The following is a 72,089-nucleotide window of genomic DNA, read 5'->3' on the forward strand; positions in this document are numbered from 1 at the left end:
TCACAATCAGGGTTCTGTTATAAACTGTCAGATGTAATTATAACTGATGAGTCAGAAACACAACATGGATAAGTGCACACCAACTCTCCTAGAAACCAACCCACTGGGAGGAGAACCACAGCAGTGCACCCCCACGGGTACAATCCCATGACTTAGAGTTAGGGTTACAATTACGGTCTCTCAGACTCCAGAGTAAGGAGACTAAAGAAAGAAATGAGACGAGGTGGTAGATAGACCCCTCTGAGGTTAGCATGGAGTTGCGGAATCAGTCACCCGCTTGCCCGAAGACAGGCACCCTGTTGGTGGGGGTTGGAACTGCTGGGTATAGGTGTAGTGGGAAGACAGCTTTTCAAGGAGACAGTCAGATGGGTGGGACAAGTGTTAGGGCCATAGTCAGACTACCGGCAGACTAGCACCTAGGATTCTGGCCAACGTGGCAAAGTGATAAGAGATGATGGCAGAAGATGGTGCGTCCTGGGCTAGAACCAGGATCTCCACATTCCAACCAAAAGCTTCCAAGCTACAGAGGAAACAAGCTTAAACAGGTGAGGGAAATTTGGTGGACTTTTGACATTGCTGTCAGGGGTCCTGATGAGATCTTTGGAGAACCAGACACCAGAGAAATAAGGCGGATGCCCATGGTTGCCTCTCCAACAAGCAACCCCTTAACCTACTTCCTTGCCGAACAGCCTATCACCACTGCGGAGGTGAAAATGCCATTCACCCCCTTTCCTAGCTTCCCCTGCAGCTGGGGAATGAGCATAGGATCTAACCCTGACCTCTGTGGGACCTGAGCGAGGGTTCATTGAAGGGCTTCTGAAAAGAGAGTTTCCTCCTAAATATACATTCTTCACTTGACATAGGTTGAGAGTGATACTGTGGCTAACATTTGTCTTGAATTGGGTTATACATGTGGGTCAGCAGGTGAATATAATTTTGTTCTGGGACTTTATCCATCTGCCAATCATCAGCAAACACATTTTTTTTTTTTTTAGATTCTCATTTTGTAAGAAGACAGGCCTCTAGTGTTCAGAAAACAACGAACATTCTAAAAACCCTCACAGGTGCACCCAGGGCCTTCTAGCAGTCGGGATGGGACAAAGGAGAGCAGCAAAGCGACTCCCCTGTGGAAAAAGCGGGACTCACTCTACCTCCAGAGAGTCGACAGTTGCGGGGAGCAAGGGCAGCTTCCCAATTGTCTGGAATTCGTTCTTACCAACAGATATGCTCTCCAGGGGCTAACTGTGAGGGAATGAGGTCGGGGACTGCCACCTTCTCTTCTGTGACACGGGACTCACTGCCCCTCACATGGTATCCAGGTTCAGTTATTCCTCTCAAGTGTCTGGGAACCAGCTCCTGCCCAGAAGCCAAGTTTACCAACTATACAAAAGGGCCCCTTCCCAGTCTCCCTGCCCAGTAGAGAACCCAGAAAGCCGCCCCTGGCATCCACAGGGACACCCTGGAGAGCAGAGGAGAGGGCCTTCTAGGCCCCCAGATGCCCAGCTGGCTCTCCCTTCGGCTGCTTACCCAGCATTTCCTGGGTCCCTCTGCAGCCGTCCCACCTCCCGGACCTCGGAGCCACCACCACTGCCGGGTCTTACGCTCTGAGGGAAGAGTCAGGGACCCTCTAACGCCTTTCCACATCAGAACCGGATTTTGACAAGACCTCAAGTGGCACAGCCAACTCGCTGCGTTCCGGGATTGGTGGTGAGAAAAACATCTTCTAAGTGTGAGAGTAATCTAACTATAAAGGTACATCAGTGAAAATGGTTCAGTCTGCCATGTGGATCATAAAAGCGGTAGCTGAGACGTGGTTCTCAGCAGGCTGGCAGGCCTCCCAGGCAAGAAGCATGTCAGACCACAAGGGAGTTTGAGTTATTTTATCATGTAGATATCCCTGAATCCACTCGGAAGAGTAAAAAGGGAATTATTTGTAAGCTAAATTTACCTGTTATGAGTATCAGATTACTCATAATAGCCCTGATGCCTCTATTAAGAATAGCCTTAGAGGAGGAAACTTTTCAAATAGACACATCCATAGCATGAAGGAGGAAGCGATTCCCTGTGACTGCCTTAATGGAATTCACGTCAACTAAGTCCTGCTGATTCACTTGGCGTCCCTCGTCCTCAGCACCTTGAAATCTCCTGAGGGATTTTGTAAGAAGCGACTGCCCCCGGGGCACCTGGGTGGCTCAGTGGATTAAGCGTGCAAATCCTGAGCCAAAGCTCAGGTCATGATCTTGCAGTCTGTAGGTTTGAGCCCCGCATCGGGCTCTGTGCCCACAGCTCAGAGCCTGGAGCCTGCTTCCGATTCTGTGTCTCCCTCACTCTCTGCCCCTCCCCTGGTGGTTCTCTCTCTCTCTCTCTCTCAAAAATAAAATAAAACATTTTTAAAACTTTAATAATAAACAAAAAAAGTGTCTGCCCCCTCAGTGAACCTGAAATTCCTCTAGGATGAGACGTTCCAACAGAAAAGGGTAAAAAAGTGATTATAGGCAGTACCTGAGGTCCAGATGGACGACAGGAAGTGTGAGAACCTGCCAAACCCCCTTGCCCCACACATCTCTGAGCACCTTGCACTCAGCACCCACGTCCTCAAGAGGCCCGGAGCTGCCCATGACCCACTTTTTATCGCTCATGCAGCTACCTCACAGCATGGCCTTCCTCTCATCTTCTCTACGACCCACTTGTGATGTTCCCAGATGCCTCCATCCAAATGCATGGTGACTCCTTCCACCAGGGTCTCACTTCAGGTCACTTATACCTCAAATCAGGAGTTTCTTACAATGGTTTAATGGGCAGGGGAGGAAATCAGAGGTGGATCCCCCAAGAGCTCATATTCTTTCTTAATTTTTAGCACACAAGTAATACATGTTTTTATGGTAAAGGAAAAGAAGGAAAGAAAGAAAGAAAGAAAGAAAGAAAGAAAGAAAGAAAGAAGAATGAACACCTTTAAGTACTAATAAACACCAAAATTACTACATGTCCACCATCCAGAAATAACACATGTCCACACATAAGCCTTTATGTATATACATTTTTTAAATGTTTTATTTATTTTTGAAAGAGAGACAGAGAGTGAGCAGGGGAGGGGCAGAGAGAGAGGGAGACACAGAATCCAAGGCAGGCTCCAGGCTCTGAGCTGTCAGCACAGATCTAGGACGTGGGGCTCGAACTCACAAACTATGAGATTGTGACCTGAGCCAAAGCCGGACACCTGACCAACTGAGCCACCCGAGCGCCCCTAAGCTGTCTTTTGAGATGTTTGTCTACATGTATGTGGAGGTAGAAGTGTAGATGTAAGCATAGATAGAGAAATAGATGCTTCTATGAGAAAAAAAATGAAATAATACAGCACTACGTGGCTTGTGAACGGCTTATTTCACTCAGCAGTGTGCACTGAGCACCTTTCCATGTCAAGAAATAACCTTCCAACGTCAGGCAAGTCAGTGACTCAGTCTCACCTCCATGCCATTTCCTCCACAGATTAGACACAGGAAAGGAAGCCACCAAAGATACAGACCAGACGCCCTCCCTGAGCATCTCCTCCGGGGTGATCCGACAGCACCCCACACAGCCTGAGTGCCGGCTCAGCACCTGTGCCTATGCCCAGCCCTCCGAAACGCCAGTTTGGGATCTTCAACATCTAGGCCCACTCTTACCTTCTGCTCATTTTGGCCCCAGTGAGGTTTGAACCTCAGAAGCCTGGGACAGTCCCAAAGGTAAAGCGACCTGTGCCTCGTTTCTTACAGGCTGCACAAGAAGAGGTGCCTGGGGAGGACAGTGCCAACGTCTATACAAACCAGCCCCAAATCAGACACTAGAGTTTTAAGGAAAGCCGCCCTGGTTCTTCAACACCATGCTTACTGTCTTCAGCATATTCTATGGTAGGAATGCACATTTATGTTTATTTATAATTTATCCAATTCCTATCATCATAATTTAGGATATTTCTTTATTATTTTTTTTTTAATTTTTTTTCAACGTTTATTTATTTTTGGGACAGAGAGAGACAGAGCATGAACGGGGGAGAGGCAGAGAGAGAGGGAGACACAGAATCGGAAACAGGCTCCAGGCTCCGAGCCATCAGCCCAGAGCCTGACGTGGGGCTCAAACTCCCGGACCGCGAGATCGTGACCTGAGCTGAAGTCGGACGCTTAACCGACTGCGCCACCCAGGCGCCCCTATTATTTTTTTTTTAATGGATCACATCACGATGCCAGATCTGTGTGCACAGTCATAAATATTTCCTAAAGCTAAACTTCTAGAGGTAGAATTTCTGGATCAAAGAGAATCACATTTTTTAAGGCTTTTAAATAGCCAAACTGGCCAAGGTTACATCAATTTTAGACCTGTGTTTCAAAATGCTCAAAAAGATTGGCCTGTACCTCTTCCTCACCTTGGCCACCACTGGACAAAAAACATAAGACAGGGAGGGACAGCCAACCCACCTGCTTTTTTTTTTTTTTAAGATTGAGCAAATGCTTTTTTTAATTTTAAAATTCTCAAGGGAATATAAGACGCATTTTAAAAATTAGGTGACTTCCACCTGTTGTCTTAATTCATACTTTTTTAGCTGCCAGTGAGAGCAAATATTTCTGAAAATAGTTATAGATTATTTTTGTCCCTTCTTTTGTGAATGTAGACTTCTTGACCTTTGCTCCAGACTCCTCGATGTCCTCCTAAGGTATCCATGGACACCTTAGGCTAAAACAAAGGAAACATGTCTTTCTCTATGCTGGAGGCTTTGCAAGCATCACAAAAGAAGTTCTCTAGTCCTTTTGGGGTCCAGCCCCACCTCAGCCCACACCCGAGCCTGCTACCCGAATTTGGTGGTCGGGGCATGAAGCACAGGCCTGGTATGATATTTTTTCAGTCTCTAACTCCAGAACTTTGAAGCCACCTGACCTGAAGACAAGTCTACTCAAGTGGTATCCCAGCCGTCTACTAGCTCCCCCCTCTGCCCTCCGTGTAGAGTTTCACCTCAGCTCCCCTTAAAGGGCCCCCCTCCAAATCATGCAACTTCAGTCCTTCTGCCCTAATACTCCCAGACGCTAGGACACTGGGACTGAAGATTGTGTGTGTGTGTGTGTGTGTGTGTGTGTGTGTCTGTGCATATGTGTGTATGTGTCTGTGCATATGTGTGTATGTCTGCCTGTCTGTCTGTGTGTGTCTGTGAGTCAATTCAGCAGAGCTGAGCACCTGAGCCTGCAGGACCCTGTGCCCAGTGCTATTAGAGACATGGAGATTTAAAAAGACAAGGCAGGGGTGCGTGGGTGGCTCAGTCAGTTGAGCGGCTGAGCGGTTGAGCGCCAGACTTCTTCATTTCGGCTCAGGTCACGATCTGGTGGTTCGTGGGTTTGAGCCTCACTTCGACCTTTGCACTTACAGCACAGAGCCTGCCTGGGATTCTCTTTTTCCCTCTCTCTCTGCCCCACCCCCACCACTTGTGTACTCTCTCTCTCAAAAATAAATACATTCTTTTAATAAAAATAAATAAAAAGAGATGCATGGTCCCCATCTTCAAGGAATTGACAAGCGAGCACAGGAGGTGACCTATACTCAGGTAATAGAAAGTAGTGACAAAAGACAGCATTTTGTAGATCCTGTAACAAAGGCAAAGCCAATGTGTCACAGGAGGTCAACTTCAAGTCTGGAATACTGAGGAAGCTTGCATGGAGGAAGCAGAATTTAAGCCGCATGGAGATGGGAAAAGTCACGCCAGGAAGAAACTACAGCCCCAGCAAGGACTCAGAGGTGGGAAAGAGCATTCAGGAGCCACTTAGTCCTATTAGTGGAGGGTAGACTGTCTGTGGAGGAGGAATGGAGGATAAAGTCAGACAGGAGGGCTGAGACAAAAGTAGAGGCCTCAATGAGGCCAAGGAGCAGGGAGTTTTATCAATAGCGTCTGTAAGACAGATAAGACGTGAGCAGCTAGAAATTTCTCACAGCTGTATTTATTCAGAGATTAGACAACTAACCAAGACAGATAAGAAAGATGAAAATTGCCTATTGTGCCTGAAAAAATAACACTAATCCTTGTCAACGATGTGGGCAGACTTCTATTTGTCTGTGCATCGTGCAGCATAGTAATGGATATGCACATGTGTCATTTTCGTGTGGAATGAATGCTATTTGTTTACAACCCAGAAAGCTTCATGTGTGTTCCATTTCATAGCTCATTGTTGTGGGGCATCTGTGGGCTGGCCTCCTTGGTGTGGGGCATCTGTGGGCTGGTCTTCTCCAAGATCTCCAGGCAGAAAGAAGGGCTGGTGTCCCTTCTGCAACACAACCCTCAAACACACGTGGGGAGCTTCTCCCTCCACTTCCATCCCCTGGTTTCAACCCTACAGGTGGGTCAACCCAGAGGCCCTTTCTTTTCTCCTCTCTTAATCTCTCAGTCTCCTCCTAGCCAAGAAGGGTTTTTATTGCCTTCCCATATGATGGGAAACCACCCTGATGTCACAACTCACCTGGTTCCCTCTTGTATTGTTCACCTGTATAAACTAAACTCTAGTCCGGCATTGGCTCCCATACCACAAACCCTCATTTCTCCCAAAGAAGCCGACTCTGCCTATCAAACTCCTGCAGATGAAAATCACAACTGTTGTCTCTGAAATGCATTTTGAGGGCCTATCTGGGAAGTCAGGGACTACAATTGGTTTCTACTCTTCAGCTAGATTCTGTGAAGCTTCCTACCTGGTAAAGAACTTTGCCTGAAGAGAAGTCTGGCCTCTACCTTTGGCCCCTGAAGTGTTCCTCTCTAAACGCTTGGAATTTCCTGCCTGATAAGTGTCTTTGCTTACCTTGGCGCTTTGAACAACACCAGAAAGCCTAACGATGTGATTTTTTTTTTAATATGAAATTTGTTGTCAAATTGGTTTCCATACAACACCCAGGGCTCCTCCCAACAGGTACCCTCCTCCATGCCCATCCCCACCCTCCCCTCCCTCCCACCCCCATCAACCTTCAGTTTATTCTGTTTTTAAGAGTCTCTTATGGTTTGGTTCCCTCCCTCTCTAACTTTTTTTTTCTTCCCCTCCCCCATGGTCTTGTTAAGTTTCTCAGGATCCACATAAGAGTGAAAAGATATGGTATCTGTGTTTGTATACTTATTTCACTTAGCATAACACTCACCAGTTCCATCCACATTGCTACAAAAGGCCATATTTCATTCTTTCTCATTGCCAAGTAGTGTTCCATTGTGTATATAAACCACAATTTCTTTATCCATTCAACAATATGATTTCTAGTGGGGGCTTTGAGTAACGGTTATCAGTTCAACTTCCGGAGGAGCTGGAACCTGAGGTGAACCATGTGGGCAGCCGGCCATGGAACTCCAATAAAAACTGGACACCGAGGCTCAAGTAAGCTTCCCTGATCAGCAAACTCCACCTACATTATCACCCATCCTTGCTGGAAGAGACCAACTGACAGGTCTGCACCTGGAACTTTGCTAGACTCTGCCCCACATGCCTCTTCATTTGGCTGATCTAAATCTGTATCTTTGCCCTATGAGAAACCATAACATGAATATCACAGCTTTCATTGAATTCTGGGAGTCTTTAGAGCCCAAAGATAGCCTTGGGAACTTGCAGTGTGTGTCAGAGTGAGGGCAGCCTTGGGAACTGTTCCTCCAACTTTGTACCCCTGATTCAGTAGATGCCTCAGCCTCAAAAATGGGAAGAGATGGCTGCAGAGCAACAAAAATTACCAGCCAAGAGAATTATACCAGATAACATTCCAAAATATTATCCCATCACACATGTATAAGAGGGAAACCAAAAATGCATAGCAATCCGTGGTAAATGCTAACAGTGAGGTGCTCACTCTGAGTGCTGCTGAATTCAGAAAAGGGAGCAGGGACTGTGGGTGGAAGAGGTCAGGGTAGACTTCAGGGAGTTGGCGGGACTTGAGCTGGTATCTCAACAAAGTAGAGAAATTAAACAGGCAGAGTGCCCCCAGAACAGCACCCCAGGTGGGAAGGAATAGTTTATATCAGCTTGCTAAACTGGCATCTTATTTAGAAGTCTAGGGGAAAAGGGCGACAACAGAAAATTAGGGTATTATTAGCCTTGAAAGCTTCTTGCTGTTATTTCCCTGAACTCCCTCATTAGCCAATCACCGTACAAATCTTTTCAAAATACCAAACGATCGTCTTGCTAGTTTGGAACACAGAGGTGAGGCACCCATTCTTGACGCTTCTTTGATCTTTTCCACAGCCCATGCTAAACATATATATGAAAGAGTCAATTGGCCATGAGAAAAAATGGTGTGAGTGAAGACCCCAGTGGCCTTTGCACCCACAAGAAAGGCTTGGTAATTAACAAGGCTGCTGTACCGCCCAATTCCAAGAGGTGCCATTCACACAGGATGAAAGTGAACGGTGTCCTCTAGAGTTGTGTGATGTGGCTGCCCTCATGGATAGACAAATGCCTGAAGGCTGCAAGTCTGATATTGCTAATTCTGATAAGAGGAACTGCCAAATGTGGGCACCCATACTGAAGGCCTTAACATAATTAAAGCAAATGGATAACATGCACACCCACACCAGGCGATAATTAGAACTATTAACCATTGTAACTTTCTGGAGGCACAAACACCAAAGATAGAAGACTTGCAGTTTAGAGAAGGTAATCCAAAGACCAAAAGGTTGGGAGCAAGGAGGGTCATAGCTGTTCTAGCCAGTTCAGCCTGGGGCTCAGAGCCACCATCAGCCAGAAGCCTCATCTCTGGGTGCACAAGAATTCAGAAGTAAGAAACCTCAACTCCTAGATATTCCCACCTCTCTTAGTTCAGGCCGCTATAACAGAATACCATAAACTATGTAGTTTATAAACCACAGAATTTCATTTCTCAAAGTTTTAGAGGCTGGGAAGTCTATGATCAGGGTATAGGCATATCCAGAGTCTGGTGAGGGCCCATTTTTTGGTTCATAGATGGACATCTCCTCATAATGTCTTCACACAGCAGAAGGAACAAGAGAGATCTTGAGGGTCCACTTAATAGTAACACTAGTCTCGTTCATGATCTCTGTCCCATGACCTAGTCATCTCCCTAAGGCCACACACATCCTGATACCGTCACATTGAGGGTTAGCATTTCAACACATGAATTTCAATGGAACGTAGACATTCCATGCATTGTACCATCCCATCTGAATATCTGGACCTTTTGCCATCTGTTTCCTCCAAAACACTACAGAAAATGGAATTTCCTCTTTCAATGTGGCTCATAACATTTTTAGGGAGATCGTGACCCACCCTGAGAATCTGATAGAAGTCCTAAACTCTTACCACAAACACACACACGCACACAGACACACACACACACACAGTTTTGTGCAAAAGTCCAGACAACCTAAAGCCCATCCTCAAAACCCTACTGCCTCATGGAACCAAAATATGATTCTGCTACTCAGTAAGAAGTATCGTTTCCTTATTAACACTCAGCACTTCACTTCTGTCAGTAGCTTTTGAATTTTAGCTATGCCACAGAGTCAGAGTGGTCATTTACTTTAAAGACTTTGGCTGGAGCTATGTAATGTGCAAGAGGTGATCAGTTAGCATATGAAAAACCCTATGCACAAATCACAATTCAGCTACCAAGCCCTTCGAATGTTGTTGCTCATATCTACTCCATAAATTTGTTAAATAGCATAAAGGATGTTAGAGATAATTTATTTTGGTGAATGAGTAGTATTCAAGAAGTGTAGTAATTAAAATGACTCCTTGGGGCACTCTGGGACACCTGGGTGGCTCATTTGGTTAAGCGTCTGACTCTTGATCTCAGCTCAGGTCTTGATCTCAGGGTTGTGACTTCAAGCCCGCATTAGGCTCCACACAGGGCGTGAAGCCTACTTAAGAAAGAAAAAAATTACCCAGTCTCCTTGAAGACATTAATGCTAACTGAAATAAGCCAGACACAAAAAGACAAATATGACTCCAGTTAGATGAGGTATCTGGAATAGTCAAATTCATAGAGACAGAAAGTAGAATGGTGGTTGCCAGGGGCTGGGGGCAGGTGAGAATGTTTAATGGGTGCAAAGTTTCTGTTTTGGTTGATGAAAAGTTTCTGGAGAGCAATGGTGGTGATGGTTGCACAACAATGTGAAGATATACTTAGTGCCACTGAATTGTGACACTTAAAAATGGTAAAATTATAGAATTTTATGTATTTTTTGGCAAAAAATAAAAAAAAAAAATAGATACATAGATAGTTATCTCCAGTCCCTTCCATGCCTACATAAATGAAGTATAAGGATCAGGCAAGGCCTAGGACCTAATACTACCTGTGGAGAAACTTTTAGAAAAATCTTGTCCCCATGCTTTAGGGACTCCAGCAAGCACCTTGTGTGAGTATCTTAATCCAATGTGGATGCAGTGTTTTGTGATTGGCAAGGATAGCCAATCTTGAACTTGGACTCTGAGCTTAACTTGACTCCCAAGTCATCAGAAATCATAGCATTCACCTTGAACTAACTCTCTCATGAAGCCAATGGAGAGGCCCTTCCCCCCAACTTACAAAAGCAGACCGCATGACTAGTTTAAACTGGCATATCTGGCAGAATTTGGTCAAAGATTCGCTTTCTTTGTAACATCCCACCACTAGCCAGGTCGTGGTGGACCATATTCCCCTCTATTCACAGGAGCAACTTGTGTTTTAGCCAAGGAAAGGACAAGTGCTGAATAGACCAGACCAGATTTGCCCAAGCCACTCCCCAAGTTCAGAAGAAACTCAGGGCTTGACCCCCCGCCAAGAATGCAGCAAAACACTCAGTATCTCAGACCTCCACCCTTGCCCCAGTAAAGCAGATAGCTGCCCAAGTGCAGATGGCTGCCCCAACCCAGAGGGGATTGTTTTGACTTTGAGAAAAGCCACAGGATAAATAGAGAATCCCGTCATGTCTCCACCCAGATTCAATAAGAGAAACTAGCCACACCAAGACTTTTAGGAGCTGCCTGGGTAGTATTTTCCCAGCTGTTAGGGAAGAGGAGGAGAAAAAGGAAACAGGATATCCATTTAATGAAGGAGTTAACCCAATTATTCATGAGGAAACACAAATGCATGCCACAATATAAAGAAATATATACCTCAGATGTAAAGTGTTGAGCTATGTCATAACTAAGCTAAAGCTCGTAAAAATTAGAAAAATGGTTAATTCTCAAATTCAGAAGTGCAGTGTCCTAAAGAACAAGGAGTGAAATTGCAGCCATCCACACAAGTTTGACCACATGTACTCCAGATATTCATTAGCTTGTTATCGGCTCATGTTTACTGAGCGGGTACAAAATGCTAGGCAGTTCCAGAATAACGTGCAGATGAAAATGGCCTCGTCCTTTTTTTCTTCTTCCCCCATAGGAGTTCATAATTATTTAAAGAGGAAGCAAAAACACACACAAAAAAACAACTTAGTGGTTAAAGAATTTTTTTTCCCTGACTGAACTTCTTGGCACCAAAGGTGGGGGTTTTCCACACAGCAACGGATTCTCTGACACCAATGGGGTGACCTTACAATTCAACTCTGACACTAACGACTCAGAGATAGTGTCAGACTCCATAGGTTGAAAGGCTCAGTCCCACAAGAATGCCTCCTCTCCAGACACCAGTCACAGTTTGGGGTCCTCGATTTAGCCACACCCCTAACCAATTAGGCTGCAAAGTCAGAGTTTCTGACAACTCCTTAGTTTTGACAATTTGCTAGAATGGATCACAGAACTCAGGAAAGCACTTTACTCACATTTACTGGTTTATTATAAAGATACAACTTGTGAACCGCCAAGTGGAAGAGACGCATAGGGACAGGCATGGGGAAGGGGCGTGGCGCTCCCTTGCCTTCTCTGGATGCACCACCCTTCCAGCACTCCTGGTGCTCACCAACCTGGAAGCCTTCCGAATCCAGTTCAATAGCTTTTAGGACGCTCCCTCTCCAGCTCTCTCTGTTTCCAGGGGTCCGTGGAAGGGGCTAAAAGCCCCCACTCCCCAATCACTGGGTCTTTTAGAAGACCCGGCCCATTGTGAGGCTATCTAGGGTCCCACCCTCGGTCTTCATTAGCATAAACTCGGGTGTGATGAAAGTGGCTCATTATGAATGGCAAATGTCACTCCAATCACTCGGGAAATTCCATTGTTTTAGTTCCTCCTTGCCAGGAACTGGGACAAAGTCCAAACATATTTTTGCATTGTACTACAGTGTTAAAATATTCAAAGTGGGTTTCAAGGGAGCACAACAAAGAAGGTACTGGACAATCTTACTGGGGACAATGAGTCAGGGGAAGCCTCAGACAGGAAGCCTTGGCTGCGTCTTAAAACATGACGGGTGTTCACTGGGTAGACAATGGAAGAAATGACAAAGGGAACCATGGGCTACCAATGGCCCAGCACAGGACCTTGGAGAACCAGCTCACAGGGACTACTGCAAGAGCTCTGACTGGTCTCCCTGATTCCTCGGTGGCCCCCTCCTCCACCCAAAAGTCAGAGGAATCCTTTAGAAATGTACATCAAATCTTATCACTATTTTGCTTTCAATTCTCCAAGGACTTTCCATCTCACATTAAATAAAATCCAAACCCTTTGCCCTGGTCAACAAGGCCCTAGTTGACCCTGGCCCTGCCTACTTCTCGGTCCTGAAAGAACAATACTCTCTCCTTTGCAGGCCCCATTCTAGCCTGATCAGCTTTTAGGACAATTCCCCACCCCAAACACCCAAGTTCCTTCCCATCTAGACGGTTAATTTTATGTGCAAAATAAATGACCCACCACGGGATACCCAGAATAAACTTATTTCGGATGCAGCTGTGAGGGTGTTTCCAGGTGAGATTAGCCTCTGAATCAGTGAACTCAGTAAAGTAGATTGCCCTTCCTAATGTGGGTAGGCATCATCCACAATTTGTTGGGGGCCTGAATAGAAACAAAGGTGTGGGAAGGAGGAATTTGCCCCTTTTCCGCTTCCTGCCCCTTTTTTCGCTTCCTAAGCAGTGACGACCTCATCTTCTCCTGCCCTCAGACTGGAGTTTACACCATTGCTTCTCAGGCCCTCAGACTCAGACTGAATATACCACTCTGCTTTGCTGGGTCTCCAGCTTGTAGAAAGCAGATTGTGGGACTTCTCAGCCTCCATAATCACATGAGCCAATCCCTCATAATAAATCTTCTCTATATAAATAAATTCACACATATACACATATATATATATATATATATATATATATATATATACATGGAGAGATATATGTGTATATATATATACACACAAATCTCCTACTAGTTCTATTTCCTGGAGAACCCTAATACACCATCCCAGCATCTCTGTGCTTATGACACCTTGTTGGTAATACAAGGTCTTGTCAATGGTGCTAAGAAGTTTGGAGGCAGTGTAATTAAGTAATTGACAGTACAGGCTCTTTTTTTTTTTAAGTTTATTTATTTTGAGGGGAAGAGGGGCAGAGAGAGAGAGAGGCAGAGAGAAAGAATCCCAAGTCAAGCAGGCTCCACACTGTCAGCGCAGAGTCAGACACGGGACTCGATCTCACAAACTGTGAGATCATGACCAGAGCCGAGATCAAGAGCCAGATGCTTAACCTACTGAGCCACCCAGGTGCCCCTGACAGCACAGGTTCTAATGTTAGATTACCTTGGTTTGAGGCCTCACTGTTCTTATTAGCTGTGTAAAATTATTTAACTTCTCTTTGCCTTGCTCTGCTCATTTGAGGATGGAAATGCTAAACAAAAATTATGCCTGCATCCACAAGATGTAGAATGAATTAGAATGAATGGAATGAGTTAGTTCTTACATTTAGTATAGTCTCTGATACATAGCATTGATGTTGTTACATTTCTTATTTTCCTATAGGTGAAGGTGGAAGGCTTGAAGGTGTTAACCTTAAAAATAAAAACTACTAGTTGTTTTACCAGCAAAAATGGGTTTATTTAGAAATAAAAAAGGATTGCAATCGGGGACAAACAAGCCATGGCAAAACCATAGGCAAAGACAGAGAACAAAGGAGAGGTACGCTTTTTTTAAGGAGAAAAGGGATAAGTTGGAAAGGCTGTTATAAACTAAGAGTCCATTGGAGTAAACTTGAAGTTCCAAGAATAGTGGCTTTTCATTGGCCGAGCTATCGTGGAATTTGGGGGTATGGGATAAGGAGAGCCTATCTTCCTCCAGCTGGGATAGTAAAGTGGTATCCAGGTGCAAGGTCAGGTTCTATTGGGTCTTCCTGTTGGGTCTGCAATTGAGTAGGAGTGGTAGGGCATGACAGCTCCTCCTGAGAAGCTTCCTGACTCCACTTCAGCTCCCAGACTCAATATTCACAAGGGTTTAGAGCAAGAGACTAACAAGATAAGGTTTCCACTTTCGCCTGTCAGTCTGACTGTGATTGAAGGTTAGAAGAGGTAGATTTGGCCAGTAAGGAGACTTCTACATTCCTTTATTCAGCAAACTTTGATTCTAGACAGACGATGTGCTAGGACTCCGTGAGAGTCACTGTTGTCACCACGTGGCTTTGGATTGGGCATCAAGTCCCACCCTGAACTTTTCCCAACTTTGCTAAGACTGCCCTTCCAAAATCTGCTTCTCCAGGCAGATAGGCTCAATTCCAGACCTGGGTCTTAACTACCTGACAAGTAAGGAAGACACAGAACTGGAAGTTGAGACCTGGCTTCTAATCCTCATCTGGAAATAGGGGCAGTCAATCTGCCCTAAGGACCTCACAGAATTGCTGTTGAACATAAATATGATACTTGATGTGGGAGTATGACGAAAGACTAAACTCCTATTCTGGTTGGGTTGGCTGTTTTTATTTTTTGTGTTTTAAATAAGAGTAGTGTAACCACACAGACACAAATTCAAATAGCACAGTAAGATATTAGAAATTAAAGTCTTCTGTTCACTCCACCTTCAACCTGCATTCCCTCTCCACAAAAGGAAGTCATTGTTAACATCTCTTCGTTTTTCCTCCCTAAAAAAACTTTTTTTGCATGAATCTGCATTTTACATGTACATGTATTTAACAGTTTACACGAATGGGGTCATGGAAGTTTTAATACATAAATGCTAAATTGTTTGATTTTCTTCCCATCAAAAAGTAGAATCTAAATCCCCTCCCTTTGAATCTGGGCCTATTGACTGCTTGACCTATAGAATATGGTAAGAAGTGATATGGTGCCACGTCCTTGGCACTTCCTGTCTTGAAATGCTTTTTTTGCAGCCCAGCCATCATGCCGTGAGGAAGCCAAGAAACCACATAGAGAGGCCACATGTCAGTGTTCCAGATGACAGTAAACATCAACTTCCAGACATGTGAATGAGAAAACCTTCAGATGATTCACACCCACAAATGTCAGGTCACCCCCAGTCTTTAAGCCATCCCAGCTGACTCAAGAGACAAGGTGGGAAGAGACAAGTGGGCCCCCTCAAACCCTCCTAACTTGCAGATTTCTGAGCAAAATTAATAATTGCTATAGTCTGAAGCCAGTAAGTTTGGGATGGTCCTCACACAGCAACAGATAACTGGAACAGTGATCATATTTTACCCACTGCTACAAAATTCCTTTTTTGCTTTTACTAAAATACCTTGGAGATCTTTCGACAATGCACACATACCTTATTTGTTTATTTTAATAATCTAATCCTCCATTTTATGGATGTTTCGTATTAAATCGATCAGCATTCTGTGGATAGGCATTTAGATTGTTTCCGGTTTTATTCCATTTCAAACAATACTGCAATCAGCATTTTAGCACACTTTGGGGGTATATCTGTAGGACAAATTGCTAACAGTTAAATGTCGGATCACAAGGAATCACCATGTGAAATTTCAGTAACTATCACCAAATTCCATAAAATTCCAAAGTTCCTTCCCTACAAATGTAGTAAAGGTTCCATCAGCATACACTCCTACTTGAATAAAACTGGGATTGTCTGAGGAAGAAAAATGAAGAGAAGCCTCATTTGTTCCTCTGGGGCCATCCCACCTTCTTAAAACCTCAAGTGGCATATAGTTTTTTTCCAAAATTAACTAAAACTGAATTGGTTTCATGCATTTTCCAGGAATATAAATCAGAATTCTTTCAATCATAAAGAAATGCAAAAAAAAGAATAAATTTTAAAATATTTATCCATTTAAAATAACTAATAAAACCATTACATGCTAACATATTTGTATAAAAATAAATATATTTTGGGGGTGCCTGGGTGGCTCAGTTGGTTAAGCCTCCAACCTCTTCTCAGGTCATGATCTTGCAGTTTGTGAGTTCAAGCCCCGCGTCGGGCTCTGTGCTGACAGCTCAGAGCCTGGAGCCTGCTTCCAATTCTGTGTCTCCCTCTCTCTCTGCCCTCCCCAACTTGTGCTCTCTCTCTCTCTCTCTCTCTCCCTCAAAAATAAGTAAACATTTTTTTAAAGTTTTTAAATAATAAAAATAAATATATTTTTCAAAACAAAAAATTTGGTGAGAAAAGAGGTATTGTTTTATATTTTTTCAAGTTAATGTCTAGCTCAGTAAAAGAAAATTGGACTCCCATCTCTGCTTCTGCATGCAAAATGTTGTGATATGTTGTTTTTGTTGACATAAATTTAAAAACTTCAGCTCCGGGGCTCCTGGGTGGCTCAGTCGGTTAAGTGGCCGACTTCGGCTCAGGCCATGATCTCATGGTCTGTGAGTTCTAGCCCCACATTGGGCTCTGTGCTGACAGCTCAGAGCCTGGAGGCTGCTTCGGATTCTGTGTCTCCCTCTCTCTGACCCTCCCCTGTTCATGCTCTGTCTCTCCCTGTCTCAAAAATAAATAAATGTTAAAAAAAAAAATTAAAAAAAAAAAGATAAAAACTTCAGCTCCACACAAATAATGTAGATGGAAAAGGGGTAAACATTTTAATAGCTTTTTCTAATAATTGTGAATATTCTTCTCTGATACAACACTAAAACTTGACAAGTGTTAGAAAACCACAGGCCCAAAATGGAGTCACTTATGCTAGGCCACAACACCAAACCCTGGCTTAATGCCTAACCTAACTGTAGTTTCAACCTCCCTCAGAGATGTAGTATTAACTGGCCAGTCTGGAATTTTCTGATCAGCATCAATAAGGCCATCTGTCACATGTGCCCTCTCCAATCCCCCAAAGGAAGATGAGATAATTTACTTATGACCCTTTTGTCTGCAACAGAAGGTGACCTCACCTGGAATAATTCTTTTTTCTATTTATATCTTTCTTGTCCTGCCTTTAGAAGCCTATCCCTTCTGTAGCCCTTTGGAGCTACCCCCTACATGCTAGATGGAATACTGTCTGATTCATGAATCATTTAATAAAGCCAATTAGATCTTTGAAATTTAATCAGCTGTGAGGCACCTGGGTGGCTCAGTTGGTTAAGCATCCAACTTCAGCTCAGGTCGTGATCTCATGGTTTTGGGGTTCAAGCCCCAGGTTGGGCTCTGTACTGACAGCTCAGAGCCTGGAGCCTGCTTCAGATTCTGTGTCTCCCTCTCTCTCTGCCCCTCCCCTGCTCGCACTCTGTCTCTCTCTCTCTGTCTCTCAAAAATAATAAATATTTTAATTTTTTTAACGTTTATTTTATTTTTGAAAGAGAGAGACAGAACATTTTTGAGAGACAGAGAGACAGAATATGAGCAGGGGAGGGGCAGAGAGAGAGACACACAGAATCTGAAGCAGATTCCAGGCTCTGAGCTGTCAGCACAGAGCCTGACATGGGACTCGAACTCACGAACTGTGAGATCATGACCTGAGCCGAAGTCGGATGCTTAACCGACTGAGCCACCCAGGCACCCCCATAAATAAATATTTTTTTAAGTTATTTTTAAAAGTGGTCATTTAAAATGTAATCGGCTGAATTTTTTTTTTTTTATTTAACACAAGTGACACATTCTTAAAGGCTAGCTGTGATGTTAACATACCTAATCTGAAATCCACTCACTAAATTTTGTCATACTCCATTACATTAAATTCCACTCATCTGTCTCGAACTTTGAGTGGATCTTTTACTCACATGTGATTGTGACATCACTCATCATCAGTCATTTGAGAGGGTGGTTTACTAAGCTATACAGAGCTTCTAAACGTTGACATGTTTCATTACATGATATCAAAAAGAATCACACTCATTTATATCACTACCACTCTCATTATAGAAGACTTTACGGATTGGAAGTTGTCAAGATCACAGTGGCAGATACAAGCTTTTTGAAATTCTTATTTTTGCTTGAGACTCTAATTTTACCATTGGCGATAAATATTGTCAGTTGTTTTCCTTGAAGTAACAGGCTCACTTTGTTCATTTTCAGGAATGTATCTGCCAAATACCCAAGTCTGAATAGCTATACTTTGTCTGACAGTTGTTTTTCCAAGTGAAAATGTTGTTCCGTAAAGAAACAAAAATAAAAACAAATAAAATAAATAAATAAATAAAGGCCAGTTCAGCTTGCAACCCAAACAGTAGCAAAAGTACTTTTCTTTGAGACAGTCACCATACTTTGGTTTGTTGCAGAAGTATTCTACACAGACTATTTAAAATATCTGTGCCCAAGGGGTGGCAATTTAATAAAAATCAGAGTTGTTACCATTTATCAGATAATTCTTAGGTATAACTGGCTTTTATTTTTTTTAACTACTAACATAATTTGATGTCACTACCATAACTCATGATAAAGTACCAGGACTTTTAGCCACCATTGACTTTACATCACCACCCCTGGAAACATCAACATAGTAGACAAGGCAAAGAACATCTTAGTTATTATTATTACAAAAATAGCTTTGATCTCGCAGACACCCTAAAATGATCTCAAGATCCTCAGAGGTAAGCAGACCATACTTCAGAAACCTCTGGTCTAAGCAAATCACAGTAAATCTATTTGCCTAGTTGTTGATTGGTACAATTCCAGCCAAGAAGATATGAAGAGAAAGCTTTTGGGGGATTCTGGAAAAGTTCTCCTTACTCTTAAAAGAGGTCTCAAGATTCAAAGAAATATTGGTACACGCAAGTCCATAGTGGCATTATCACAATAGCCAAGAGGTAGAAAAATCCAAATGGCCATTGATGGATGAATGGATAAATAAACAGTGGTATATCCACACAATAGAATACTATTCGGCCTTGAAAAGGAAAGAAATTTTGACACAGGCTACAACAGATGAATCTTGAGGACATTATGCCGTGCGAAATAAACCAGACACAGAAACAAGTGCTGTATGACTTTACTTATACGGGATAGCCAGAGGAGTCAAATGTATACAGACAGAAAGGAGAATGACAGTGGCCAGGACCTTGATACGGGGTGAATGGAGGATTGTTCTTTAATGCATATAGAGTTTGAGTTTTACAAGATGAATACATTTTAGACACCTGTTGCACAACAATGTGAACTTGACACCTCTGAACTGTACACTTGAAAATAAAAGTGGTAGGGGCGCCTGGGTGGCTCAGTGGGCTAAGCGGCCGACTTTGGCTCAGGTCATGATCTCGCGGTCCGTGAGTTCGAGCCCCGTGTCGGGCTCTGTGCTGACAGCTCAGAGCCTGAAGCCCATTTCAGATTCTGTGTCTCCCTCTCTCTGACCCTCCCCCGTTCATGCTTTGTCTCTCTCTGTCTCAAAAATAAATAAAATGTTAAAAATAAAAAATAGGGGCGCCTGGGTGGCGCAGTCGGTTAAGCGTCCGACTTCAGCCAGGTCACGATCTCGCGGTCAGGGAGTTCGAGCCCCGCGTCAGGCTCTGGGCTGATGGCTCAGAGCCTGGAGCCTGTTTCCGATTCTGTGTCTCCCTCTCTCTTGCCCCTCCCCCGTTCATGCTCTGTCTCTCTCTGTCCCAAAAATAAATAAACATTGAAAAAAAATTTTTTTTTAAAAATAAAAATTAAAAATAAATAAATAAATAAAAAAGAAAAGACAAATGGTAAATTTTATGTTATGTGTATTTTACTACAATCAAAATTTTTAATTTTTCAATCAAATAAAAATTTTTAAGAAGGGTCTCATGAGTGAAATAGGTGACAGGAAATAAGGAGTGCACTTGTGATGAACACTGAGTGACATACGGTCGTGTTGAATCACTACATTGTATACCAGAAACTAGTATAACACTGTAAGTTAACTATACTGGAATTAAGATAAAAACTTAATTTAAAAAAAGGGTCTTAGGGGTGTCTGGGTGGCTCAGTTGGCTAAGCAACTGACTTTGGCTCAGGACGTGATCTCACAGTTTGTGGGTTCAAGCCCCGCGTCAGGCTCTGTACTGATAGCTCAGAGCCTGGAGCCCGCTTCGGATTCTGTGTCTCCCTCTCTCTGTGCCTCCCCTGCTTGTTCTCTGTCTCTCAAAAATAAATAAACATTAAAAAATTTTTTTAATTAAAAATAAAATAAAAAGGGTCTTAAAAATGAGAAAATGGTTCATTTTTGAATGATGTGTGAAGAGGTGATGCTTACAGCCATACTGCAATCATGGGAGGTGGAATTCCAATACTTTGAGGATGAGAGAGCAGAAGGATGAAACCATGGAAGAGCCTGAATCTTTGATAACATGGCTAAGACCCTAAATTAACCAACCTTGGAACCCCCTACTGCCAATCTTACTATGTAAGTTAACATATTTTCCTTTTTTCTTAAGAAAAATTCAGTAGGCTGGGGGACCTGGGTGGCTCAGTCAGTTAAGCATCCAACTTTGGCTCAGGTCATGATCTCACAGTTCATAAGTTCGAGCCCCACATCGGGCTCTGTGCTGACAGCTCAGAGCCTGGAGCCTGCTTCAGATTCTGTCTCCATCTCTCTGTCCCTCCCCTGCTTGCTCTCTGTCTGCCTGTCTCTTTCTCTCTCTTTCTCAAATATAAAATAAAACATTAAAAAAATATTTTTTAAAAAGGAAAAATTCAGTGGGCTATTCTGTAGCCCTCACTGATAACCTCACTGATAACCAAGAGGAAAGTATCAAAAAAAAGCACACAATGGGTTTAGCCATTCCTCTTCTGCACAGTCATGGTACAATCTTGGGGAAATCATTTCGTTGCTCCCCTGCTATTTAAGGTGGAAGACGGATTAGATACCAAAAGACCCTTCCTATGACTTTTAACAGATTTACTATTACATATGCCTGAAATTTGATATATCATAAAATTTGCTTATCCATGCTGGCCTTTTAATGCTAAGTCAATATTGATATTTATTCCTGTTACATCTAAGTAGTTTATCTGCCTGCCACTGACTTTCCTTGACACCATTCTGAGGACTGACTTGTTTCAGGAAGCTTGAAATGACAGGTGTGGCTACGTCTTGTCAGAGTGCCTCTAATGAACAGGCCTGCTACATGGGCAAGGTGAAAAAGACGTCCTCTCCACAAGAAATCCTGGAACTTGTGTGAGCTATAGCCTTTATCTCCCTACTGGGAAAGTTCTCAGACCTAAAGTGTGGAGGGCTATCACAAATAGAATGCTAGAAACAAGTGTTTGCAGAGGTCTGCGTGTGGGTTAGACAACAGTAAAACAGTTAAAGAATGTGTAGAACTTAAAGAAAACAGCCCTTTATTGCTCAACTAAACTAGTCTGGCCAACTTCACCCTACATCACAATTGTTTTTCAGTGAGAAATAAAATCACTTAGCAGTGATTTCTTTATTGTTATTATGAACCGTCCTACTTTATTTTTACCCCACAGATAGATGGCACCAGGAGAATTTTCAAATTGAATACCAAATTCCACAAAATAGTGTCTCCATGGAATATTGGCCAAGGCCACCAAAATTCCAAAGGAGCACTGATTGAGAGCACCATTTAAGAAATGAGATTACAATTACGGTATTGTAAATGCTTGGTGGCTGACAAATTTAGTGTATCATTGAGTATTGCTAAGAAATTCTCCCAGAAAAGCAGGAAGGTACTGATTCGTGTAGCTCTAGACATAGAGGTTGATTCTCAAAGTCCAGGAGAGTTAAGAGCTTTTCTTAATCAGAGAATCCTTGGAATTTCATTGATGTCCCCTCATTCGCAGGACTGTCTGAGTAGGCATTCAATGTGTCTTTGAGCTTCCTCCTCCCCATTTCCACCACCTTACCTCCTGAGCAGCAGGGCAATTCAATTAGGTTTGTCATGGCTGGAGTCAGAAGGAATAAACATGGTTCTCTCATTTTCATGGTAGCTCCCAGCTCCTTTGGAATTAGCTCTGAAATTTTCTTTAAAATTTCCTGTAGTTAGGGTACTCTAATAGTATAAGGTCTTGAAAGCTGATACCTATTATAATTCTTTCCTAGTCCATCTCCTCCACCCGACTGAGTTACTTGAGGAAAGAAACTATATTTCTAGGTCTGGCAGTATTTGGAGATAAGAGAGAATCGTTAGATATTTTTTTCAATAAATGAACGAGTGTCTAAATGAATTAATGAATGAAACAGCAAACCAGTTCCTTTGTATAAGGGTATCTGTTGTTTTCTTGTGCCCTGCATTTTCCCTTCTTTAAGCAGTAGCAACCTTCTTTCTTCCTTCCATGTGGTTCTGATGGGGCTGCCACTCATTGTATCCTACCCTCCCACCCAAGCTGGCCAATCATGGTATTCCTTATCAATCACCACAGGGATTGGTCTGAGCAACAGGCATGTGACTCAAGCAGAACCAATCAGTTCCCTGGTATTTGGATACTGGGAGAAGGGTATGGTCTCTTGCTACTGAGGCTTTGGGGATGCCAGTGGTCATCTTGTCTTGGACATGAAGTAGCCTGGCTACAGAAAGCCCAGAGAGAATCAAAGAGGGGGGAGGTGGGGAGGAGATGGGAATAAGAAAGAATGAGATGTAAAGAGACTCCATTATATTTCTTGTATCCCTGATCCTTTTGTCAAGACCCCTCATCCCATCCTTTCCATGTTTCGTCTCCTGTTTTTCCCCTTCTGGTAGTCTGTGTGGGAATCAAAGTCCTTTCTCCCTCAAGCCAGCCTGATGCCACGCAGAGTTTAAACCCTGTTCAAAGGCATACGCCTCTTAAACCTGTCCCAGATTATGATGAGGCAGCGAAGGAAGGGGAAAGAGAAAGAAAGCTTGAGAAGAACAGACCATGAAAGGAGAAGGAAGAAATTAGACACACTCTCCTACTTTACACTTTTATCTTAGGCTCAGCCAATGAGAATGAAGAGAAAAACAGAGATGGAAGAAGTCACAGTATTTTAGAGATGCTGGAGAACTATTAACATTTGGGGCTAGATAATTTGGGGTGGGGCATGTGCTGTCCTAACGCATTGTTGCACTATACGACACTTAGCAGCATTCCTGGCCTCTACCCTGGCCTCTGTCTGTAGCAACAGACCAGGTATGACAACCAAAACTGTCTGCAGATATCGCCAAATGTCCACTGAAGAGCAAAGTTGCCCTTGTTGAGCACCACTGAACTAGTCTGATCTCTCCATTTTACAGATGAGGAAAATGAAACCCAAAGTGGGAGGAATTCTGCCCAAGGTTGCAGAGTCAAGACAAAAATCTAGACTGTCCCCGCCAAATCTGATCATTTGATTGAAAAAGCCACATTTTTAGACAGACTTCTGTTTTGTATAAAGCTAACTCCGATGAAAAACAGTAAAAGAATAATCATGCAATATTAGTAATACAGCAAAAGGTAGAGGATGTGAGTGGGTACTGGGCCAATCTGCCCAAAGAGTTTTGACATTGATGAAGGCACTGTGAACTACCAGCAACAAAGGGTATTGAGACAAAATATGTGAGTTTTCATTTTACTTGTATCAAACTCAGAAAAACTTCTAATGTAGGACACAAATCAAGGAGTATTACACAACCTTTAAAAAGGAGGAAGTCCTGTCCCATGCTACAACTTGGATGAAACTTGAGAACATTATGCTAAGTGAAATAAACCAGTCACAAAAGGACAAATGCCACATGACTCTACATATATGAAATACCTAAGGTAGTCAAACTTGGGGCGCCTGGGCGGGGCAGTTGGTTAAGAGACAGACTCCTGACCTCAGCTCAGGTCATGATCTCACGGTTTGTGAGTTCGAGCCCCACATCAGGCTCTGTACTGATGGCATGGAGCCTGCTTAGAATTCTGTCTCTCCTTCTCCCTGCCCCTCCCTGGCTTGTATGCATGTGTGCCCTCTCTCGTTCTCTCTCTTTCTCTCTCTCTCCCTCTCTCTCAAAATAAATAAATAAACTTAAAAAAATTTTAATAAAAATAAATAAATAAAGTGAAACTCATAGACACAGAAAGTACAATGGGGTTGTGAGGGCTGGGGGAGCAGGGAATGGAAAGTTGTTGTGCAAAGAATGTAGAGTTTCAATCATTCAAGACAAGAAAGTTCTAGAGATCTCTGTATAGCAGGAGTTAACAATACTGTACTATACACTTAAAACTGTGTTAACAGGGTAGATTTTATGCTGTGTCTTTACCACAATTAAAAAAAATATTTTTTTAAGAACACAAGCCAAGGATTGGTACCATTCTGTCTCCCTATTTCCTTTAGAGTCGGCTCCCATTTGGAAAAGTTTTCTAGTGTTTGATTGATGACAACCTGGGAACTGCTGGTCCCAAATCCCAGCCCTCATTTATTAAGCTCAAGTCACTGTAAAGTTACAGAATACAAAACGACTTTTAAATCCAGTATTAATTATCACCAAAGACCCCTATTTTCAAATACAAGTGTAAATTACATTTCTTAAACAAAGCTGTTTTTTACAAATATCATAGAATATTAATGCCTAGAGATCATATTGGTCAAATCCTTCTGCTTAGAGATAAAGGCCCTAAGACTCCAGAAAGTTGCCATTTTGCCCAAGGTCATCCAGCTAGTTAGTGATAGAGTCCTGCACAAAAACGCAAGTCTCCTGAACCCTTGCTCAAGACTTCCTCTGTTTTACCAAACTGCTCTCCAGCTACTCCGAGGACCCCACATCTCCCACCTCCATGAGTATGAATTATCGAAACGTCACTGCCATCCCAGAGAGGAAGGAAAGACGACCTAGATAAGGGAGCTGTGGGGAGACGTCAAAGAGGAGCGATGTGATGAAAAATAAATGAAAACTGCAAAATTTAAAAAAAAATTTTTTTAAGAAATTCAAAGGACTAGAGAAGGAAAGTACCAGAGAATGAGAATCAAGCCCCAAAAAAAGACATTCACAAAGATAAGCTTCTAGTTATTCTTGGTGCCCCGAGGGGTGTTTGAACTTCTGCCAAAATTGCTTTTGACCTAAATGGAGAATAAAAACTATTTTCTTTATCTACTGAGAGTGAAATCAAATTTCATGTTAGGAAGCACTGGTTTGGATGAGGTGAGTTAAAATTTTAGGGAACAGAGTATTATTAGCCACCCCTAGCACGCCTGAGGCACTCAAGAAATGTTTACTGCTAAAAAGAATATCCAGATTTTACTAATGCGTTTTGGGTAACACTGTACATGGAGTTCATTATTTCAGCCTTGCTTCTAAATAAACACCCCCCCTCGCCTCCCCGCATTTTCCCACGTGTACACATTCACACCTTGTTTCCCTAGCTTTGTGCTTTTACACACACCCACATGCACGCACAGCTGCGCACAATACACGCGCACGCGCACGCACACGCACATATACACAGTCTCCAAGTTTCCCCTTCCTGCTAGTCATTCCCCTTCACGTGTCCTCCAAGTTGAAATAATCTGTAGAAAACCGCTGTTTTCACTCCCACACCTATGTACTTGGTCGGTGTCTGTATTAGTGAAGGTGCTTTTGGCTATAAGGAAGCGCAAAGCCAAATAAAAAGAGCTTTGAACAATAAACACCTTTTTTTCTCCATAACAAGCAGTCCTGAGATAGCACTACAAAGCACAGGAAATGTGTGCTGACTTGAGTTGCCCTGCAGCCCCTACTCTGCAGAGGATGAAAAGCATCCGTAAACTATTGTCCCCTGGAGCTTATTATGCGCTGGGGGAGACACGTGTTTACAACCTCAACACAAGGCTGGGTGACACACACCAACTGAATAGTGTGGACTGTACATACTCCTGCAAGTCTGAAAGGGGAGAAGAGCTCTGAGACTGGACACAGGAGACAGGGACATGGAGGAGGTTTTCAAGAATGGGGAGTTTCGGTAAGTAGAGATGTTGACATGAAGGGGCATTCAAGGTGCAGGAAAAGGCGGAAGTAGACGACAAAGTGGAATTTCTGAAGCCTGCCAGGTTTAGAGAGAGGTAAGAGGTAGTAATGGTCACCACCAGCCACGAAGAGCAGGCAGGGTCGAAACAAGTGAGAATCCCTCAGCAGGTGGAATGGGGAAGGCCATCCCTGAAATGGTCCAAGGAGACCAGTAGAGTGGAGAGACAGAGTATCTTGGAGACGAAGCTACAGTCCTCACTGGGAGAACCTGGCTCCATCAAATCTGAATTGCTAGGTTAAAAAGAAACCTGGAAGAGTCTAGAATTGGACAGGATGAATTATGGATACACATTCAGTGAACAATTCAAGAGCACCGAGTTCTCTACTAGACCGGCCGAGGCCCTGTGGAAGCAGGAATGAATGCTCCAGAGCTTGCAAACCGCAGGCGTGACGAGCACATTGGGAAGCGAGAAGAGTAAGCGAGAAGAGTAAAACGTGAGCTTTTCTATGGTTCTACCTCTTGCCTCCATTCCCTAAGGATTCAGCTGAGGGAGAGAGCTGTTGTCCACCCCCCCCCCCCCAATCCCCAGGCCTGGCTTGATCAGAGAATAGCTGTTGTATCAGTCAGCATGCAAGTGATGGAAGAAGACCGGAATAATTGCTCATTTGTAAGTTTGTTATTTAGAGATCATTAGATATATTATTATATAATGCGTTTATATTTTACATAACAATACACCGAGATGTGGGACGTTCCAGAGCTGGTCGAGTTGATTCAGGGACGTCTGGATTGTGGGCTAGCTTCTTTGTGATGCTTTTGGACTTCTTCTGGACCGCAAAATGGCTGTTGACAGCTTCAGCTCCCAGGTGCTCACACTAGGTCCTCCACAACAAGGAAGAGGATGGTAGGGCTGCCTTGTGTCTCTCTCGATTTTCGAAGGAGGAAAACGTTTATCAAATGTGCCCCGTTAGCCTCCCCTGCAGACCTCCATGGGCGCCGTCCCCTCAGCCGGCGCTGCTCACAAACCCAAGCTCTAGGTTCAAAGGAGCTGGGAAAGTGAGTACCTGAGCCTGGCAACCTCTCTAATCGGTGGTGGGCTCCACCAGGCAGTAAAGAGGTCACCATGAGCAACAGTGTCTCTCACAGCGATGGTGGAGGAGGGGTGGGAGATGATGTCAGAAGACAGGCTCAGCTCCAAGTATGAAGGGATTGCAGCAGGAGTTTGGAATTTATTTTATAACTGTGAGAAACCGGCATACCTCTCTGTGGTGAAGAGAAGGCCCCAACCAGTGCTGAGTTAAAAATTTTTTTTTTCATGTTTTATTTATTTTTTGAGACAGAGAGAGACAGAGCGAGAGGGAGGGAGGGACAGAGAGAGAGGGAGACACAGAATCCGAAGCAGGCTCCATGCTCTGAGCTGTCAGCACAGAGCCCGACACGGGGCTCGAACCCACGAACCATGAGATCATGACCTGAGCCGAAGTTGGACCTTTCACTGACTGAACGACCCAGGCGCCCCAACCAGTGCTGAGTTTTAGAGAAGTAACTGGAGGCAAAGGTGGGAGAAGGTTTGAGAGGTCAGATTGGGGCACAGATTAGGTATTTAGGATATTGCAGGGACTCCTGAGGGAATCAGTAGGCTATCCCTCAACCTGGGAAAATGTAACTAGATTGTTCAGAAATAACCAGTGTGCATATACTCGGCAAAGTATTGGGAAACTGGATGATAGGCCCAGCTTTTCCATTAACTGGCTGTGGCATCTGAGGTCACTACCCACCCCAACCCCCAGTCTCAGTTTCCTCATCTCTAAAATGGGGTCACTGGACTAAATGCACCCTCCTGCCTTCTTCCTCTAACAATCCAAGAAGGGCTGTTTGTATGGATGTTTACTTAGGCAGATGCTGGCCACCGCCTTACAAGCAAGGAAATAGGGCTAATCAGAGCTGACTCATTCCCCACACTGCCACCAGCTGAGTGGTGCCGTGGTTTTTCCCCAACATCTGTTCCATCATTAGTAATGTCTATACTTTCAAACACAATGGGTTTTATTATCATTAATGATAATTATTGTTATTGAAGAACCAGAGAAACTTCATCTCACATCAGATCTCTTTCTTCCCAATACGTCTTTATTTTTCTTTAGAACACAGAAGAAAGAGCAGAAGAATATACTGAGTTATATCAGGGTTCCTAACCATGGGTGAACCTCAAAATCATATGGGGCTTTTTTTCAAAAAACAGATGCATGAATCCTAGTCCAAACCTAGAGAATCTGTGTGTCTATGGATGGCCAGGCAATGTGAATGTTGAAAACTCTACCCAGGAGGTTCTGATGGGCTCCCTAAATTCTCTTCATTAGTTTGGCCAACAGATATTTATTTAGGACTTACTGTGGGTCAACATTAAAAGGTCTAAAGTAGGGGCGCCTGGGTGGCGCAGTCGGTTAAGTGTCCGACTTTAGCCAGGTCACGATCTCGCGGTCCATGAGTTCGAGCCCCGCGTCAGGCTCTGGGCTGATGGCTCAGAGCCTGGAGCCTGTTTCCCATTCTGTGTCTCCCTCTCTCTCTGCCCCTCCCCCGTTCATGCTCTGTCTCTCTCTGTCCCAAAAATAAATAAACGTTGAAAAAAAAAAAAAAAAAGGAAAACATTTAAAAAAATAAAATAAAAAAAAAAATAAAAGGTCTAAAGTAGATAGAGTTCAAAGACTTTATTTCTGCCCTTAAGGAGTTAGCAAATGGTGAGGAAAATGAACATGAAACAGACACAGACTAAATAGGATAAGCCATCAAAGACAGAAGCCCTGATGTGATAGGAGCACAAGTGAGGGGCTCCAACTCAGCCAAAGGGGGCAGGAAGTCTTCTCAAAGGAGGTAGCCTTGAAGTAAGCTTTAAAGGACAATCAGAGGCTCAAGGAGGTGGGAAGAGGGATGCCACAGGGGAAGGTCCAGAACTCAGTACTACTGTTCGGGCAGAGACAGCAGGGAGGGATAGGAAGAGTGAGAATAAAAACAACAGAAACTCCCCCACTTCCAACATTCCTAGCAGCCATATCTGAAGACACTTCCTCATCTCCCTCTTGACCTGTAATGTCAACCCTGGGAAATCAGACAGGACTGGTGCTGTCCGGGGGTGAGAAGTTGGAGAATGAGGAGATGCTTCAGCCAGAACCAGATGGATGGGGAGGTATGAGCTTTTGCTGCAAACATATGAGGCCCCCTCTATGGAATCAGCAAGTCAACAGTAGGGAGAAGGACTGGGCTTTGCAGCCAGGTCCAGTGTCTTCTTCCCCAGGCTCCCCGCACACACCCCTCAGACTACACTTGACCTTTGCGCAAAGTCTCCGTTCAGCCTTTCCTCGAGGCTGACTCCGGAAGCACAGCCTGATTATATCTAGTTGGCAGGTATGCTGACAGTAGGGACAGGGGTCAACCCCACAACTACCTGTACCCCTTGAGGGCAGCGTTTGTCACAAGCCACTCAGGCCTGTTTACATCGTACCGAGTGATGCTCTTCTTAGCAGCAAACTGATTCCACAATCCACATTTCTTTGTCACTCATAGGTCTGTCCTCTGCAGCTACCTAGCTCTGTGATTGGTTCCACTGGCCTCCACTGTTGAATAGGACTTCAATATCCTGCCACTCTACCCCTAATGCTCTGACTAGCCCCACTGGACACACTGGGACCTTGAAATGAAGGCTCACCTATCCTGACATAAGCAGCCTGGAGCAAAAATTAGGAGCTTTGGAGTTTAGACTAAGGTAGGCTTATCATTGATTTACAGAATCTCTTTGTCTCTCGGAAAAAAAAGTTGAGAGGAAACATTTTTCCTGGGGGCCAACCACCAATCTCTCCCAGAGCTTTAAAACACTCATTAGGCACCATTGTTTGCCAGATAACCAGTGTGAAGATGTTGAAGTCCAGAGCGAATACTGAAAAATGGAAACAAATTCAGAGCTGCTAAGCCTGCCAGGGTCTTGATCCATAACCCTCAGTTTACCACCACAGGGGGCTAGTGTAACACCTACTGTCTGTCTTTAGAAGAAAGATTTTGCCCAGGAAGAAAATCCGTGCAACTTGCGTAAGGTAGACCAGTGGTTCTCAGTGGGAAGGGATTTTGCCCCCATTCAAGGGATATTTGGTAAAGTCTAAAGACATTTTCGATTTTCACAACTTGGTGGGGACCAGGAAGTCCTACCAGCATCATGGGCCAGGGATGCAGCTGAACATCTGACAATACACAGGCAGCTCCCAACAGCAAAGAATTATCTGGCCCCAAATGTCAATAAGTCCAAGATTGAGAAAACCTGAGATAGACTCTGTGAGGAAAAGATACGGGCTCTTTCTTTCTGTGACTAGAAGCTGGTGCCTCTGGTTATTTGCTTTGGTGAAGAAGGCTCACAATTGCTTACCTCTCCTCGCAAATCCGAGACTGGCTAGTCCAACCCCATCATTTACAGATGGTGGGAAAACTTCAAGTGACTTTCCTGAAGTCACACAAGTTAGCAGAGTAGAACCTGGGTACTGAGCACCAAGGCTACCACTCTCACACCGTGTCCCTCCACGATGCCACATACTTCTAAACCAACTCTATTTTCAACCCAATTGTTGGTATCACAAGTTACAACATAATGCTTCTGTTGGAAAGGATTTTTTTCTTCTTCTTCCAAAAACCTTGGAACTTTCATATTGGAAGTGTGTGTGTGTGTGTGTGTGTGTGTGTTGGATATCTACCAGTAGAATAAACCTGCCTCCCTCTAAGAGAGGGACTTCAAGAGATTATCTTGCCTGACCTCCGCTTGCAGGCAGAGTAGGTTAAATGACTGCCCAAGGCCATACATAGCCCAGAGCTAACGAGATCAAAGGACCTTGATGTTTCTTTCAATCTCCAGTTTTCCTGTTTTCATACTTCCCCTGGGGGGGGAGGGGGTGAAACAGCAAGTGGAATCACTGTGGAGTGGTACAGCTCCTGGCTACAAACCTTCCAGTCGTCCTGGATAACCAATCTCTCATTCCCGCTTCTGTCCTCCAGCAGACAGAGAAACTAGAGAAAATCTCTGCGGATGGAATACCTCTAGGTTGTGGCTCAGCACTGTGGGGACCGGTCAGAAAGCAGAACCAGAATCCAAGCTGCCTGGGTGATTGGGATGGGGGAGAAGGACAGTTGGGAAGGGCCACTGGAGTGCTGGCTGACAAGGAGTGGGATAAACAGGTGCCTGTGTAACAAGACTAGGAAGTGCACTTGGGAAGGAAGGGTGTGGACCAAGCTACTTGGAAGGAGAATGCGAAGGAGCGTCTGTCCAAGGCAGTGACACTGGGATCAGTTGGACTATTCAGAGACAGTGGTCTCTGATGATAACATGAACAGAAAAACAGGTGAAAGGGAACTGAACTTTAAGACTCTGGTTAGTCCATTGTCCTCCTCCAGACAAGACCACAGAACACAGTTGGGATAAGAGTACAGGTATGTAAAGGGATGGTTTGGCAGATCCAGAGTAAGACCCAAGAATGTACGTGCAGCTGGCCGCAACACCCTGTTGGTCTTCCGTATGTTCAGCACACAATGAACCCTCTGTCTGCTGCAAGATTCAGAGACCCTTAAACAGTGGTCTAGTCATAGCACCTGATGTGCTAGACCCTGAGAACCCCTTGGAGAATCTTTTAAGACCAGGTGGTATAAGGGATCCAACTACGCACGGGCCTGATGGCCAGGTCTCCTGATAGAACCCAGATTTTAAGGAGGACAAAGAGGCTCCGGAGTGAAAAATCTCCTGAGTGAGGGAGAAGTCTGGAATGGTGAGTTTGGCCAGACTGGGCAGCAAGGCTAATGTGCCAAATGGGAGTAATGGGTTCTCTACAATGGGAGACCATCGATCATCCTTCTCCACTCCCCCCATACTTTGCCTCTGCCCCGGTGTGCATGTGCTTCAGGGAGAGGAAACCTGAATAGTAAAACTGTAAGAACAGGTCACTCTGGGCTCTAGCTCCTATGCTAGAAGACCCCTCCAGCAGTTTCTCCTCTCCCACTCCTCCCCCAAAAAACAGACCTGGCCTCTTTGAAGAGGAAGGCAATTTTTAATAAGTTGAGACAGAAAGGTTCACATGAGCTGGAGAGAGATGGTGGCAAACCCCAGATAGCAACAAAGAACGAACTCCAAAGGTCAAGATCCGGTTAGCACCACCACTAGGACAAGTAACAACATACACTTTAGAGTGAAACAGAGATGCAAGCCCACCTCTTGCACTCACACCTGTATGAGCGTCAGGTGCCTCGTTTACAAAATAGAGCTCTTTAAAGGCTTAATGAGACAGTTCCTGTAAAGCACTTAGCACTATCGCTATAGACTAAGTCTTTGTGTGTCTCCCCCAAATTCCTATGTTAAATCCCAATGCCTAATGTGATGATATTTGGAAGTGGGGCCTTTAGGAGGTGATTAGGTCATGAAGGTAGAGCTTTTGTGAATTCATGCCCTTATAAAGAGACCCCAGAGAGCTCCTTTGCCCCTTCTACCACATAAGGACACAGACAGAGCATAGCTATGAAACCAGGAAAAGGGTCCTCACCAGACATTAAATTTGTCTGTGCCTTGATCTTGGATTTTCCAACCATCAGAAGTGTAAGAAATACATTATTGTTTATAAGACCCCCAGTCTATGGTATTCTGTTGTGGCAGCCCAAACGAAGACAATGGTGCTGGGTCCATAGTACACTCCCCGAGAGGGTGTAGACGTCATCATTATGGGTGGCTCAACGACACTGATGGTTATTGAGATTAGGTGACCAGAGGTGGGCTAGGAAAGCGTGGAACTCCAGGTGGGCCCGGGTGATGACAAACACCCAGGAAAGTCAGAGATGGAGGCTGGGTCAGTGCAGCAGAGGCTCGTGGCCAGAACTGGGCAGAGCATGGCAAAAGGGCCAGAAAGGGCTGATACCAAGTTCAAGGAGAGCTCTCACAAAGCCAGAGGAAGAGCCAGTCAACTCAGTACATATCACTGAGGGAAAGGAAAGCCAAGGATCTGCCCTATTGTACTGACTCAGCAGATGCAAGGACAAATTGGACCCTTCTTAGGAGTCACAAAGTGCAGAGGATATTAAGAATGCTAATTTTAAAAAATTGGATGCAAATGTCTCTTGAACCTATGAAACGATGTTCAGCCACCCTATAAAAAGTGCAAGAAGCTATCATCAGAAAGACAAAAAATGTAAGTTTAAGAACACAAGAGCGATCCTGTACGCTGTTCGGGGGAGGAAGGATTCAATGGGGTATATTCTCTATGGAGAGTGGTTTACGCCAACCAGAAAAACTACCAGCACATACATACGTCCTTCAATATGACAAGTCTACTTCTAGGAATGTATTCATTCTCCAGGTGTGCTTGTCCCATATGTGCAAATAATCTATGCACAAGGTTGTTTGTCACAGTATTACTTCTCACAGAAAAATTTTAAAGGAAAAAACCTAAATGCTGAGTAAATTATTGCCATTACAAGAGAATTCTATGCAGCCACTAAAAAGGGTTATAAGGCAGTCTAAGGGCTATGATAAAATGAACTCCAAGGACTCAGCAGGACTTCTGACTACTGGGACACCAATGTGAAAAAGAAAAGAAAAAGAAGGGGAATACACAAACACACCACACACACACACACACCCACACACCTTTAACTCTAGCTACGCTGCTGCACTTAGGACAGAAAGAACCACAACTGACCTGCAGCCTAGTGCTACCATTTCCTCTGAGACCTTGACCATTCAGCTCTCTGAGCTCTGGCTACAACTGTGAAATGGGGCTAATATAATAACTACTTTAGAAGGTTGCCTTGAGGTTTAAATTTAAAATTAAGTATGTGTTTATATTAACTGGTATTATGTTAAATTCTTGTTATAGGAATCAAATAACAGATGGTCAGAATCTACTATACAATAACCATTTAAAACACATAAATTTTTAAAGTTTATTTGTTTTGAGAGAGAGAAGCGGGCATGAGAGGGGGAGGGGCAGAAAGAGAGGAAGAGAGAGAATCCCAAGCAGGCTCTGCACTGTCAGCACAGAGCCTGGCGCAGGCCTCGAACTCACAAACCAGATCATGATCTGAGCTGAAATCAAGAGTCGGACACTTAACCAACTGAGCCACCCCAGAGCCCCTAAAACATTATTATTTATTGTCACAGACTGTCCTGTGCAGGTGGAACTTTTAATAGCATCCTGGACCTCTAGCCACTACATGGTAGTCACACTCCCCACCCCAATTGTGACAATGAAAACATCTCCCAAGATTGCTAAATGTCCCCTAGGGAGGAGAAGAGGGTACAAAATCACCCCAGTTGAAAGCCACCACTCTGCAGGAACTTTCCACACCCAAAGTTCTGCTCAACTCACTGCTCTCCCATTAAAAAAAAAACAACAACAGCCATTCATTCATTCAATTATATATTTATTTATGTGTTCATGGTGCCTGTGTATGTTTGTACCTCTTTGTTTTACCCTATTGCTTCCCTGTCCAGAATACTTCGAAAGGTTTTAGGCCCTTGGGGAAGTGGTGCTCTTAGCCTCCAGCAAGGTAAGATCAGATGATCTGTTTCTCTGGCAATCTAGAGCCCTCCATCATCCGTCCCCAGATTTAGCTCTTCTGCCTCATCTGCCACCAGCTCATCCTCACACTCTCTGCTCTAGGCAGACCGCTCCCTTGAGCACACCACAGTTTCTCAGTTTCCAGTGTCCCAGAGGCTACCTCCTCCAACTTTGCAGCTCAGACCATGGATTTCCTTGTCCAGACCACCCAGGGTTCTGAGCACCAACCTCATGCTTCCCTGAGCAGCCCATGGTCCTGTGCATACGTCCATCAATGTTCCTAGCATGCTCTACAGGAACTGTACTTTTGTTTCTCTAACCCCAAATAAACCAGGAGGAACTTAAGGGCTACCTCTGTATAATATTTTCCATTGTTTCTACAAATCCAGGCACAGTACCCTGGTATATAGTCACAAAAAAATATCTAACATGTATTGAGTGCTTACTGCACGCCATGTAATGTTAATCACCTTTTATTTTTTATTTTTTTTTTTTTCCAATATATGAAATTTATTGTCAAATTAGTTTCCATACAACACCCAGTGATCATCCCAAAAGGTGCCCTCCTCAATACCCATCACCCCCTCCTCCCTCCCATCCCCCATCAACCCTCAGTTTTGTTCTCAGTTTTTAAGAGTCTCTTATGCTTTGGCTCTCTCCCACTCTAACCTCTTTTTTTTTTTCCTTCCCCTCCCCCATGGGTTTCTGTTAAGTTTCTCAGGATCCACATAAGAGTGAAAACGTATGGTATCTGTCTTTCTCTGTATGGCTTATTTCACTTAGCATCACACTCTCCAGTTCCATCCACGTTGCTACAAAGGGCCATAGTTCGTTCTTTCTCATTCCCATGTAGTACTCCACTGTGATATAAACCACAATTTCTTTATCCATTCATCAGTTGATGGACATTTAGGCTCTTTCCATAATTTGGCTATTGTTGAGAGTGCTGCTATAAACATTGGGGTACAAGTGCCCCTCTGCATCAGTACTCCTGTATCCCTTGGGTAAATTCCTAGCAGTGCTATTGCTGGGTCATAGGGTAGGTCTATTTTAATTTTCTGAGGAACCTCCACACTGTTTTCCAGAGTGGCTGCACCAGTTTGCATTCCCACCAACAGTGCAAGAGGGTTCCCGTTTCTCCACATCCTCTCCAGCATCAATCACCTTTTAAAAAATACCTTCAGAGCAACATCTAGACTAGTGTTTGACCAAACAATTGAGTACCATAGCCTGGCCAGCTTGGCACATGAAACTAACCATCACAGGCTTGAAAATGGGCAAATCAGGGGCAAATGAGAACCTGTATATTCTCTCTTCTGCACTTAATACTATAAATGTCTGGGGTACCAGGATGGTTCAGTCAGTTAAGCGTCCAAGTGGCTCAGGTCATGATCTCATGGTTCATGGGTTCAAGCCCCGCATCGGGCTATGTGCTGACAGTTCAGAGCCTGGATCCTGCTTCGGATTCTGTGTCTCCCTCTCCCTCTGCCCCTCCCCCACCCATGCTTTGTCTCTCTCTGTATCTCCAAGTTGAATAAATGTTAAAAAAAATTCTTATAATTGTCTATAATGTCCACTTGAGACATGTTATACAGTGACTTGATTTATTGCTATCTTTGGTTTCTATCTGTCTTGTCTGGTCAACTAAACTAAAAACTCCCTCAGAGAGGGAGCATATCTTCTAATTCTTTGTATCCCCACAATGTCTTATCCAGAGATGAGCACATAACAGGCACTCACAATGTGTTCAATAAAAGAACTCGTTTAGGAATGATGATAAAAATAAATAAGCTGAGAAATTCATTGGGACAGATAAACCAATAGCGTTACCCTCAGTGCACTAAGTGAACACAGTTTAGCCATTTGCCAGGGGACTCTTGTTTTAATCATAAAAGTAAACATCTTCATCTTCTGCCATCTCAAGAACAAACTCCTACCTTTCAAGAACTGCTGAAGGCTTTGAACATTGCCAAAGGGATGCCTCTATCTAGAGGATCTGAGAGTACAAGCTATACAGGATGGAGCAGGCAACTCCAAAGTGGTTTATGCCCAGTGTTAACCAACAGACAGGAAGTGTTATGGAGACTATAGTACAGAGAACACAGGTCCATTACCCACAGGGCTCTAAAGGCAGAAGTAGCTTCCATGGAATGAGAGTATTTTTAGATATGTGGGAATCTTGATAGAACACTTGAGTTCAACAGGAGCAGAATCCTCCTTGTTTGATCAAGTCCAAGACTGTCAAACTTTTCCTGAGCCTTCAGTCACATTCAGTGACCCCCCCCCCGCCTCTACTGTGTTTTCCATTTATTTTCATTTTATATGCACCATCTTCATGCTGTATTGTAATTATTTGTCTACTCGTCTGAGTCTCTTACTAAACGGCAGATTTCTAGAAAACAAAGACTGCCTTGTTTATCTTCATATCTCCCAACACCTTGAACAATGACTGGAACATACTTGGTACTTAACATTTGTCTGTGGCAAGAAGAAGGCTTAGAAGAAAGAACAGAACAGAGGACATGTGTCGGGGCACACAGCAACTGGGTGGCTCAGTTGGTTAAGCATCCGGCTTCAGCTCACGTCATGATCTCACAGTTCATGGGTTTGAGCCCCACATCGGGCTCTGTGCTGACAGCTCAGAAACTGGAGCCTGCTTCAGATTCTGTGTCTCCTTTCTTTCTGCTCTTCCCCCACTTGCGCTCTCTCTGTCTCAAAAAATAAACATTGAAAGAAAAAGAAAAAGAAAAAGAAGACATGTGTGTGCACACACGTGCACACACACACTACACACACACAAGGGAAGCTATGGGATAACACAAAGGCCATCTGAGATCTGGGACCTACTTCCGACCCTCCTGTAAGAATGAAAGTGGGCAGGGCACTTGAACTTCCTGGGTTTCTGTTTTAACATCTAGAAGACAAGAATTTATAGCTTTAGAATTGTAGGAGCATTCAAGAAGGAAAATACGTAGTTTAGGAATTGGGTTGTTTTTTTTTTTAATGTGCTTAAACAAAACATAAATCTAAAATGTAGCAAAGACTTGATTACTTCAGAGGAAAAAAGAAGGAAGGAAGGAAGGGAGGGAGGGAGGGAGGGAAGTTATAGCAATATTACCTGAACTCCCAAGTTAATTTAAACTTGGTTAAAAAGAATGTATGGGATGAGATAACTTGTTCTTGATAATTTCCTGAGATAATTAACTCTAGATTAATGTTGAATGTGTAAATAAAAAACATTAAACCTATATTTATAAGATACTAAGCATAACAAAATAGAAAATTTAAGGACCCAGAGACTGCAATCATGGGAATGCATGAGTAACCATACTTCAAAGAAAGAATCAAGTCAGTGCTACTTAGACTATTGTAGAGCATTAAAAAAAAAAGTGGGTGAGCTTCAGCTCAGCTCATGATCTCACAGTTCATGGGTTTAAGCCCCACCGTAGGGCTCTCTGCTGTCAGCGCAGAGCCTGCTTGGGATTCTCTGTCTCCCTTTCTCTCTTCCCTTACCCCAAAAGCTTGTGTGCATGCACGCTCTCTCTCTCAAGAATCAAGAAACATTTTTTTTTTAATTAAGTGGGTGAGGGTAGTCTAAACTATTTATTGAAACTAGCATACTGTGATAACAAAGCCAACAAGGATGTCATGACAAAACTTCACACCAATCTCACTTTTAGTATCAATTCAAAAACTTAAATATAATAAATAAAATAGCAAACAGAATCAGGTAACTCAGAAAAAAATTAACATACTATGATTAAGTGGGGTTTATTCTAGAAATGCAAGGATATTTCACCATCAGGAAATTTAACATATCACTTACTGTGTCTGGGGAATGAAAGGAGAAAGTAGTCATTATTTCTATAGGTGCTGAAAGTATACTTGGTAGTTGATAAAAATGTAATGTCTACTCTTAATATAATCTCTTACTAGATGAAGACTATCTTTATTTTAATACAACTAAACAAACAATTATTGGACACTTATATGCTAGGCATGGTTCTAGGCTCTTGGGATATGGCAGTGAATAAAGTAGGCAAAAACCTCTGCCCTTTTGAGGTTTACATTTTAGTGGTGGAGAGAAACAATGAAAATAAGCATAATGACTAGTTACCTAGTGCATTAGAAGGCAGTAGGAGGTATGGAAAATAAAGCAGAACAGGATGAGGAAAATTAAGAAAGCTGGGAGTGGAGGCAATAGTGATTTTAAATAGAGTGATGAGGGTGGGTTCATCATCATGATGAGATGGCAACATTTTTGCAAATACTTTGAGGGGGTGAGGGAGCACATACAGATATCTGGCAGTGGGGTGTTGTTCCGAACAGAGAACCTACCAGTTGAGTTCAAGAAACAGCAAGGAAGACAATGTAACTGGCATGTATTTTAGTATAAGGTGTGAGGTAAGGTGCATTATTTACACCACACCCTCACAGAACCATATCAACCCTCAGAAAGGATAGTATCTCCTACCACATTTCTTTTTATCAGGGAAGAAAGTATATCCAGAAGCTCTATAGTAGACGTCATAATACCATCAAATCTCCCTAAATTAATCTATAAGTTTAACACAATCCCATTTTTAAAAACCAACACAACTTTTTTTTAATGGGTAAGCTGATTGTCAAGTTCACCTGGGAGAAAAAACAAAACACAAAAATTCCAAAACAGAAGCACAAATAAAGACACCTTATCAGCTGGTAAAATAACTGAATAGCCGTCTAAAAAAATAGGGGCACGTGGGTGGCTCAATCGGTTACGTATCCAACTTCAGCTCAGGTCATGATCTCACCATTGGTGAGTCCGAGCCCGGCATTGGGCTCTGTGCTGATAGCTCAGAGCCTGGATCCTGCTTTAGATTCTGTGTGTGTGTGTGTGTGTGTGTGTGTGTGTGCGCGCGCGCGCGCGCACACACACACACACGCTCTAACTCTCAAAAATGAATAAACGTTAAAAAAATTGTTTTAAAGAAAATGAAGTTGGATCTCTACATCATACCTTATACTGAAATCTGGACCTTATACTGAAATAAGGTCCGGATTGATCAAAGAGAGAGGAGACAAATTAGAGACGGTAGTGGATAGGAGGCCAAATTTTCACTGTAAACCCTCCGTGGCTTACATCTTACAGTGCATGCATTGCATATTTAAAATTAAATAATTGTTGGAGAATGTAGTCAGACTCTTCTATAAGCAATAGAGCATAGTAAAGACCACAGACCTGAGAATCTAGTGATGTTTTCCAGTCCTGATTTTGCACTAATAACCTTGTAACCTTGGGCAAGTCATTTCATCTACCCTTCATCTCTAAAGTGTCAGATCAGACAGGAGTCCGGGCTCTTTTAACTGTAAAATCCTCTAACACTACAAGCTTGAGCTTATAAACTAACCTAGGAGTACTTTTATTTGCTCTACCTAGTTCTGATAGTTCCTCTACTAAATAGCGGATGATCTACTGTGGAATTTAGCACCACACATCATCAGTGCCTGCTGCACGCACACCATTGCGGTTGAATGAAGGTAGCATGCAAAGTGTGCATTAGGGCTCAGCCAGGAGCTTCTGGCCCATTAGTCATGGAGGTGGTTGGCCCTCCCACATACCAGACAAATAGATAAGGATCACCTCATGGGATTGGATGCCTGGGACTGTGAGGCCTGTGACTCATATCAGAGGGCGCCAAAAGGATTCTACGGTCCACAGCCAATTCAGAGGCCAGCTGTCTGTTTTGGGGTTTATTTGAATCTCTGATCTTTTCTGTGCCCCACCTTTTGGCCAGCCTACAAAAATACCTCTGTCAAAAAATCGGAAAAGGAAAATTTTTAAATTAAATTTTCAAAAATTTTAGGAGGATTTTAAAAAGGAAAAAGATAAAGCATAAATCAGGCTGATTACTTGCTAACAACGATACTAAATTATAGTGCTTTTAGCTAGCTTAGCCAATAGGTTAATTATTTTATGGGTTTCAAAGAATTGAATAGCTAAAAGGCATCTTAGCCATCAGCTCGTGTAAACCGCGCATTTTATAGATGAGAAAAGTAAAGCTGAGCAGGGTCAAAATGACTCGCTTAAGGTACACAGCTAGTTCCTGCAAATTCAAGATAAAAATTCAAGTGTCCGGGCTCTTGGTCAAAAGCCATTTCCACCTGTCCTCTTTCATCCTTAAATTATCTTCCAAGCTGCGCTCTCATGTACGGCCTGCCAAAAGTGAGTTTTTTTTCGAATCATGATTTGGCATTGCTTGCTGCATCTGGACCCTGATACTCTTTAGACCCATGACCTTAGGAGCAGAGCTTTGGAGCCAGCACGAGGGAGGAGGGCTAAAGGGAACGTAGAAATTCCAGTTTAGACCTGCCCTGGAGAAACTATTTCCTACCCAACCCTCCCTGCCATTGTCCGTCTCCAATCACTTACCCAGGGACCCTTGTCGATGGGCATTTCTTTTTAAACCTTCAGGCCCTTCTTTTCCACTGCCCTCTCCAGCCAAAAGGATTCTTAGAGCTCATAAGCTTCTCTCAGACACATGCCCAACCTACTTCTACCCAGGAACCAGCTGTCAGCAAGTTTCCTTGGGGGTTTGTATTTCCCTTTAACTTAAGTAGGTCATTGCACTAAAGGAGGTGTAAAGATGGAATGAATGAAAATAAGCTGCTGGATTTGGCTTGTGCGAGATTTGTGAAAAACGCAAGGAGATGGGCAGAGAGGCAGGGATGGGCTGGCAAAGGGAGTCCCCCTGTGAGCCTCCCCAGGACTCAGACTCAGACCTTACGGCATTCCTAGTCAGACAGGCAGAGTAAACATTCAAGGGACTTTAATCATAAAGACGTGAAGTCACTGTCTTGCCCGTGTCTATAGGCATTTCTTCTGAAACAGAGGAGAGAGCTCAGGGACAAGAGGTAAGCTATTTGGGAGGATACCATTTTGTAAGTTGAAAGGAGGTGTTTGGGGCTAAAAAGATGAAGATTTGTGACCCAAAATGCAGAAGTCTTATCAATACAGTTGATTTCCCTCTAAGAAAAATCAACTTTGGGGGTGATCTAACCGTCCCATCTCCTTTGAAGAGTCCATATTGGTAAGCAGAGGGCTACTGTCCACACAATAAGCATCCCCAGTTGGATGCAGGGGGGGGTATAACACCCTGTGGTAGGCTGGATGAAACCAGAACAAAATGACAGGGATGACCTTGTTGGGCAAAAAGGAAACATGGGTGGGGCATCTGGGTGGTTCAGTTGGTTAAGTGTCCAACTTCAGCTCAGGTCATGGTCTCACAGTTCATGAGTTCAAGCCCCACATCCAGTTCTGTGCTAACAGCTCAGAGCCTGGACCCTGCTTCAGATTCTGTGTCTCCCTCTTCTCTCTGCCCCCCACTCTCTCTCTCTCTCTCTCTCTCTCTCTCTCAAAATAAATGAACATTTAAAAAAATTTTATTTCAAAAAGGAAACATGGGCAGTGTAGAGAAGGGAGCATTGCTGGCAGGAAGAAGGCTTATTCTCATAAATGAGTGCCAGGGCACTTTCAGGCACAGCTGGCTCTCACCTTCTTCTCTAGAGACCACCTAGAAGCCAGCCTCTGACCAAGTGCAGCAAAATCTACTCTGTCATACACTCTACCCCATCACCAGATATGATCTAGTTTGCCATTGCTTAGATACAACTATTACACCTACCAGGTTCCAGAATGCAATGGAGATAGAAACATGCTGGGACCTCATTAAACTTATTGGTTTTATCACTGTGCCCCTAAAACTTTGGCTTTTAAGATATATAGTGATGCAGACTACAGATCTGTAGATAGTGTTCCTAAGGCTAGTCCACACTACTGGAGTACACACACTTTTCCATTCATTCACTCATGCATTAAATATTTGTAGAGCACCTACTAAGAAGCATCAGGCACTGGGTGAAGGGATACAAAGGTGAAAAAACTGCCCTCTTGAATTGCACTCTCTAGTCAGAGAACTTACCAAGAGAAATACCAATGTGAACCACGTATACAATTCTAAATGTTCTAATAGCTGTATTTACAAAGGGTAAAAAGGAACAGGTGAAAATGATTCTAATATATTTATTTAACTCAATAGATTGAACACTTCATTTTGACATGTAATCAGTATTTGAGTTTTTAACTTTTTTATTTTTATTTTAGAGAGAGGGCACCAGCAGGGGAGAGGGACAGAAGGGGAGAGAGAATCTTAAGCAGGCCCCATGCTCAGCATGGAGCCCATTGCAGGACTTGATCCCACGACCTCAGCCAGTCGGCCTGAGTCAAAATTCAGAATCTGGTGCTCAACCGACTGTGCCACCCAGGAGCCCCAACATGTAATCAACATTTGTAAATTACTGACGACATATTTTACATTTTTTTTCTATTAAGTCTTTGAAATCCAGCGTGTATTCCATACTTAAAGCCCATTTCTATTCAGACACTAAATTTTCATCAGAAGTATTTAATCTGTATTTAAATTTCATAAACTTGCAGTTAATAAAGTAGATTCACATGCCCAAGTTTTTTCAAACATACGTAAGTTTTCTGCTAACTTTATTAGTTCTTAAACATAAATTAATTTGTTGGAATCAAGATTCAGCTCAATGGTATGTGTACTGTTGGTACTATAACAAATCATCACAAATTTGGTGAATTAAAACAAAACAAATTTATTATGTTACAGTTCTGAACAGTTACAGTTCTGACGTCCTAAAATTGAGGTGTTCACACGGCTGCATCGCATTTCTTTGGAAAGCTCTAAAGGAGGACCTTTCATTTTCCAGCTGCTATAGGCTGCCTCCATTCCTTGACTTGCCATCTGCTCCTCGTATCATTCTGACCTCTCCTTCCATCATCATACCTGCTTCTTCACCTTTCAGTGTGATTATATTGGGACTAACTGGATAATCTCTTATATTGGGACTAACTGGAAAACTCTTCATCTCAAGATCCCCAACTTAATCTCATCTACAAAGTCAGTTTTGCCATATAAGGTAATATTCAGAAGTTTTAGTGATTAGGTCACGGGCATCTTTGGGGTATCTATTATTCTGTCTACTAGGGTATGTCAAGAAAGTGAAATAAGGCCACAATGGTGAATGTAAAGGGAACATGGAGAGTTATAGTGATGGTAAACAAGGAAGGAGCCCTATCAGCAAAGTTTTGTAGACCATGGCAGGGATTTTGTTCTGTATCTTAAGACAATGGAAAGTCATTGAATTTGCATTTTGAAAAAATGCATTCTAACTAAAAAAATTAAAAATAGGTTGAAAGAAGGCAAAAAACATTGAAAATTAGTTGAGACCTTGTGTAGTAATTAGATGATTGAACATAATGGCTTGGAATAAGGAGGTGGCCCTAAAGGTGGAGAGAAATGGAAATATTTGACAGGTATGGAAGAAGTAAATCTTGTAGGACTTGGCAATAGATGAGTTAAGCAGTGGGTAGTAAGGGTCAAGGCCATGTTAAAGATGGTACATAGGGGAGCCTGGGTGACTCAATCAATTGAGCATCCAACTCTTGGTTTCAGCTCAGGTCATGATCTCGCAGTTTGTAAGTTCCCCACATCACACTCTGCACTGACAGTGCAGAACCTGCTTAGGATTCTCTCTCTCCCTCTCTCCCTGCCCCTTCCCTGTTCATTCTCTTTCTCTCTCTCTCTCTCTCTGTCTCTCACTCTCTCTCTCTCAAAATAAATAAACTTTATATATATATTTTAAAAAGATGGCACATAGGTTTCTAACATGCTGAACTGGATAAATAGTGGTTCAGTTCACCACAACAAAAAACACAGCTCAGACCAGGTTTGTTTGGGGGAAAAGGGATGTGGTTTTGAACATGTTGAGTTTGAAGTGACTTTAAGAGAACCAAACAGGGGCACCCAGGTGGCTCAGTTGGTTGAGTGTCCAACTTCAGCTCAGGTGATGATCTCACAGCTTGTGAGTTCAAGCCCCACGTCGGGCTCTGTGCTGACAGCTTGGAGCCTGGAGCCTGCTTCAGATTCTGTGTCTCCCTCTCTCTCTGCCCCTAACCCACTCACATTCTGTCTCTTGTCTCTCTCAAAAATAAATAAACATTTAAAAAATTTTTAAAAAAGAGAGAGAACCAAACAGAAAGGTCAGTGGGTAGTTGGAGATAGAAATTCAGAGTTTCCTCTGTGTTGCAGAAGAAATTCAAAGCTTTGGTTTTTAGGTGGTTATTAAATCCTTGTGTATGAATGAAATCACCTAGAATAGAGGCCAGCAAGAAGAGTGTCTAGGACGTAGCACTGAGAGACCTGAACATTCAATGACCCGATAAAAAAGGCATCAAGAGCCTACAGCATCAAAAAAGACAAGAAAATAGTATTAAAAGAGGATGTCGTCAATAAGGTTGATGCTCCTAAGAATTCAGGGAGTGGACTTCTGGAAGATCAATACCAATTCACCTACACTATTAGTCCATAAACTTCAGTGGAACAGGTTACACCCTTGAGGTCAGGGGTAACTACCATGCCTCCCCACCAGGTTTAAGTAAACTATAGCCATGGTAACTGGTTTAGAGGTGGGCATGTAACCACAGAGTGTTAATGAGATCCATTTGTTGATACTTCTAGGAAAGAGAGTATCACTCTTTTCCACGGTCTTGAAACTTGAGGAGATACAGAGCCTGAAGCTGTTACTGCCATTTTGCTACCAGTATAGGACTAGAGGCAGAAAAGAAAGATTGTGAGAAACCAAATATTTATGACATTTTTTTGGCTCCAACTCCAGCTGTGCCTGAAGCTTGATCTAGCCTACACTCTCAACTTAGATGAGCCAATAAATTCTTTTATTTTGAATAAGCCAAGGAAGTACAAAATGTCACTTACAATAGAAAGAATGCTAAATTCTATGGGAGGATAAATGAAATGTAACCTATGTTTAAGGCCTTTAAAGAAAATGCCTTATATATCAAGATGATCAAAGGTTGACAAAAATTCTTATCATAATCATAAGAGATTATGAAAGCAGATAAAAATATCTTGAGAGCAGGAAAATAGATTAAAATACCAGAAGAGTTTCTATGTTATGAACTCCAATTTGTGAAACAGTCAGAAATAAATAGGAATATATTAAATTAGAATTAAAAATTATAGTCCCAGACTGCCTTAAAGTAATTTCTTTATTGTGACCAGAAATCTGGTTCCAAGGTTTTCTTGTTCTCTTTTGTCTTGAGCTTGTATCTTTCATGAGCCCTGAAATGGCAATTTTACAGATGCATGAATTATAATTCATGATTTCCATGGCATTGTAATTGTACTCAGTAATTATAATTTTCATTGACACAAAAGTTACAGACTCCTGGGACTTGCTCAGTAGAACTTAAGACCGTTGCTAGGCACCTCACAAAAGTGATTTTCCTCTTTGTGGGAATTGAAGATTTTGACCTTGAATAACTTTTACCTTTGGAAGCGAAAATTTACTGACCTTGTCTTCTATGGACCCGCTTATTTTTTTATTTTAACTCCAGTATAGTTAGCATACAGTGTTATATTAATTGCAGGTGTACAATATAGTGATTCAACAATTCCATGCATCACCCAGCGCTCATCACAAGTGCACTCCTTAATCCTTATCACCTATTTCTCTCCTCTCCTCTCCTCTCCTCTAGCAAACATCAGTTTGTTTTCCATAGTTGAGACTATTTCTTGGTTTGTCTCTCCCTTTTTTTTTCCCTTTGTTTGTTTTATTTCTTACATTCCACATATGAGTGAAATCATATGGTATTTGTCTTTCTTTCTCTGATTTATTTCACTTAGCCTCATACTCTCTAGTTCCATCCATGTCATTGCAAATGGCAAGATTTCATTTGTTTTTATGAATGAATATTTCATTGTGTGTGTGTGTGCGTGTGTGTGTATACACAAATATATATACCACATCTTCTTTATTCATTCAACTATCTATAGACATTTGGGTTGCATCTATAATTTGGCTGTTACAAATAGTGCTGCTATAAACATAGGGGTGCATGTATCCCTTTGAATTAGTGTTTTTGTATTTTTAGGGTAAATACCCAGTAGTGTGATTACTGGCTCATAGGGTAGTTGGATTTTTAACTTTTTGAGGACCCTCCGTACTGTTTTCCACAGTGGCTGCACCAGTTTGCATTCCCACCAAAAGTGCAAGAGGGTTCCTTTTCTTCTACATCCTTGACAAAACCAGTTGTTCCTTGTTTTTTTATTTTAGCCATTCTGACAGGTGTGAGGTGATACCTCATTGTAGTTTTGATTTGCATTTCCCTGATGATGAGTGATGTTGACCATCTTTTCATGTCTGTTAGCCGTCCATATACCTTCTTTGCAGAAATGTCTGTTCATGCTTTCTGACCATTTTCTAATTAGATTGTTTGTTTTTTGGGTGTTGAGTTATATAAGTTCTTTATATATTTTAGACACTAACCTTTTATCTTCTGTGGACCCATTTATTAAAAATTCACCAAAGTGTGGGGCTGCCATGACTCCAGAGAATGGATCCAGTAGAAGAAAATCTACAGACATCTACTGAGTATCATCATATACAAGACAATGTGCTAGGCAGACTCAAAGGCTTAAGGCATGGTTCTTGTTCTCACAGAGCTTGGAAACTTGCGGCAGAGGTAGGACATATTCATGAAAAGTCAAATATCAATATAAAGGAATATATAATAAGTGATCAAAAGAACTGTGCAAATAATAAGAACTTAGATGCTGAAAGAGCAAGAAATCAGTGTGGGATGGAATGCCTTGAGGGTAGGTACAAATGAATGGGCAGAAAAGAAGTAAAGAGCTCCTCAGGCACAAAGCTCTGCATAAACAAACAACCAGAGGGGGAAAGATGTTGACAGGTAACTGTATTATAACAGAACAGTCTGCTGAAGCAATGATTCTTACAGAGTTCAGTTGGGGAGAGGGAGCTTGAAAAGACTGGAAGTCATTAAATGACAACCTACAAAATTTAAGCTACATCTTGTAGGAAATCAGACTGCCGAAGATTAAGTCAATGGAAGCGGACCATCTCTCCTCCTCAGTATCAAAGCCCTCATCGCTGGTAACATGACAGCCTGAACTTGGTTCGTGTGTGAAATAAACTTTGCGTTGATCAACACAGTGTAAAATGTCAAGTGAGAAATTGCAGAGGTAAGGACTGGGTCATGGGAAATTGGGGCATTGTATTGACAAAACTAGATTTGCACCTTACGGTAGCTGCCATGTGGAAATGAGATTTAACAAGGACGAGACTAAAAGAAGCCTAGATACAAAGCCATTGCAAAGCCCTAGGCAAGAGTTCATGAGGGCCTGTCCTAAAGTGGTGATCATAGGATTGGGGAGGAGATAGGTTCAAGGGCTCTTTATAAGCCACATTGTTAGGACTTGATGACTATCACCGACTGTCAGGAGTGATGCGAAGGGAGGATTCTAGAATGACTCCCAGATTTCTGACCTGAGGGGATGAGGTCGTAAGTGGAACCATTAACCAGGATACAGGAAGGGGTAGCTTTGGGAAAGGAAAACATTGGGTTCAGTGTTGCATATTGTGTAATCCAGGACTTGCTGGCTGCAAGTCCTGGAAAGCCATGTCAAACTACCTTGGGCAACTTCATGGTTCATAAAGACAGATGATGGAAAGGTATAGGTAGCAAAGACTTCACAACTAAATCTAAAATTATCAGGACTTGCTCTCTGTCCTGCCCTCCTCTCTCTTCTTTTCATTGCTCTCCCTCTCTGCTTGGCTTCTGCCTATAGTGAGGGCTCATTCTCTCAAGGCCCTCCAAGTGGCAAGGGACATGTCTGCCAGCAGTCTGGAATCTAAAAAGAAAGAGACCTATAGCTTCCACTGCTGCATTGAAAAGCCCCAGGAAAGAGACACAAAGGAATAAAACAATGAATTAAGTGGTCTAAGTCTCTGGTCTTGAGGAATTATAGTCATAAAAACATAGAAACTTGAGGCCATCGCCAGTACCTCCAGAGGGCCGAATCCTGGCACATATTAAGAGTTCAATATATGCTTGTTAAATCAAAAGATGATTAAGGGCAATTTTCATGAGTAAGATCTTTCAATAAATAGTTTGGTTGCATACATTTTGTCTATTGCATAGATTAGAGCAAGGCAGTCCTCTTTCCCCACACCCAACTCATGTGCCAAAACGTTACACATAGGTGGAATTTTTGGACAGAAGGGCCAGTTTCTGTCTGCAGTCATACTCTATTCCCAATGCCTGCGACAGCTCCTTCCAGCTACAGGAGTCAGAATCCATGTTGTACGTCTCATCCAAAACTCCTTCCTCCCCACCATGACCACCACTGCTATCATCACCTTGAGATCTTGCCAACTCATGCTCCATAATATTATCTACCACATCCCCAGTTAGGAGAGAAGGCTCAAAGCCCTAGCAGAGCACTTCTAAAGACCATAAAACAAACTTTATCTCAGTAAAGGCTGGTTTCTCTTCATAATCGAGTTCCTGGATAGACACACTCAACAGTTACAAACAAAAACTAAAATCAGCTTCCAGATCTACGCAGTGTATCTTCAGTATTGGAGCACATGACACTCTTCACCTTTTGTCTGAATCTCAATATATTTATTTAGTTTTATTCTATTTTTATTTAGTTTTATTTGTGTAGGCTGTCAGTAACACTTATTGAGGGCTACTTTATTATGCATGATACCATACTAAACACCAAAGGATATATAAAAGCAGCTAGGATTCCCCAGAGCACAATCAAAAGAGTGACAAGAACAGTAATTATTTGCTAAATCTAGATCAGACCCCTCCATCTCAGTCTCTGAATTCCAGTGTCCCTGAACCTCTTCTTTCTGATCCTAGGAGATCCCACACAGATTCATAAATGGCCATGATCATTTTTCTCCTACTTCATGGCAGTTTCCAGTTCATTCATCACTTTAAAAGGTTACCTGCTTTCCCTACTGTTACTATCACACTTCCTGTCATCACCAGGTAGGTGTGGCCTTGGCTATAGCTACACGTTTATTTTGTTCTGGCTGAACAGTGGAATCACACACACACACACACACACACACACACACGATGTACTGTATTCCCAGGCTACAAAATAACTCTACTCCCAGATTCCATCTCATGGAGTACTCTAAAGATTTAGTTCTTTGTTCCACTTGCTTTTTATTATAACCCTCCTGTCAATGACTGGCACTTATCTGTAGAAACTACCTTCAAAGTATACCACGATTAAAATCTCTAGGAGCTGGGCCTTCACCCCTACCATCCCTTAGCCTCCTGCCTTCCTGCCTTAGCCATGGTCTTGTACCAAGTTCATACACACCCTCCCCCCATTTAGGTATGTTATTTTCCTTTTGGGTGCTCACTCTAAGGGGGCTCCTGGTTTCTCTAACAGCTCAGAAGTCTTGGGCCTGGAGTGGTGTAGAGTGGGCCATGCCCCCCAAAGGGGCCCACACCAGTCTGGATTCACAGCAAACAATTTAGGCCTCTGCCCCTGGGGTTCCCTCTACACAAAGAAAATTTATGGTCAACTGTTTGGAGCTCAGAGCCATTTTCCTAAGGAAACAACAGAAAAGGAGTATGTTGAGAGAGAGAGAACTCACAAAAGTCCATTTGACTCACTTACCTCATCTGGAGTTCTAAATGTACTCCAGAACCTACCTAACAGTACAGCACAGTTCTACCGTCTCTATGGGAAAATGAGCTCTGAGTTCCAGCCGTGAACATACCTGTGTCTCTGCTATCAGCAGGGACAGGCCAGCATCCACCTTCCGCAGCCTGCCAACCCAATGGTAGGGAAACGCCAGAAGCCTAGAATGTTTTATTTTTAACAAAGGGGTTTGGGTGAGGGGGATGCTGGGAGGAGGAACCAGACTGTAGAGGGAGGAGAGCTGGGGTGGAGGGTGGGAGAGCCCAGCAGCCTCTGGGTTTTAGGGTCTTCCAGAGACACAGGCTGCTTTCCTGAGCTTCTCCCCACAAGACACGCCTGGTCCGCACTACAGCATTGCTGCTATAGAGAGCTAGAGAGGGGGGAGTTCCAGTGCAAGAGCGGGTAGGAACTAAGGAAAATGTCTGGGGTCTGTGGGTTTCTAGGTGAGGTCAAATAAGGAGTTAAAAAAAAAAAAACAACTTTTAAAAACTAAAGCTAGATTGATATTGTGATCAGTATTTTTGTTAAGGAGATCAGATCAAATTTAATACCTATACCGTAGCTTTCTGAATTATACAACCCACAGAAATACTTAACGTTTATAAGTCCCCTTGGATGTGACCCTTTTGCAGACATGAGAGAACGTTTCACCTCTATGTCCAATCTCTCTCTCTTACTTACACTTTAATTAATACTTGGCTTCTGTGGAGTCAGGGTAAATCTGCTTGCAAATAAAAAAAATTAAGTGTGGAGAAAACAAGCATGAGCCTCTATTTTATTTCCTTGGATCCATTTGAAAGGCCAAGAAAAAAAATGTTTCCCTAGGTTGTGGAGTAGGGAAAGGGGTACAAAAGGTTTCCATACAGTAGTCCCCCTTATCTGCAGGGAATAGGTTCCAAGACCCCCGGTGAATGCCTGAAACCACAAATGGTACTGAACCCTATATATGTTTTTTCTATACATACATATCTAGGGTGACGTCTTATTGATAAAGTAGGCACAGTATGAGATTAACAATAACTAGTAATAAAAAAAGAACCATTATAAATTGATGTAATGTAATAAAAGTTATGAGAACCTCTCTCCAAATATCTAACTGCCCTGTACTCACCCTACTTGTGATGATGTGAGATGAGAAAATGCCTCTGTGATGAGAAGTCGGGTGAAGGACGCAGGATTGTGACGTAGAGGTAGGTAACCACTGACCTTCTGACCCGTCGTCAGCAGGACCATCTGCCTCCAGTTGGCTGTTGATGGGGCAGAAACCAAGGAAAGAAAAACCGCAGACAAAGGGGGACTGCTGTATTTTTAATTGCTCCTGTTAGAAGGCTCAGAAAAGTAAAATTTAAATGACAATAGTAATATGTAAGCGAGTTTTTTTTATTGCAAGTATGGATGGATTTATTTATTTTTTTGTAGGTTTTTAAATTTTAATTCCAGTATAGTTAACATACAGTGTTATATTAGTTTCAGGTGCACAATATAGTGATTCAATACTTCCATTCATTACTCACTGCTCACCATGCTATGTGAGCTCTTTAGTCCCCATCACCTATTTCACCCATCACCCCACCCACTCAATGGACTTAACTAAGTGTTGTTTTCTCTTATTTAAGTCCACTTTTGTAGTCTACATTTTTTTTAAGTTTATTTATTTTGAGAGAGAGCACGTGCAGAGGGAGGAGCAGAGGGGGGTGGTGGAGAGGAGGAGAGAGAGAATCTCAAGCAGGCTCCACACTGTCAGGGCAGAGCCCAAGGCAGAGACTGATCCCAGGAACCAGGATCTCATGATCATCACCTGAGCTGAAATCAAGAGTCACGCTTAACTGACTGAACCACCCAGCATCCCTCTTGTTCTACATTTTAGATATTATGATGTCAAGCTACTTTCACATGACCACATAACAGAAGTGAAAAAAAGAAAAAGGTGGCTTAGAAAATTTACCAGATTCAGGAAAGGTTGGAACCGATGAGCTATTTTACATGCCAGAATCCTAGTAGCTTTGGTAATGGATTAACAGATTAATAGTTCCATAACTTCTTAGATTCAATCAATTCAACAATATCTTCTGAGACATTCTGTACTAAACAATGTAGTGTGTGATGTGGAGATAGACACACAAAAGCACACTGTGGGCCAAAAAGGCCCCATCACCTGTGGAGTTTCTATGTCTTTATTCAATTTACATGTATGACAAAGTAGAGATCTCTGTTTTACATGGAACCAACTCCCAAACCAGGTTGCCTCTTGCTTTCTGAAAGGAGAGAAGGGGCGGGAACCCAGGTGAGCTCTGGGAGATGGCTATTATTTGAATAGACTGAAAGGTCACTTTGGAGAGCCCAGGTAGGTCAAGCTCAGCCCTCACAAGAGACTGTGAAGAAACTGTCCTGCTTGAAGCAGGGAGCAGTGTAGGAGGGTTGGGAACAATTGGGAAGCAATGAAAGAGAGGAGATAGTGTTTGGAAAGATGGTCCTACCTGGGGTGTGGAGGTGGGTGGGAGGAAGGTCACTAATTGTGAGGTCACTGCCATCCCTAAGAGGGTCAGCACCGGTGTGGTAGCATGAAAATGAAGACAGGGGGACCTACAAAAGGCTTGTCAACAGAAATACTGATGTAATAGGCAGCTCATTAGACTAAGAAGGGGGCAATGCATTTACTTTTAAAGCTCTAACTTTGGGTCTTCTTTTTTCTCTTGAGCCATTTTCTCTCCATGTTTTTTTTTATGTCTGTTTAAATTATTATAAAAGTGCACATGTTTTACTTTGGAAAATGTGAAAAATATAGAAAAAATATAAAGAAGGCATTGAAAAGCACCTCTCCTCTCACTGCCCAGGATAGATTTGAGATAACCGTTTTTGGTGTTTTTCCCAGCCTTGATTGGTGACTTTAGGAGCGATTATTAAATGAGGTGAGCTAGGTTGAGTACAAAGGTAAAACAGCTTGAGTTTCTCCGTCCTTGGCCCTTGGCCATGATGCAGGCAGAGCCACAGCTGTCCCGTCACTTTCAGACATCAAAACCCTTGCATGTGCAGAAGTGAAAAAGTCCCATGGGATCTACATCAAGGCAATGCTGCTTTCTCCACCAGCCCAGGCCTTTCTGGACCTTGGGGACTGGGAGCTGAGAAGGAGGCAATGGCCTGGTCTTTCCTGCTCCTTGTCCCACCGCGGGGATCCCCCAGGAATTTCCCCATGCACTTACCCCAAATGTAAAACCAAGGCCTGGGTCCCACTGCTGCCCCCCACCCCTTTCTCTGCCCAGCCAATTTCTCACTTTCAGATACCTCCAGGGCAGCATCAGGCACAAGGGCCTGTGCTGAAAAGCACACTCTAACCCTATACATTCACCTCAGATCACTCCTTCTGAAAAAGAAAAAGGAAAGGAAAATTAAAGTACTAGGCTTCTTTAATTTTTTTTTCTTTCTAAAATTTATACTACATAATGCAAGACTGTATTTTAACCCCTTTCTTGAGAATGTGAGGATACTATTATCAATTATTTTCAGCTTTGGGCTTTGACAAAAAGTTCAATAGAAAAATTTCACTTCACATTCTAATATCTGTATAACACGCACACACACACATACACACATAATATAAATAATATAATATATATAATATAATAATAATAATAATTGGAACCACATCACATCATTTTACACCCTACTTGCTTTTCATTAGTATCATATGGTGAGTATTTCCTATGTCAAGGAAGTATTTTCCAAAAATGTGATTTTTATTGGCTCATAATTTTTATTATATGACTGTCCATTTTTTAATTATTCAACCATCACCCGATCAGACATTTACAATTAGGCTAATATAATTATCACTGCAATAAACATCCTTGCATGTAACCTTGTTCACATCTTTGATTATATCCTTAGGATAATTCCTAGGAGGAAAATGTTTCAATCAAAGGTTATGGAAATTTTTAAGGCTCTTGATACATAAAGCAGAGAAAACCCTTCAAGAAAAGTGGAATAACTACCCCCCTTCTAAAATAATAATAATCATAAATCATAAATAAATTAAAAGGGTTCAGTCAGTTGAACATCCAACTTTGGCTCAGGTCATAATCTCACAGTTCATGAGTTCAAGCCCTGCATCAGACTCTCTGCTGTCAGTGAGGAGCTTGCTTTGGGTTCTCTGTCCCCCTCTCTCTCTGCCCCTCCCCCCTCAAAAAATAAATTAAAAAAATAAATTTTAAAAAAAGATATGCTTGGGTGGCTCAATCAGTTAAGAGTCCAACTCTTGATTTTGGCTCAGGTCATGATCTCACTGTTGTAAGACTGAGCCCCATGTTGAGTTCTGTGCCAGCACAGAGCCTGCTTGGGATTCTCTCTCTCCTTCTCTCTGCCCCTCCCTGGCTCACATCCAAGTGCTCTCTCTTTCTACTAAATAAATTAATTAATTAATTAATTAATTAAAAAATTAAAGTGGAGGGGTGCCTGGGTGGCTCAGTCAGTTGGGTGTCCGACTTCAGCTCAGGTCATGATCTCACAGCTTGTGAGTTCAAGCCCCGTGTCGGCCTCTGTGCTGATAGCTCAGAGCCTGGAGCCTGCTTCTGATTCTCTGTCTCCTCCTCTCTCTCTACCCTCCTCAGCTCATGCTCTGTCTCAAAAATAAATAAACATTAAAAAAACACTTAAAAATAAATAATTAATTAATTATTTAAAGTGGAATAACCCTCACACACCTTGTACCCAATCATTTTTACCATATTCTTCACCTTTGCAGTCTGATTAGTGAAATAGCATATCGAATTGTTTTGATTTATATATATATATATAAATAATTAAGGCAGATTCTTACTTATTGGCTCTTTGTCTTTCTTCTGCAAATGGTTCATGGCCTCTACTTATTTTTTTTCTTGCAATGTTAGTATTTTCTTACTGATCTATAAACTCCATGTAACAAGAATAGTTACCCCTTGGGCGCCTGGGTGGCGCAGTCGGTTAAGCGTCCGACTTCAGCCAGGTCACGATCTCGCGGTCGTGAGTTCGAGCCCCGCGCCGGGCTCTGGGCTGATGGCTCGGAGCCTGGCGCCTGTTTCCGATTCTGTGTCTCCCTCTTCTCTGCCCCTCCCCCGTTCATGCTCTGTCTCTCTCTGTCCCAAAAATAAATAAACGTTGAAAAAAAAAAAAATTAAAAAAAAAAAAAAAAAGAATAGTTACCCCTTTTTTTGGTCGTGTTGTATTTGTTGCAAATGTTTCCCAATTTCTTTGATTTGATTTTGTTTATCATACTCTGCCTTGCAGAAACTTTTAACTTTTGTTCAATCAAATCTGTTGGAGTCTTTTTCATATAACATATAACCTATTCTATTTAAGAATATAAAGAGGGTTATTAGAAGGATAGTAGTTAGCTCACAGAAACATACAAAGAGATCCTACAGAAATCAGGGCAACTCTGATTTTAGGAAATGAAACTAATCTCAACATCATCCAACCTGTAAGTCTGTTCTTCTGCTTCCCTCATTTCCTCCGGTCTCCATTTGGCTTCTTATTTGTCTACCCTCAGCTTTCTCCAGACTGATATCCTTTTAGCTTCTAAAAGAGAGGCCAAAATTAAAAAGAATGAAATCTTGCCATTTGCAACTACGTGGATGGAACTAGAGGGTATTATGCTAAGCGAAATTTGTCAGTCAGAGAAAGACAAATATCATATGACTTCACTCAGATGAGGACTTTAAGATACAAAACAGATGAACATAAAGGCAGGGAAGAAAAATAAATAAAAACAGGGAGTAGGACAAAACAGAAGAGACTCATAAATATGGAGAACAAACAGAGGGTTACTGGAGGGGTTGTGGGAGGGGGATGGGCTAAATGGGTAAGGGGCATTAAGGAATCTACTCTTGAAATCATTGTTACACTCTATGCTAACTTGGATAAAATTTTTTTAAAAATAAATTAAAAATAAATAAGTAAATAAAAATAAAAGAGAGGCCAAGAGGACTTACCTTCGGGTAGAAAATCCTAGAGAAGGACTCTGGCTGACTTTGACTTAACCTTGTGAAAAGCTTACCTCCAGGCCAGTCCTTGTGCCAAGAAAATGAACGACTCTGATTTGCCAGAAAAAGGATCTATCCAGAGAGAATAGGGCAGCTAACCTGAAACAGTGGGTTAGGACACTAAGCAAACAAAACAAAATAAAACAGAAACAAAAAAATCAAGTGTCCATTAGACAATTTTCCTCAGTACTTTCTTTTACTAGTATGCTGCTTTTTCATCCTGAAATCAAGAAATTTTTCTTCTGGATTTCATTTTTTATATGTGGCTCTATCTTCACCAAATGCTTCATTCCTCCTCCTGATATTCACTTCATCATTTCCACTGATGTGGCCATAGCCAGTATGGCTAGTTCAGGGCCCTGTGTCTTTCTATGTGGTCTAACAAGCTCATGTTCCTGGTTCCCCCCACCTCTAACACACACACACACACACACACACACACACACACACACTCCCCTTCCTCAGTTCATCCTGCACACCCTCACAAAATTGACATTCCCATAATATCACATCCATCCCTTTAATAATGTCATTTTCCTCTTCACAAGCCTCCCTGCCCCGCCCATTTACTAGAGAAGAAGTGACAGCTAATGTGACAATGAAAATGTTATTTTGTGCAGACTTCACAACTCTGCTTGGTAGATAAAATCTCATTGTATAGAAGGGAAACTGAGGCTTGGAAAAGTTAAATCACTAAGTAACATGTTGTTTGGATGTAGCGGACCTGGGACTGAATCTATGTTGCCTGAATCCTTATACAGAAAGCCAAGCTCCTCACAGTGGATGGGCCTCAAAATAGTCTAAACACCTTAACTTTTTTCAAATTCCCAGGCTTTGCTTCCTTTTGTTGCCAAACCTCTATCCCTCACTTTAATCAAGCCTGTGTGTTTGTCTCCCAATGCCACCACCTCTACCCCCAAGCCTGACAGCTTCTCTTGTACTTGGAGTAAAGATATACTTTCTCACCAGTGCTCTGCCTACTCCCCTGCCCCCCACTTTTCACCCTATTGAGAGTTCACCTTCCTTGAATCTCTGCTTAATTTTACTTATTCCATTAAGTCTCTCCTGAGTATCTAAATAAATTGTAAAAACTTTAAAAAACAAGGCAGTGGGAGCGGGGAGCACCTGGGTGGCTCAGTAGGTTAAGCGTCCAACTCTTGGTTTTGGCTCACAGTTCATCAATTCAAGCCCTGCCAGTGCGGAGCCCTGATTAGAATCTCTCTCTCTCGCTCTCGCTCTCGCTCTCGCTCTCGCTCTCACTCTCGCTCTCCCTCTCTCTCTCTCTGCCCCTCCCCCACTCACATGCTCTGTCTCTGTCTCTCTCTCAAAATAATAAATAAATAAATAAATAAATAAATAAATAAAAACAAGTAACTTTTTTAAAAAGGTCTTTCCTGATTATCTCACAAAAATAGTTTTTTCAAAATGCCTAAAATATGCTTCTCTGATATCCATTTAATTACTATTGTCTTTTATGCCCATGTAATGTTTTAACTTTTGACCATCTTGCAAACTAGATTGTGAGCCTCTTGAGATCAAGTCTATGCCTTATACATCATTGTATTTCCACATGCTTAGTCCAAGGCCTTGTAAGAAGAAATTAGCCAATACATGTTGGTCCATGTCTGTTTCCTTCAACCCGCTGTATTGGGAGACGTAAGAATTCTTCAAGATTTTCCCCCTCTTGGCAAAATATTAGTTCCATGTTAAGCCTTTCAAATCTTTGGCCTATTAGGATGAGTGATTTTCATGAGTGAAGATAATATCAACTGTAAAATCCTGAGATTGTAGATAAATATATTGGGAAAATTTCACTAGCATATATGCAGTTTACCTCCTCGTAAACATGCAAAGGGAACTTGCTCCTACATTCCAGAATATGGGAGGTGTTACTGATACATCTTAATAATAGTTCATAGCATCTAAAGAGATAAGAAACTACTTTTAAAGGACATTACATTAAATTTTTTGTCCCTTACTACTCACTTTCTAGTAGATTTTACAATATTATTTTTTTATAAGAAATTACCAGTTATGAGGAGACACAGTGTTTTGAGGAATGTGGAGAAATCGGCTAAAGATTGTTTTATTTGGGAGGTTCAGAGCATCTGTTTCAATTGGCATTGCTTTGAAAATTGCAAGAAACTTTGGTGATGACAAATGTTTACAATTTGCATCCGCATTGTTACTAACACAATAGCCTGTTAAATCCCTTGCCATGAATAAGAGCAGACTGCAGGCCGTCCACATGACTTACCAAGGGGGAAACAGACATTATTCACAAATTTTAATTGCTCCTATGGCACCAACAGTCTGAAAACGAAACATAAAAACGTAGCCTTGGGGAAGTTTTGCTGTGCAATGACTTTAGTGCAAACCTGACCACAGGGACCAGTGCCTCTATCACAATTATGCGGGACCAGAATAAAATAAGTTTATCGTTTCAACCCAAGTCCTAGGGGACAATTGGCATATTTTAAAACTCACTATCCACTGCAAACTCAAAAACTCCTACACTTGACCCAAATAAAGAAATCAGAGATTACATTGATATGGAAGGTGTATTTCATGCTCATCCCTAAGGGGAGTTCCTCCTGATCAAGGTCCAAACATTCTACTAAATACAGGAAGAAAAAAATACTTCCATATACTCCTTATCTAGAGAAATTAACCCTCTAGTATTGCAAAATGAATATCAAATTTGCATCCAAAAGTTGTTATTGTAAAAGATAATTTTAAGAACAATTTTTAAGAAAAAATTAATCATCAAAAAACTTTAAGAAGAATGAAAGTATTAGGAGGCTTTTTGTTTTTGTTTCTGTTTCTTCCCAACAAAGAGCCATTCATATTCCCTCAAGGACCACCGTCCTGTGGGAGAGGGCTTAGCAGACACTGACAATTAAGTGCTAAGTGTGAGAGAAACCAGCCAATAGGCTGCCTGGAAAATTAGGCTGATCTACCTCCCTAAAAACAAGACTTAGAGGGTTGCAAAGCTGACGAGGGGAATGACCAGCAGGGATGATGAGAAACACCAAGTCAGAGAAGAGCCACAAAAGAGGCTACCAGTGATCCTGAAATCCAAAACTATGTGTCCCAAACCTGATCTGGCTGCAGCTCTCGCCGCTGATGGAATCACCATCGTTCTGATTGCCACGATCGTCAAAACCACAGAGCCACCTGGCCCTGTCCTCAAAAATGTGTCCTGAATCCTACTGTGTCTTATGACCCTGCTCTTATCTGTGGCTCCTATAAGCAAAATTCTCAACACCTTTGAAAACATCACTTCTCTGCTTAAAACCCAGCAATGGTTTCTCATTCTACACAAAGTGAAGCTAAAGTTCTTTAAATGGCCTACAAAGCTTTGGCTAATCTGCTCCAAACTTAGCCCTTCACTCTAGATGTGTTGCTCCTCCTGGCTTGTTTTTCCCCCAGATTTGCACCTGGATGACGTCTTCACCTACAAGTCTTTGATTAGACATCTTCTCAATTAGTCCTACTCCGACTTTCCAATACAAAGCTTCATCATGCCCTAGGACCTTGCAGTCTATACCATCCTTCCTCTATTCCACTCTTGTTTCTTTTTATAGTACGATCACCTTCTAACATACTATGTAGTTTATATATTACATTTGTTGTTTATGTTTTTATGCTCCCTCCCCCCCATTAAATGTGTAAGTTCTTCAGGAACAGAGATCTTTCTTTTGTTCATTAATGTATTCCAAATACTTCCAAGCACCTGGGGCATGTAGAAGTTAAATAATTATTTTTTGAATAAATGAATGAATGACTCCATATTTATCTGTGAAGAAACTGAGGCACAGACAGGGTAAAGAATTTGTCGAGCTGAAAAGTAGCAAACTCCCCTTTGTTTGGTACACATTTCCCACTGTCTTCGGAAGACATATTCCATGGGTTAGAACTTGGTAGAGATGCTGAGTTCTGAATGGATGAACCTCCAAAGTTATGAAAGCCAACATTACACAATAATTAAATTTTAAAAACAGGCAGACAATTAGAAATAGAGTGGAGTAAGAGTCCTGTACGCTGCTACCCAAAATAAGGGAAAAAATGAAAGAATGTAATTGTTTACACGTTCATCCATCAAACTTCTTTACATAGCTTGAGTATTTAAACTTATAATTAAACTTATAATCATAAATTTCCAATACAAATCATGTTGTTTACTTGCAACATGGTTGTGTAATCAGATTTCCTTTCCAGCCTTATGAAGACATTTTCTTTAGCATCTCTATCAATTAATATTTACTTACTTATTCCAGATTCATTTCAATAGTTTTCCTTTCCCTGTTTATAGCTTGCATTTTACTTCCCTCTTCAGTTTTTTTGTTTAATTTTTCATCAAATGTGTTTTATATATTTTGCACAGCATCTGCCATAGCTTATCTTTGTGTTAATTCTTAGTTAGCTTAACTCTTTAGTTAGCCAATGAAACTTTTTCTCCCTTTTCAATTTTTTGGTGCCTATGTGTCATTTTTTCTGACTGTACTTTTCGTAATAACTACTCCTTTGCAATGAGAATTTTAAACCAGTTCCATATAAATTTGGGGATCAATTCTGCTGGTTTCTCTTTTGAAAAAAAAAACAACCGAAATTTGTTATTGAGATGGTCTTCCCTTTTGGGTTTTCAACTAACTTCCTGTTTATATTTGACAATTCCATCTAAATATTCTTCCTTTCTGGAGTACCTGGGTAGCAAAGTCAGTTAAGCATCGGATTCTTGGTTTTGGCTCAGGTCATGATTTCATAGTTCATGGGTTCAAGCCCTGAGTCAGGCTCCACGCTGACAGCATGGGGCCTGCTTGGGATTCTCTCTCACCCTCTCTCTGTCCCTCCCCTGCTCATGCAAGCACATGCACACATGCTTTATCTCTCTCAAATAATAAACTTTAAAAATAACAATAAATAATATTCCTCCTTCCCATGCTGCATATCTTTTGTTTCTTTCTCTTGCTTTATTGCTCTGGTTAAAACTCCCAGTTCTATGTTAAATAAGAATGCTAAGAGTAGACACCTTTGCCATGTTTTCAATCTTAGAGGAAAAGCATTCAGTCTTTCACCATTAAGTATAATGTTAGCTATAGGGTTTTTTGGTAGATTTTCTTTTTTTTTTTAATTAAAAAAATTTTAATGTTTATTCGCTTTTTAAAAATTTTTTAAATGTTTATTTATTTTTGAGAGAGAGAGAGAGACAGAGCGTGAGTGGGGAAGGAGCAGAGAGAGAGGGAGACACAGAATCCAAAGCAAGCTCCAGGCTCTGAGCTGTCAGCACAGAGCCCGATGTGGGACCTGAACTCACAGATTGCAAGATCATGACATGAGCCGAAGTCTGATGCTTAACCAACTGAGCCACTCAGGCTCCCCTAGATTTTATCAAGTTGAGGAGTGTGTCCCATCATTCCTAGTTTTCTGAGAGTTTTTATCACAAATGTGTATTGAATTTTGTGATATGCTTTTTCTGTACCAATTGAGAGGATAATGAGATTTTTAGACTGTTGATATGGTAGATTACATTCATTGGCTTTTTAACTTAGATATAATTTACAACATAATGCACACATTTAAAGTGTACAATTCCATGGCTTTTAAAATATTCACAGGATTTTAAACCATCACCATGAATTCCAAAACATTTCATCACCCCAAGAAGAAACTCCATACCTTTCAGCAGTCACTCCCTTTCTCCCTACTCCCTAGTCCCTGGCAGCTACTAATCTGCTTTCTGATTTTATGTATTTTCCTATTCCGGATATTCATATAAATGGAATCATACAGTATGTGGCCTTTTGTAACTGACTTCTTTCACTTAGCAAAATGTTTTCAGGGTTCCTCTGTGTCATTCTTTTTTTATGGCTGAATAATATTCTATGGGATGGATACAGCATATTTTGTTTATCCATTTATCAGCTGATAATATCTTGGTGGTTTCCATTTTTTGGCCATTATGAATAATGCTGTAATGAACATTCCTGGCAAGTTTTTGTGTGAACATATGTTTTCCATTGATGGATTTTAAATATTGAACCAGCTTTAAATAGCTGAAATAAATTCCATTTGGTGGTGATGTATGTATGCTTCTTTTTATATGTTGCTAGGTTTGATTTTATAAAATTTTGTTGAGATTTTTGTGTTTGTATTTATGAGAGTTTTGGTCTATAGTTTTATTTTGTTTTCTTTGTATTGTCTTTGTCTGGTTTTAGTATCTGTGCTGCCATAATAAAATGACTGTGAAGTATTCCTTCCTCTTCTATTTTTTGGAAGAGACTGCATAAAATTAGTCTTAATTCCTCTTTAAATATTTAGTAGAATTCTCCAGTGAAACCATCTGGTCCTGGAGATTTCATTTTCAGGAGTTTTTCAATTATGAGTTCAATTTTCTTACCAAGAAACAGCCTCTTAACTAGAGAGAACAAACTGATAGTTAACAGAGGGGAGGTGGGTGGAGGAGGGGGGAAACAGGTAATGGAGATTACGGAGTGACTTGTGATGAGTACCAGTGTTGTGTGGAAGTATTGATCACTAAATTGTATACCTGAAGCTAATGTAACACTATATATTAAATAACTGGAATTTAAATAAGAACTTAAAAAAGTAAAAACAAAAAACAAGTTCACTTTTCTTAACCATTACAGGATATTTAAATTGTCTATTTCATATTGGTTGGTACTTTGTGATTTTTGAGGAATGAGTTCATTTATTTTAAGCTGTCATGAACATTAACAATATTGTATTCTTATCCTCTTACTGGACACAAAAAACAAGTTCACTTTTCTTAACCATTACAGGATATTTAAATTGTCTATTTCATATTGGTTGGTACTTTGTGATTTTTGAGGAATGAGTTCATTTATTTTAAGCTGTCATGAACATTAACAATATTGTATTCTTATCCTCTTACTGGCTGCAGGATCTGTAGTGATGTCCACTGGTCCACTGTTCCAGTGCTGATATTGGTGATCTGTATCTTCTCTGTCAGTCTTGCTAAAGCTGTATCAATTTTATTTGGGTTTATTTTGCTCTTCTTTTTTTTTTTTTTTTTTTTTTTTTAGATAGGCACTTAGATTTCTGATTTGAGACCTCTTCTCTTTTCTAACAAAGATTTGAGAACTTTTCTCTTTTCTGACAAAAGCATTTCATGCCATAAATTACTCTGCTTCAGCTGTGTCCCACAAATTTTAATGTTGCGTTTTAGTTTTCATTCCATTTGATGTATTTTTTAACTTTTCCCTTGAGACTTCCTCATTGATCTACAGATTGTTTAGAAGAGTGTTATATAATTTCCATGTATTTCAGAATTTATTTATTCTATGCTATTGATTTCTAGTCTGATTCTATTATGGTCAGAGAGTGTACTCTATATGATTTCAGTTCTTCTAGATTTGTTGAGATTTTTTTCACAGCCCAGGATATGTATGTGAAAGTTTGCATGGGCAGTTGGCAAAACATGTATTCTGCTGTTGTTGGGTAGAGTACTCTATAAATATCAATTAGATCCTCTTGACTAACTGTATTATTTAGTTCTTTTACATTTTTCTCTTTTTTTGGCTAACAGTTTTATCAATTGCTGAGAAAGGAGCGTTGAAGGCCCCAACTATAATTGTGGATTTGTTATTTCTCCTTTCAGCTTTATCAGGTTTTTTGTTTTTCATATATTTTGAAGCTCTGTTGTTTGGTGCATGTACTTTGAGAAATGCTGTGTCATCTCGGTGGGTTGATCCTCGTATAAATAAATATTATCAGGTTCTGTGCTACAAGTGGGATCATCCCAGGCAGTTTGTGACCAAAGCATACCAATTCTCAAACTCAATATTGCCAATGTGCAAAACAAGTTTAAAAACGTTTTTAGTAGACTTTTTTTTTTAAGTTTATTTATTTTGAGATAGAGAGCATGAGCAGAGGAGGGGCAGAGAGAGAGAGAATCCCAAGCAGGCTCCGCACTGTCAGCGTGGAGCCCCACACAGGGCTCAAACTCACAAACCATGAGATCATGACCCAAGCGGAAAACAAGAGTCAGACGCTTAACTGACTAAGCCACCCAGGCATCCCAAAAGACTTTATTTTTTAAATCATTTTTAGGTTAGCACAAAACTGAGCAGAAAGTACACCCTGATTCTACACACACATAGCTTCTCCCTCTACTACCCTGCATCAAAGTAGTACATTTGTTACAACCAATGAACCTGCACTGACATATCATTATCTCCCAAAGCCATTAGCTCACATTAGAGTTCACTCTTGGTACTGTATTTTATGGGTCTTGATAAATGTATAATGATATATCCACTATTAGAGTTACAAACAGAATAGTTTCACTACCCTAAAAACCCACCTCTGTGCTCCTTATGTTTATTTCTTCCTTTTCCTTAATGCCTGGTACAACTGATCATTTCACTGTCTCCTTACAAACTGGAGGTTTTCAACCCAGCCATTTATACTAGTTAAAATGGGTTAACTGCTTTAACAAATGTACACAAAATATATAATACTTCAAACTCAACAAAAATATTTTTCCTCTCACATAAGTCTAAAACACAGATCTCTGATAGGAGGGCACCTCTCCTCCATGTGGTGATTCAGACTCCTCTCATCTTGTGGCTCTGACATCTTTAACATGTGGCTCCATGGGCATCACACTCATCTACATCACAGATGGGAAAGGAATGCGGAAGATAATGTGTGAGGGATTTCTAAGGGCTTGGAATGGAAATGGTGTAAAACTCCTCCCAACTGCAGTAGAGCCCAGGAAATGTAGGCTAGCTATGTGCTCAGGAAGAAGAGAAAATGGTCTTATGGCATCTCACCAGTCTGTGTCACAGGTCTAAGGAACCTAAAGGGGTCCATGGATAGACTTTAGGGGTTTGTTTAAGCATTCAGAAGACATATACAAAATGTTGCCTTCAATTGCATTTTGCAAGGGAAAATTGCATTTTCCTAGGCAGAGGGACCAACTAGCCCTTTCTCAATTAGGAAAGTATGCTGGGAGAAGTCAAATTTAAACTGAGGCTTAACAATAGGTGGAGAGGTAGGAGGGTAAGATAGAAGGTAAGGGGAATCTAGGCAGAAAAACATCACAAGCAGAGGCACAAAGATGGGAGATTATGTGTTTGAAAAATGGCCAAAAGCTCATTAGCTGAAGTATAGAGTTTATTTGGAAGAATATCCATTTAGTTATGCAAATTCATATGGCTCATCTATGTGCCAGGACGTAGAGTAGACACTGGCTCGGTAAGGGTGAAAACAGAGCAAGAGGGACAATTAAACAATGAGATATGAATAGCTGCTACGGATATGTAGGATGCCATGAGAGCCTGCTACAAGGACACTAATCTTACCCCTAGAAGATTAGAGGAAGTGATATATAGGTTGAACCCTGAAGGACAAGCACGTGTTAGCTAAGAGTGGGCAGAGGAGAGCCATATTTCAGGCCTGAAGGCATAATAAAGTATGTATCATATACATAGAAATGGCTGCTAGAAGTCCTCTTTGGCAGAGGGGAAGAATGAAAGAGGAAGAATGGCATGAAATCAGGCTAAAGAGGTAGGCAGGACCCAGATATAAAAGACACTGTAAGTTATGTTAACAAATTAAGATGTTATTCTAAGGACAGCAAAGATTTTAAGCAGGGCAGTGGAAGATGTAAACCTGAATTAAAATCATTTGAGCTGCAGCATGGCAAATGAATTGGAGGGCAGCAAAGACTGGATAGAAGAATATTGTTTGGGGACTATTGTGATAGTTCATGATGTAAATGATGGTGGCCTCGACTATGGGAATGGTGGTAAAAATCCAGAAAGATAGATGGATTTGAGGTAAAACCCACAGGACTTGATCTTTACAGGGCATGCAGGTTAAGGGGAGGTCAAGAATGTCTACCAGGCTTTTGGTCAGAGGAACTGAGTAGATAGTGGTGATTTTGAGTATGAAGCTAAAAAGTGGCTTTTCACTGAGATTTCAGTTTAGGAAGTGGAGCTTAAATTGGGGTCGAACTTGAATTGCCAAGTGGAGACATCGATAGAACTCAATGGAGAGGTCAGGAATCTGGAAATTGTCAACAAGGTAACAGAAATCTTGGGAATGGATAAGATTTTAGGTGGAGAGTATGGAGTAAGCAGAATGCAGCCTGAGACAGATCCTGGATGACTTACCCAAGGGAGTGATACGGACACGGAGCCTGCAGAAGACAAGGAGGCAGGACTATGGAAGCAGGAAGGGAAGCAGAAGGCAGACCAAGAGACAAAGTGCTTTTAAGGAGCAGTCAGCGGTGTCAAATCCTGCCGTGGAAAGGTTAAGCTGAGGAAGAATAAACAGTGCTCATTGAATTCAGGGACACGGTGAGGATAATTTCAAGGAAACCACAAGAGCCCATGGGTGCACAGCAGTGTGCGGTGGAGAAGAACAGACAGGGACGCCTCGGTGGCTCAGTCAGTTAAGCATCTGACTTCAGCTCACATCATGATCTCATGGTTGGTGAGTTCGAGCCCCATGTCGGGCTGTGTGCTGACAGTTTGGAGCCTGGAGCCTGCTTCAGATTCTGTGTCTCCCTCTCTCCTTCCCCTCCCCTGCTCATGCTCTGTCTCTCTCTCAAAATAAACATTTTTTTTTTAATTAAAAAAAAAAACCAGACAACTGTTGGAGCAGTGGATTTGGAGAAAAAAGAGTGGTGACAGGAAGGGGGATGCCATCAAGGAACACTTCTTGTTTGTTAATGTAGGAAAGATTTAAATGTGTTTAGGTAACAATTTTGAGCACTTGGAAGAATGACTGACCAGAGCGTGGAAGGCCTGGAATTTCAGGTAGGAGACTTGGCTCCTAGGCGATTAGGAGCCATTTCAAGCACTAGGACATGGTCATTGTCATGCTCTAAAAGACTTATTTTGGGGCTGGGTACTGCCACTCCCACGGGACGTCCTATCCTAAAGAAACTTATCCTGCCTTAAAATGAAGCAGATGTTTAGTTTTGGGTCCTAGATGAGGGTCTCAGTGGCATCTTTCAGTGTGCTTTTGTGGGCACTTTTGAGGCAGTCTTTAAGGAATTGCTGCAAAATTGCTGTCTAATAATCTGCGTTCTTGCCAGGGCCAACATCTTTGTTAAGCTTTGCTTAGTGTACAGTTGTTCCAACCTTAAAATCATTATAATTAGATAGGTTTAAAAGGCTAGTTCAGCAGTCAGCCTGTGAGTTGATAAATGTAGCCAATTCTGTCCTTCACCTTTTGTCCTGAGATCCTTAAAGCAACTCTTCTGCCCCAGTGTATCAACCCACCTCATAAAGGCAGCAGAGGATTGAAAGAGAAACCCTACTCAGGGACAAATTAGTGTGTTGTGTGGCTGGGATAGAAAGGATTGGGTTGTTAAGTGAATTTAAATGAAAGAATCCCAAGCATATATTTAGAGCAGAAGCAAATCTTAAATTTGCTTCCTAAACAAAATTTAATACAAGACAAATTTAGACCCAAATGGGAAGGTCTGTGAGCTTCAATATCGCCTACCTTGTTCATAAATCACGATATTGATCAAGTATAAATTAATGCATGAATGCATACATTTGTGTATGGGAACTTAATGAAACCTCATTTATTACGTGAGAATGAAGCGGAAAGCAATTTTTATATTATGAACATTTAAGTTAAACCATTTAGCATTTTAAAAAATCTTAGCTGAGTGGACCTTCCCTGTATGAATCTATTCTTCACATCTCTCCCTCTCAGAAGAAAACTGTTTGGCAGAGAATCACTCCCGCTTTTGCTTTGGGTCCTTGGGAAGAGAACTTAGGACCCAGGCATGAGCATTACATGACAACTCATGGAAAGAGGTGGTGAAAGGAACTTCCGAGAATTTCATTTGTACTTCTACATATTTTCTGCCAATGAACAACGTATTCTGGGAGTGGCCACTGCATATTTCGATTTTCACCCTTGATGAGATTTGCTTTGCTAGATGACCTACCCTTCAAATAATGATTAGTTTAAACTGAAATATCAGACAGCAAATATACAGTATTTGTATATTCTATTAAGTAAATGTTGAGTTATACGAGCTATTCACTGGTATATTAAGATGTTGTGAAATAATATGTCCTTGGGGCATATCTCACAAAGGGTGTAGGTGTAATAAATCAGTGAAAATTGTACCTAATTGGGAAGGTAGGGGAGAAAAAGATCACTTTTCAGTACAGCTAATAGCAAATTCCTTCTGTAAACCCAAAACCACACCCTAGATTAGTGTTCTCAACCCTGGCTGAGCTTCAGAAGAACCTGTGTGGCTTTTTAAAAACATGTCCACTCCAGATCTAGTAAATCCAAATACCCAGAGTTTGCCTCTCCCCGCTCTGCATTTATCTTTTTTTAAAGCCCTTCTTGACTTTGATGTACATCCAGGGTGAAATCACTGCTCCAGAGCTTAGATCTACAAATAAGTTGTTACAGAAGCAACATACAGAATATGAAGTCTAGGGAAACCTTGGAGTAACAGGGAAGTTTTAGTCTTAGCTAAAATTCTCTAGGCCTTTGGAGGGGTGGGGTAAATTAGAGTAAGGATTGTGCAGGTAACTGTAAGGGATCAAACAAGAGAAAGAGAAGACATAGTTTATAGCTTTCTCTTGTACTGGCTTTGGAACATTCTAGACAACTTAGAAGAGTAGGTGCTCAATTAAAATTCATAAGATCTGAGTTTGAAGCAAGATATCATAAATAAATCCAATGTAGAAAGGGTCCCAAGTTATAATTCAAAAATCAAGAGGTCCAGAGGTCCTTGTACTTAGTACTTAAAATATGACTAATGTGAAGCGAACTGAACTGAGATATGCTAAGTGTATGCAAGAGTAAAATACACACCATTTTCAATGACTGAAAAAACTATAAAACAATTCACTAATAATTTTATATCGATTGTATGTTGAAATGACATTTTAAACACTGAATCAAGTCTACTATTTCTTCTCATTTTTTCTAATGGGGCCACTAGAAACCTTAAAATTACACTATGTTGCTCACATTATATCTCTTAGGGCAACGTGGGTTAAGATTGACCTGGGGAGACCCAACTGGTACCTGGGGTAGGGGTGGGGTTATGGCATGGCCTAAGATGCTGGAAAGTAATAGGCTTCGTTTTTAACAAGCCATTTAAGAATAAACCTCTTAGAAAAGGTAGCACGGTCCGGAATCACCCGGGCCATACTGTGGGAAGACGCTCTCGTCTAGGAGGAGGAAACAATGACTTCTTAATTTCCTTGAAAAGCCCCAAAGATCGAAAGTTCGGCCCATCAAGGCTCCCGCAGTAACCCAGCGGCCTCCTAGCACTGGAAGCCTGGCCAGCCAGGCGTGGGAGGGCCCTGCCCGGAGGGAGGAGCGCTCCCGGGTCGCTCAGGGAAGGCCCAGAAGCCACGCGGCTCAGCAAACCACCCCCACGGCTGGATAGGAGGACACTTCACTGGCCCCTCCTCCGATGACTCTCCCTAGGCCCTTACCCTGAAAGAAGGTAATCTCGTTCTCAACCCGGGGAAACAACGCCCACCGTGCCCACGACTACCCCACTCCAAGGCCGCTCACACAGTGCCCTAAAAGACCCGACCCTTGTGGGCAAGTGGGACGAGGAGAAAGGAAGAAACCTAGCTGTGCGCTGCAGCTGCACGCGCCTGCGCGAAAACCCCTGCTCGGCCCCAGTTTCAGCCTGTTACAGCGCCTTCGTCCCTCCTACTTTCCCCGCCCCCTCCTGGGTACGTCACAATGAGTGACGTGTAAAGCGAACAATCACAGTCCCTCTCCTCGTGAGCCAGTAGGGACAGGGGAGGGAGGGGAGGGGGGAGGGGAGAGGACGGAAGGAAAAGGCTTCGGGGACTGGCTTGTCCCGGTCACCCAATCAGAGAGCTCTGGGGAGGAGTGGGGCGGGGCCCGAGAAGAGGGTGGGGAGTGGGGCTAGGGAAAGGCATTAGAAGGCTGCGGGGAGCAGCGGGCGGGCTCCCAGAGATTAAAAGCAGCCAATCAGAGCTCGCCGGCTTCTTTCGGAGAGCGGCGTGGGGCGTCGCCGCCCCGCGCGCGCCGGGGGCTGGTTAAGGCCATGAAACAAAAGAAACCCTGAGAGGGGAGCCGCTGCCACCTCCAGCAGCCCGCCCCGCTGCCGTCCCCACCCACCCACCTAGTTACCTACCTCTGCCTCCTTCCTCTGCCCCTCCACCCCGCCCTCTCCAGTCTCCAGGCGGCCCTGGCGCTCCTCGGCCCGGGTCGCCAGCCCCGCCGCCTCCCCAGAGGAAAGGTGTTTGCGCGGAGAGGGCCCGACCCTGTCCGCCATGGGGCTCGCCGCCCGCCGCGCCTGACCCGGCCGCTGCCGCCGCCGCCGCCATTGACAGCGCGCCGCCGCGATGCCGAGCGGCAGCTCCGCGGCCCTGGCCCTGGCGGCGGCCCCGGCCCCCCTGCCGCAGCCGCCGCCGCCGCCGCCGCTGCCGCCGCCCGCGGGCGGCCCGGAGCTGGAGGGGACGGGCTCCTGCTGAGGGAGCGCCTGGCCGCGCTAGGCCTCGAAGACCCCAGCCCGGCGGAGCCCGGCACCCCGGCGCTTCGGGCCGCGGCGGCGGCGCAGGGCCAGGCCCGGCGGGCGGCGGGGCTGTCTCCGGAGGAGCGGGCTCCGCCCGGCCGGCCCGGGGCCCCGGAGGCGGCCGAGCTGGAGCTGGAGGAGGACGAGGAGGAGGAGGAGGGGGAGGAAGCGGAGCTGGACGGAGACTTGCTGGAGGAGGAGGAGCTGGAGGAGGCAGAGGAGGAGGACCGACAGTCGCTGCTGCTGCTGTCGCCGCCCGCGACCGCCACCTCCCAGACCCAGCCGATCCCGGGGGGTCCCTGGGGTCGGTGCTGCTGCCCGCCGCCGGCTTCGATGCCCGGGAGGCGGCCGCGGCGGCCGCGGCGGCGGGGGTGCTCTACGGAGGGGACGATGCCCAGGGCATGATGGCGGCGATGCTGTCCCACGCCTACGGCCCCGGCGGCTGCGGGCGGCGGCGGCGGCGGCCGCCCTAAACGGGGAGCAGGCGGCCCTGCTCCGGAGGAAGAGCGTCAACACCACCGAGTGCGTCCCGGTGCCCAGCTCCGAGCATGTCGCCGAGATTGTCGGTCGCCAGGGTGAGTGCGGGGGGAGGAGGGGAGTCCAGCTGGGCATGGCCCCGGGCGTGGGTGGGGGAGCCGAAAGAGGCGAGCTCCCGGCTGCTACATTGAACCCGGCGAGTCCCCCAAATCCATCGCGAAGGGGTCTGCGAGGAACCGTGGGTAGATAAGATGAGAAGGTGGGTCACCTTGCGAAAACCCACGGTATTCCGCTCGTTTGGCATGGTGAAAGGTGTTAAGTTTCTCGAGGCACCCAATCCGGTGGTGTTCACTTAACTCGGGCTGTATTCGTGGAACACCAGGCTGGCGTGGCACCAAAAACCTCAGTGAGGTGGTAAAAGGTCGGGTCGGTGGTGGATTCGGTGTTGTGCACGGAAAGCTGCGAGATTGCAAGTTTGCGCAGCCGACAGTACCCAGCTCACCTTAGGGAGCAGCTTGTTCAGACGAAGAAATTGACAGGAATGGAGGCTTTGTACGAGAGCTCAGTCGAGAGGGAAGGGGATGTTCAAGTGGTGGGTAATGCCATCACCCCCCTCCACCCCTCCGCTATTCAGAAACTTAGCTTTTGAAGAGCAGCCTAACTCTGTTGATCTTTTTGTATTCCCTTTGATACATTTTAACTCTCGAAATGCCACATTGGCTGTCTTTTAGAACTACTCTAGTGGACACGATGAAGAGAAAATGGACAGTAAGGTAATCGAGTTAAGGAACTCTATGCGATTATACA

Source organism: Lynx canadensis, chromosome D3 (assembly GCF_007474595.2).
Source record: "Lynx canadensis isolate LIC74 chromosome D3, mLynCan4.pri.v2, whole genome shotgun sequence".
Taxonomy (NCBI): domain Eukaryota; kingdom Metazoa; phylum Chordata; class Mammalia; order Carnivora; family Felidae; genus Lynx; species Lynx canadensis.